The sequence below is a fragment of the Pecten maximus genome, chromosome 17 (genome assembly GCF_902652985.1).
Source record: "Pecten maximus chromosome 17, xPecMax1.1, whole genome shotgun sequence".
NCBI classification, from domain to species: domain Eukaryota; kingdom Metazoa; phylum Mollusca; class Bivalvia; order Pectinida; family Pectinidae; genus Pecten; species Pecten maximus.
The window spans coordinates 31,929,725-31,990,672 of NC_047031.1; the positions used below are offsets into that span (position 1 = coordinate 31,929,725).

Here is a 60,948-nt window from a genome sequence, read left to right on the forward strand (position 1 = left end):
AATGACTGTGACGTCTGCGGAGTAATCGTTGTTCACGGGATTTTGTATTCATCGATGTGTTTTTAAATATCTGGAGCAAAATAAACATGTTAAACTTAATGAAATGTTTCTTATCGTTGTTAATAAAGTTATAATGGTTAACTGTAATTTTTGTTTACGTTATTGAGGAATAACACAAAAGACTGGGGTGTACTCTGAATAAACCGCGAAGAGTACACCCCAGTTTTTCGTGGTATTGCTCAATAACGTAAAAAAATATTACTGTTAACCCTTAAATAATACTGATACTATGTCAATTCAAATTAGATTTTTGATAAAAATAATCATCTGAAGACCCCTTCAGCACTGAGATTTCCACATATGGATTCGAACGAAGTAGGTTGCTTAAAATTACCAATTTTACCCTGCCACTCCTAAATTTGGTGCAGCTCTTACATCGCTAAAGTTAGTACATGTATATATCTATAGTATATAGAACATTTTCCATATTGTAGCAGGGTATGATATATATATATATAGTTTTATTCTATTTATGTTTTGTAATTAGTCATTTATCAATAAGCATAATCATGAATTAACTTAATACGTGAATAATTTCTAAGCTTAAATAATATATAACTATATATATATAGCTGCTACACTATGGAAAATGCAGCTTTTGCATCGCTAATATTAGTATACAATCTGTATATCTATAGTTTATCGCACATTTTCCATAATGTAGCAGGCCGATTTGTATATCCGTCCGTAAGGATCAAATTACTTTTGTATTGTATATACAAAAGTGTATATATATATAGTTATATTTTATTTAAGTTTAGTAACTATTCATTTATTAGGAAGCATCACAAATTAACTTAATACGTGACTAATTACTAAACTTAGATAAGAAATAACTATATATATATAAATCAGCCTACCACAATAGTAACAGATGACATACGCGTCTATTACAGACACATTGTTGTTCTAAACATCACACTTTCTCTATGTCGACTGGGGTTCTTTCCACGATCATTAGAGAAAAGGTTCAGTTGGTCACTTCTCGACTACCCATGTTCGCTCGAGTTATCTGGTTTCCTCTAACACAAAGAGTTATTATGCGCGCTTCAACGCAGACCAACAAATTGTTTCACAGTCTATCACCAAATACTCGATAACCTTTTTTTCAACCCATTCACATTAAGATAAATAGGTTTATCGCGTTTGATATAGCTACTGTACAGGGCATGAATGTTAGTGTTCTGTCAGATTAGTGTATCTAAACTGTCTGCGTAAAAAATTATCAGCACATAAATCAGATGTTAGGCGCTACTGGACATTACGATGGACGTGTCAATATTGCATCTAATACAAAACCGTTATTGACAAAGACGTGCTGGAGTATAAGGTAAACGAAGACGACAGTGTTATAATGATCGTGGTAAGAGGGATGTATGCAAGGTAAGATTAGAGAATCATCCCAGAATACCTTCCTTCTAACTACCATGACACCCAGGAGCTTACAATTTTGGCGAATCAAGATTAACAATGTACATTATTAGACATAACCGATTGTGGCTGCTACTCCTGTTTAATGCGCGGCATTTTCGGTATCAGTAATAACGTATCATACCGCCGCCTACCGACACTCACATAAAATAAACGCATATATCCTGCATGCAGGGGAGGTCATCCTTAAATGGCAATAACTGCTGATTGGGCTTTAAAAGCACAAAATATAACTTAATCCAAGCAGAATTTGAATTGTTTAGCATAAACCTAGTTAAGTTTTCAAAAGCCCTACGAATAACACCAACTTTGGAATCAACGGGCCTTAATCAAATTTAGCGGCAAAAGTCCTTTAATGCCTCTGTGACAATCAACTTGATGAGTATTTCCAGTGTTTTCACTGATAGGTGACTTTTACAATACCTACTAATGTTAACTATGGCGTAAGTACAAGGTGTGAGACAAAGATATATTACCCAATAGTACTTCCACTTTTGTCCCATTGGCCATGACTTTCAGCTGTATATTGTTGTATATTGATCTGAAACGAGTGACATTTGTTAGTAAAGAGACATGCGCAGTACTTAATACTAAATACTTGTACTAATGAAATGAAAGAATATGACTAAGGGGAGGTAAACAAAATCTTTGCGTGGTAGCTTATTATGTTAAAGATCAAATTCATTTAATAAATTGTTTTCTTACAAAAAATATAATAGGTTATTGAATTTTTGAAATATCCTTCTCAAAGTTTGATACTTAAAACATTTTCATGCCAGGGTTATACCATATTCAAGCGAAATTTATAAGGTGTTTGAATACATATGTAGAAAGTAAATAAGGGAAATAAACAGTATATTGTATTGGCAGTTTAACAAACTCTGCCACAGATGTAAAGTAATAAATCATCAACATAACATTTGATAACAATAATTAAAAAGTATCTAAAACAAAATATATACATACAAGGTCACACAGCTGTAACGGTATAACTTGTCATAAACAGGCCCTGTCTGCTTTTAGTCCCGCATGTACTCTTTATGTAGTCGCTTTAGTCTCGCATCAGTTTAAATGTTGATTTTTATCGGTTCATTCCGCTGTTATCATTATAATCTATTTGATTATGTTCAATTAGAGATAACAAACTATTAAATGACATCATATGATAATTAGAAATATCACGCTAGGACGCCTGATTAATAACCCTCGTCCCCTGTCGACCCCGATTTCTACTTGGGGACGGCTGACTGCTATCCCTCGTTCTCATGTCAACCCCGATTCCTACGCGAGGACGACTAATTAATAGCCCTCGTTCCCCTTTCGACCCCGATTCCCACTCGGCCAAAACACTTATTTAGGAGAAAATGTGCAAAATAGTAGATTAAGAAATTAGCACATGTGCACAATTTAAGACTGAAGCAGTTCCGAAACGTTTTCGATGAAACTGTTGAAAGAGTTGTCCGGATAAGATAACAAAAAGTAATGAAAGATACACAGCCTGATTCCAGCTTTCCAGCTAGCTTTGTTACATTGGTATGACAAGGTCATAGACGTGTGGGTATAACAACCAATATTGTATTCATTCATTTATTTATTTATCTATCTTTCATTTATTTATTTGTCATTCATTTATCTATTTTTCATTAATTTATATAGATATATTTATTCATTTATTCATTTATTCATTTTACTGTTTGTTTATTACATAATGTAACACGTATGTATGTTAAGTTATATGAAGTGCGATCTCATAGATAGGGTTTTGATCACACCATTATATATATATATATATATTGCGTACTGTTTTATACGTGATAGTGTACAAAGTCCTTTCAGTCGCTCTGAATAACCACGTCAAAGAAAAATATGAAAACGGAGGCGAGGATTGGTTTAGTTTTGTTAGTTTAATAATGTAAGTCCTATCGAATCTATGGCCATTTAGGTACGCCCCACCCATACATGTGTCTAAGTTGTATTACAGCTATTTGTATGTGGGTACATGTGTCCAGTCTGTGTTGTATTACAGCTATTTGTATATGGGTAAATGTGTCCAGCCTGTGTTGTGTTACAGATATTTGTATGTGGGTACATGTATCCAGTCTGCGTTGTATTACAGTTATTTGTATGTGGGTACATGTGTCCAGTCTGTGTTGTATTACAGTTATTTGTATGTGGGTACATGTGCCCAGTCTGTGTTGTATTACAGCTATTTGAATGTGAGTACATGTGTTCAGTCTGTGTTGTATTACAGTTATTTGTATGTCAGTACATGTGTCCAGTCTGCGTTGTATTACAGTTATTTGTATGTGGGTACATGTGTCCAGTCTGTGTTGTATTACAGTTATTTGTATGTGGGTACATGTGCCCAGTGTGTGTTGTATTACAGCTATTTGAATGTGAGTACATGTGTTCAGTCTGTGTTGTATTACAGTTATTTGTATGTCAGTACATGTGTCCAGTCTGTGTTGTATTACAGTTATATGTATGTGGGTACATGTGTCCAGTCTGTGTTGTATTACAGCTATTTGTATGTGGATACATGTGTCCAGTCTGTGTTGTATTACAGTTATTTGTATGTGGGTACATGTGTCCAGTTTATGGTGTATTACAGTTATTTGCATGTGGATTCATGTGTCCAGTCTGTGTTGTATTACAGCTATTTGTATGTGGATACATGTGTCCAGTTTATGTTGTATTACAGTTATATGTATGTGGGTACATGTGTCCAGTCTGTGTTGTATTACAGCTATTTGTATGTGGATACATGTGCCCAGTCTGTGTTGTATTACAGCTATTTGAATGTGAGTACATGTGTTCAGTCTGTGTTGTATTACAGTTATTTGTATGTCAGTACATGTGTCCAGTCTGCGTTGTATTACAGTTATTTGTATGTGGGTACATGTGTCCAGTCTGTGTTGTATTACAGTTATTTGTATGTGGGTACATGTGCCCAGTCTGTGTTGTATTACAGCTATTTGAATGTGAGTACATGTGTTCAGTCTGTGTTGTATTACAGTTATTTGTATGTCAGTACATGTGTCCAGTCTGTGTTGTATTACAGTTATATGTATGTGGGTACATGTGTCCAGTCTGTGTTGTATTACAGCTATTTGTATGTGGATACATGTGTCCAGTCTGTGTTGTATTACAGTTATTTGTATGTGGGTACATATGTCCAGTCTGTGTTGTATTACAGCTATTTGTATGGGGATACATGTGTCCAGTCTGTGTTGTATTACAGTTATTTGTATGTGGGTACATGTGTCCAGTCTGTGTTGTATTACAGTTATTTGTATGTGGATACATGTGTCCAGTCTGTGTTGTATTACAGTTATATGTATGTGGGTACATGTGTCCAGTCTGTGTTGTATTACAGCTATTTGTATGTGGATACATGTGTCCAGTCTGTGTTGTATTACAGTTATATGTATGTGGGTACATGTGTCCAGTCTGTGTTGTATTACAGCTATTTGTATGTGGATACATGTGTCCAGTCTGTGTTGTATTACAGTTATTTGTATGTGGGTACATGTGTCCAGTCTGTGTTGTATTACAGCTATTTGTATGTGGGTACATGTGTCCAGTCTGTGTTGTATTACAGTTATTTGTATGTGGGTACATGTGTCCAGTCTGTGTTGTATTACAGCTATTTGTATGTGGGTACATGTGTCCAGTCTGTGTTGTATTACAGCTATTTGTATGTGGGTACATGTGTCCAGTCTGTGTTGTATTACAGTTATTTGTATGTGGGTACATATGTCCAGTCTGTGTTGTATTACAGCTATTTGTATGTGGATACATGTGTCCAGTCTGTGTTGTATTACAGTTATTTGTATTTGGGTACATGTGTCCAGTCTGTGTTGTATTACAGTTATTTGTATGTGGATACATGTGTCCAGTCTGTGTTGTATTACAGTTATATGTATGTGGGTACATGTGTCCAGTCTGTGTTGTATTACAGCTATTTGTATGTGGATACATGTGTCCAGTCTGTGTTGTATTACAGTTATTTGTATGTGGGTACATGTGTCCAGTCTGTGTTGTATTACAGCTATTTGTATGTGGGTACATGTGTCCAGTCTGTGTTGTATTACAGTTATTTGTATGTGGGTACATGTGTTCAGTCTGTGTTGTATTACAGCTATTTGTATGTGGGTACATGTGTCCAGTCTGTGTTGTATTACAGGTATTTGTATGTGGGTACATGTGTCCAGTCTGTGTTGTATTACAGCTATTTGTATGTGGATACATGTGTCCAGTCTGTGTTGTATTACAGTTATTTGTATGTGGGTACATGTGTTCAGTCTGTGTTGTATTACAGTTATTTGTATGTCAGTACATGTGTTCAGTCTGTGTTGTATTACAGCTATTTGTATGTGGATACATGTGTCCAGTCTGTGTTGTATTACAGCTATTTGTATGTGGATAATTGGTTCCAGTCTGTGTTGTATTACAGCTATTTGTATGTGGGTACATGTGTCCAGTTTATGTTGTATTACAGCTATTTGTATGTGGATACATGTGTCTAAATTGTATTACAGTTATTTGTATGTGGGTACATGTGTCCAGTCTGTGTTGTATTACAGTTATTTGTATGTCAGTACATGTGTTCAGTCTGTGTTGTATTACAGTTATTTGTATGTGGGTACATGTGTTCAGTCTGTTTTGTATTACAGCTATTTGTATGTGGGTACATGTGTCCAGTCTGTGTTGTATTACAGTTATTTGTATGTCAGTACATGTGTTCAGTCTGTGTTGTATTACAGTTATTTGTATGTGGGTACATGTGTCCAGTCTATGTTGTATTACAGCTGTTTGTATGTGAGTGCATGTGTTCAGTCTGTGTTGTATTACAGTTATTTGTATGTGGGTACATGTGTCCAGTCTATGTTGTATTACAGCTATTTCTATGTGGGTACATGTGTCCAGTCTGTGTTGTATTACAGTTATTTGTATGTGGGTACATGTGCCCAGTCTGTGTTGTATTACAGCTATTTGAATGTGAGTACATGTGTTCAGTCTGTGTTGTATTACAGTTATTTGTATGTCAGTACATGTGTCCAGTCTGTGTTGTATTACAGTTATATGTATGTGGGTACATGTGTCCAGTCTGTGTTGTATTACAGCTATTTGTATGTGGATACATGTGTCCAGTCTGTGTTGTATTACAGTTATTTGTATGTGGGTACATGTGTCCAGTTTATGGTGTATTACAGTTATTTGCATGTGGATACATGTGTCCAGTCTGTGTTGTATTACAGCTATTTGTATGTGGATACATGTGTCCAGTTTATGTTGTATTACAGTTATATGTATGTGGGTACATGTGTCCAGTCTGTGTTGTATTACAGCTATTTGTATGTGGATACATGTGCCCAGTCTGTGTTGTATTACAGCTATTTGAATGTGAGTACATGTGTTCAGTCTGTGTTGTATTACAGTTATTTGTATGTCAGTACATGTGTCCAGTCTGCGTTGTATTACAGTTATTTGTATGTGGGTACATGTGTCCAGTCTGTGTTGTATTACAGTTATTTGTATGTGGGTACATGTGCCCAGTCTGTGTTGTATTACAGCTATTTGAATGTGAGTACATGTGTTCAGTCTGTGTTGTATTACAGTTATTTGTATGTCAGTACATGTGTCCAGTCTGTGTTGTATTACAGTTATATGTATGTGGGTACATGTGTCCAGTCTGTGTTGTATTACAGCTATTTGTATGTGGATACATGTGTCCAGTCTGTGTTGTATTACAGTTATTTGTATGTGGGTACATATGTCCAGTCTGTGTTGTATTACAGCTATTTGTATGTGGATACATGTGTCCAGTCTGTGTTGTATTACAGTTATTTGTATGTGGGTACATGTGTCCAGTCTGTGTTGTATTACAGTTATTTGTATGTGGATACATGTGTCCAGTCTGTGTTGTATTACAGTTATATGTATGTGGGTACATGTGTCCAGTCTGTGTTGTATTACAGCTATTTGTATGTGGATACATGTGTCCAGTCTGTGTTGTATTACAGTTATATGTATGTGGGTACATGTGTCCAGTCTGTGTTGTATTACAGCTATTTGTATGTGGATACATGTGTCCAGTCTGTGTTGTATTACAGTTATTTGTATGTGGGTACATGTGTCCAGTCTGTGTTGTATTACAGCTATTTGTATGTGGGTACATGTGTCCAGTCTGTGTTGTATTACAGTTATTTGTATGTGGGTACATGTGTCCAGTCTGTGTTGTATTACAGCTATTTGTATGTGGGTACATGTGTCCAGTCTGTGTTGTATTACAGCTATTTGTATGTGGGTACATGTGTCCAGTCTGTGTTGTATTACAGTTATTTGTATGTGGGTACATATGTCCAGTCTGTGTTGTATTACAGCTATTTGTATGTGGATACATGTGTCCAGTCTGTGTTGTATTACAGTTATTTGTATGTGGGTACATGTGTCCAGTCTGTGTTGTATTACAGTTATTTGTATGTGGATACATGTGTCCAGTCTGTGTTGTATTACAGTTATATGTATGTGGGTACATGTGTCCAGTCTGTGTTGTATTACAGCTATTTGTATGTGGATACATGTGTCCAGTCTGTGTTGTATTACAGTTATTTGTATGTGGGTACATGTGTCCAGTCTGTGTTGTATTACAGCTATTTGTATGTGGGTACATGTGTCCAGTCTGTGTTGTATTACAGTTATTTGTATGTGGGTACATGTGTTCAGTCTGTGTTGTATTACAGCTATTTGTATGTGGGTACATGTGTCCAGTCTGTGTTGTATTACAGGTATTTGTATGTGGGTACATGTGTCCAGTCTGTGTTGTATTACAGCTATTTGTATGTGGATACATGTGTCCAGTCTGTGTTGTATTACAGTTATTTGTATGTGGGTACATGTGTTCAGTCTGTGTTGTATTACAGTTATTTGTATGTCAGTACATGTGTTCAGTCTGTGTTGTATTACAGCTATTTGTATGTGGATACATGTGTCCAGTCTGTGTTGTATTACAGCTATTTGTATGTGGGTACATGTGTCCAGTTTATGTTGTATTACAGCTATTTGTATGTGGATACATGTGTCTAAATTGTATTACAGTTATTTGTATGTGGGTACATGTGTCCAGTCTGTGTTGTATTACAGTTATATGTATGTGGGTACATGTGTCCAGTCTGTGTTGTATTACAGCTATTTGTATGTGGATACATGTGTCCAGTCTGTGTTGTATTACAGTTATTTGTATGTGGGTACATGTGTCCAGTCTGTGTTGTATAACAGCTATTTGTATGTGGGTACATGTGTCCAGTCTGTGTTGTATTACAGTTATTTGTATGTGGGTACATGTGTTCAGTCTGTGTTGTATTACAGCTATTTGTATGTGGGTACATGTGTCCAGTCTGTGTTGTATTACAGTTATTTGTATGTGGGTACATGTGTCCAGTCTGTGTTGTATTACAGCTATTTGTATGTGGATACATGTGTCCAGTCTGTGTTGTATTACAGTTATTTGTATGTGGGTACATGTGTTCAGTCTGTGTTGTATTACAGTTATTTGTATGTCAGTACATGTGTTCAGTCTGTGTTGTATTACAGCTATTTGTATGTGGATACATGTGTCCAGTCTGTGTTGTATTACAGCTATTTGTATGTGGATAATTGGTTCCAGTCTGTGTTGTATTACAGCTATTTGTATGTGGGTACATGTGTCCAGTTTATGTTGTATTACAGCTATTTGTATGTGGATACATGTGTCTAAATTGTATTACAGTTATTTGTATGTGGGTACATGTGTCCAGTCTGTGTTGTATTACAGTTATTTGTATGTCAGTACATGTGTTCAGTCTGTGTTGTATTACAGTTATTTGTATGTGGGTACATGTGTTCAGTCTGTTTTGTATTACAGCTATTTGTATGTGGGTACATGTGTCCAGTCTGTGTTGTATTACAGTTATTTGTATGTCAGTACATGTGTTCAGTCTGTGTTGTATTACAGTTATTTGTATGTGGGTACATGTGTCCAGTCTATGTTGTATTACAGCTGTTTGTATGTGAGTACATGTGTTCAGTCTGTGTTGTATTACAGTTATTTGTATGTGGGTACATGTGTCCAGTCTGTGTTGTATTACAGCTATTTGTATGTGGATACATGTGTCCAGTCTGTGTTGTATTACAGTTATTTGTATGTGGGTACATGTGTCCAGTTTATGGTGTATTACAGTTATTTGCATGTGGATACATGTGTCCAGTCTGTGTTGTATTACAGCTATTTGTATGTGGATACATGTGTCCAGTTTATGTTGTATTACAGTTATATGTATGTGGGTACATGTGTCCAGTCTGTGTTGTATTACAGCTATTTGTATGTGGATACATGTGCCCAGTCTGTGTTGTATTACAGCTATTTGAATGTGAGTACATGTGTTCAGTCTGTGTTGTATTACAGTTATTTGTATGTCAGTACATGTGTCCAGTCTGTGTTGTATTACAGTTATATGTATGTGGGTACATGTGTCCAGTCTGTGTTGTATTACAGCTATTTGTATGTGGATACATGTGTCCAGTCTGTGTTGTATTACAGTTATTTGTATGTGGGTACATATGTCCAGTCTGTGTTGTATTACAGCTATTTGTATGTGGATACATGTGTCCAGTCTGTGTTGTATTACAGTTATTTGTATGTGGGTACATGTGTCCAGTCTGTGTTGTATTACAGTTATTTGTATGTGGATACATGTGTCCAGTCTGTGTTGTATTACAGTTATATGTATGTGGGTACATGTGTCCAGTCTGTGTTGTATTACAGCTATTTGTATGTGGATACATGTGTCCAGTCTGTGTTGTATTACAGTTATATGTATGTGGGTACATGTGTCCAGTCTGTGTTGTATTACAGCTATTTGTATGTGGATACATGTGTCCAGTCTGTGTTGTATTACAGTTATTTGTATGTGGGTACATGTGTCCAGTCTGTGTTGTATTACAGCTATTTGTATGTGGGTACATGTGTCCAGTCTGTGTTGTATTACAGTTATTTGTATGTGGGTACATGTGTCCAGTCTGTGTTGTATTACAGTTATTTGTATGTGGGTACATGTGTCCAGTCTGTGTTGTATTACAGCTATTTGTATGTGGGTACATGTGTCCAGTCTGTGTTGTATTACAGTTATTTGTATGTGGGTACATATGTCCAGTCTGTGTTGTATTACAGCTATTTGTATGTGGATACATGTGTCCAGTCTGTGTTGTATTACAGTTATTTGTATGTGGGTACATGTGTCCAGTCTGTGTTGTATTACAGTTATTTGTATGTGGATACATGTGTCCAGTCTGTGTTGTATTACAGTTATATGTATGTGGGTACATGTGTCCAGTCTGTGTTGTATTACAGCTATTTGTATGTGGATACATGTGTCCAGTCTGTGTTGTATTACAGTTATTTGTATGTGGGTACATGTGTCCAGTCTGTGTTGTATTACAGCTATTTGTATGTGGGTACATGTGTCCAGTCTGTGTTGTATTACAGTTATTTGTATGTGGGTACATGTGTTCAGTCTGTGTTGTATTACAGCTATTTGTATGTGGGTACATGTGTCCAGTCTGTGTTGTATTACAGGTATTTGTATGTGGGTACATGTGTCCAGTCTGTGTTGTATTACAGCTATTTGTATGTGGATACATGTGTCCAGTCTGTGTTGTATTACAGTTATTTGTATGTGGGTACATGTGTTCAGTCTGTGTTGTATTACAGTTATTTGTATGTCAGTACATGTGTTCAGTCTGTGTTGTATTACAGCTATTTGTATGTGGATACATGTGTCCAGTCTGTGTTGTATTACAGCTATTTGTATGTGGGTACATGTGTCCAGTTTATGTTGTATTACAGCTATTTGTATGTGGATACATGTGTCTAAATTGTATTACAGTTATTTGTATGTGGGTACATGTGTCCAGTCTGTGTTGTATTACAGTTATTTGTATGTCAGTACATGTGTTCAGTCTGTGTTGTATTACAGCTATTTGTATGTGGGTACATGTGTCCAGTCTGTGTTGTATTACAGTTATTTGTATGTGGGTACATGTGTCCAGTCTGTGTTGTATTACAGCTATTTGTATGTGGGTACATGTGTCCAGTCTGTGTTGTATTACAGCTATTTGTATGTGGGTACATGTGTCCAGTCTGTGTTGTATTACAGTTATTTGTATGTGGGTACATATGTCCAGTCTGTGTTGTATTACAGCTATTTGTATGTGGATACATGTGTCCAGTCTGTGTTGTATTACAGTTATTTGTATGTGGGTACATGTGTCCAGTCTGTGTTGTATTACAGTTATTTGTATGTGGATACATGTGTCCAGTCTGTGTTGTATTACAGTTATATGTATGTGGGTACATGTGTCCAGTCTGTGTTGTATTACAGCTATTTGTATGTGGATACATGTGTCCAGTCTGTGTTGTATTACAGTTATTTGTATGTGGGTACATGTGTCCAGTCTGTGTTGTATTACAGCTATTTGTATGTGGGTACATGTGTCCAGTCTGTGTTGTATTACAGTTATTTGTATGTGGGTACATGTGTTCAGTCTGTGTTGTATTACAGCTATTTGTATGTGGGTACATGTGTCCAGTCTGTGTTGTATTACAGGTATTTGTATGTGGGTACATGTGTCCAGTCTGTGTTGTATTACAGCTATTTGTATGTGGATACATGTGTCCAGTCTGTGTTGTATTACAGTTATTTGTATGTGGGTACATGTGTTCAGTCTGTGTTGTATTACAGTTATTTGTATGTCAGTACATGTGTTCAGTCTGTGTTGTATTACAGCTATTTGTATGTGGATACATGTGTCCAGTCTGTGTTGTATTACAGCTATTTGTATGTGGGTACATGTGTCCAGTTTATGTTGTATTACAGCTATTTGTATGTGGATACATGTGTCTAAATTGTATTACAGTTATTTGTATGTGGGTACATGTGTCCAGTCTGTGTTGTATTACAGTTATATGTATGTGGGTACATGTGTCCAGTCTGTGTTGTATTACAGCTATTTGTATGTGGATACATGTGTCCAGTCTGTGTTGTATTACAGTTATTTGTATGTGGGTACATGTGTCCAGTCTGTGTTGTATAACAGCTATTTGTATGTGGGTACATGTGTCCAGTCTGTGTTGTATTACAGTTATTTGTATGTGGGTACATGTGTTCAGTCTGTGTTGTATTACAGCTATTTGTATGTGGGTACATGTGTCCAGTCTGTGTTGTATTACAGGTATTTGTATGTGGGTACATGTGTCCAGTCTGTGTTGTATTACAGCTATTTGTATGTGGATACATGTGTCCAGTCTGTGTTGTATTACAGTTATTTGTATGTGGGTACATGTGTTCAGTCTGTGTTGTATTACAGTTATTTGTATGTCAGTACATGTGTTCAGTCTGTGTTGTATTACAGCTATTTGTATGTGGATACATGTGTCCAGTCTGTGTTGTATTACAGCTATTTGTATGTGGATAATTGGTTCCAGTCTGTGTTGTATTACAGCTATTTGTATGTGGGTACATGTGTCCAGTTTATGTTGTATTACAGCTATTTGTATGTGGATACATGTGTCTAAATTGTATTACAGTTATTTGTATGTGGGTACATGTGTCCAGTCTGTGTTGTATTACAGTTATTTGTATGTCAGTACATGTGTTCAGTCTGTGTTGTATTACAGTTATTTGTATGTGGGTACATGTGTTCAGTCTGTTTTGTATTACAGCTATTTGTATGTGGGTACATGTGTCCAGTCTGTGTTGTATTACAGTTATTTGTATGTCAGTACATGTGTTCAGTCTGTGTTGTATTACAGTTATTTGTATGTGGGTACATGTGTCCAGTCTATGTTGTATTACAGCTGTTTGTATGTGAGTACATGTGTTCAGTCTGTGTTGTATTACAGTTATTTGTATGTGGGTACATGTGTCCAGTCTGTGTTGTATTACAGCTATTTGTATGTGGATACATGTGTCCAGTCTGTGTTGTATTACAGTTATTTGTATGTGGGTACATGTGTCCAGTTTATGGTGTATTACAGTTATTTGCATGTGGATACATGTGTCCAGTCTGTGTTGTATTACAGCTATTTGTATGTGGATACATGTGTCCAGTTTATGTTGTATTACAGTTATATGTATGTGGGTACATGTGTCCAGTCTGTGTTGTATTACAGCTATTTGTATGTGGATACATGTGCCCAGTCTGTGTTGTATTACAGCTATTTGAATGTGAGTACATGTGTTCAGTCTGTGTTGTATTACAGTTATTTGTATGTCAGTACATGTGTCCAGTCTGTGTTGTATTACAGTTATATGTATGTGGGTACATGTGTCCAGTCTGTGTTGTATTACAGCTATTTGTATGTGGATACATGTGTCCAGTCTGTGTTGTATTACAGTTATTTGTATGTGGGTACATATGTCCAGTCTGTGTTGTATTACAGCTATTTGTATGTGGATACATGTGTCCAGTCTGTGTTGTATTACAGTTATTTGTATGTGGGTACATGTGTCCAGTCTGTGTTGTATTACAGTTATTTGTATGTGGATACATGTGTCCAGTCTGTGTTGTATTACAGTTATATGTATGTGGGTACATGTGTCCAGTCTGTGTTGTATTACAGCTATTTGTATGTGGATACATGTGTCCAGTCTGTGTTGTATTACAGTTATATGTATGTGGGTACATGTGTCCAGTCTGTGTTGTATTACAGCTATTTGTATGTGGATACATGTGTCCAGTCTGTGTTGTATTACAGTTATTTGTATGTGGGTACATGTGTCCAGTCTGTGTTGTATTACAGCTATTTGTATGTGGGTACATGTGTCCAGTCTGTGTTGTATTACAGTTATTTGTATGTGGGTACATGTGTCCAGTCTGTGTTGTATTACAGTTATTTGTATGTGGGTACATGTGTCCAGTCTGTGTTGTATTACAGCTATTTGTATGTGGGTACATGTGTCCAGTCTGTGTTGTATTACAGTTATTTGTATGTGGGTACATATGTCCAGTCTGTGTTGTATTACAGCTATTTGTATGTGGATACATGTGTCCAGTCTGTGTTGTATTACAGTTATTTGTATGTGGGTACATGTGTCCAGTCTGTGTTGTATTACAGTTATTTGTATGTGGATACATGTGTCCAGTCTGTGTTGTATTACAGTTATATGTATGTGGGTACATGTGTCCAGTCTGTGTTGTATTACAGCTATTTGTATGTGGATACATGTGTCCAGTCTGTGTTGTATTACAGTTATTTGTATGTGGGTACATGTGTCCAGTCTGTGTTGTATTACAGCTATTTGTATGTGGGTACATGTGTCCAGTCTGTGTTGTATTACAGTTATTTGTATGTGGGTACATGTGTTCAGTCTGTGTTGTATTACAGCTATTTGTATGTGGGTACATGTGTCCAGTCTGTGTTGTATTACAGTTATTTGTATGTGGGTACATGTGTCCAGTCTGTGTTGTATTACAGCTATTTGTATGTGGATACATGTGTCCAGTCTGTGTTGTATTACAGTTATTTGTATGTGGGTACATGTGTTCAGTCTGTGTTGTATTACAGTTATTTGTATGTCAGTACATGTGTTCAGTCTGTGTTGTATTACAGCTATTTGTATGTGGATACATGTGTCCAGTCTGTGTTGTATTACAGCTATTTGTATGTGGGTACATGTGTCCAGTTTATGTTGTATTACAGCTATTTGTATGTGGATACATGTGTCTAAATTGTATTACAGTTATTTGTATGTGGGTACATGTGTCCAGTCTGTGTTGTATTACAGTTATTTGTATGTCAGTACATGTGTTCAGTCTGTGTTGTATTACAGCTATTTGTATGTGGGTACATGTGTCCAGTCTGTGTTGTATTACAGTTATTTGTATGTCAGTACATGTGTTCAGTCTGTGTTGTATTACAGTTATTTGTATGTGGGTACATGTGTCCAGTCTATGTTGTATTACAGCTGTTTGTATGTGAGTACATGTGTTCAGTCTGTGTTGTATTACAGTTATTTGTATGTGGGTACATGTGTCCAGTCTATGTTGTATTACAGCTATTTCTATGTGGGTACATGTGTCCAGTCTGTGTTGTATTACAGTTATTTGTATGTCAGTACATGTGTTCAGTCTGTGTTGTATTACAGTTATTTGTATGTGAGTACATGTATCCAGTCTGTTTTGTATTACAGCTATTTGTATGTGAGTACATGTGTTCAGTCTGTGTTGTATTAGTTATTTGTATGTCAGTACATGTGTCCAGTCTGTGTTGTATTACAGTTATTTGTATGTCAGTACATGTGTCCAGTCTGTGTTGTAATGGAATGCCAGTAGTCAGGTGTGAGGATGTATTTATTATGGGGGACGGGGAGTACATATACATTTTATATTGACAGTTTTAAACCACCTACCAACCTAAAACCTTAACGTGCCTAAACGTTCCCACAAAATTGGTCGTCGATATATGGGACGTATACAGACACAAGTTATCATTAGCGCGTTGTATTACGTTTGGAGAGGTCGATTCATATAGTTAAAAAGTTGTATGATCTTCTTCGGACTCGTCAGTGTTTCATCCTTCAAAAACTCGCCATTAATGCTAGGGACATCATACAGCTGTTTCCTCCTTCAGGGACTCGTCAGTGATTTAAGAGACGTCGTACAGATGTTCCGTTCTTCTACGACTCGTCTAGACACTTAAGGCTTTGACACATATGGGCATGATACAGCGGCGTCGTCCTCTAACAACTCGTCAGTGATTTCGAGATGTGTAACAGCTGTTTCGTCCTTCAAGAACTCGCCATTAATGCTTGGGTCATCATACAGTTGTTTTTTGTCCTTCAAGGGCTCATCAGTGATTTTCGAGACGTCGAACAGCTGTTCCGTTCTTCTACGACTCGTCATTGATGCTAGGGTCATCATGCAGCTGTTTTGTCCTTCTAGGGCTCGATTTGATCCCGATTTTGTAGAAAAAAAATCAAGGTTTGAATAAATATTCAGGGAATATTAGATTGATACTGGGATAACAAGAGATAACAACCAGCGGATGAGGTCAGCTTGATGTTATATATTTACGTTATCTATTGAATCGTTGATAATACGCGAACATTGATACAGTCATGTACTGCACCGTTGCATTCAGGTGAAATTAACTTCCTGTATGTTATGTCCGAACATAAAATTTGATGTTAGGGTTAAAATGTATAGGACGTTTCAAACAATGCAATGAGGGACGCATATATCACTGATGATGGCTAAAAACGGTAATTATTAAAGTTCACAAATCCAATGAAAAATGGTTGTAAAAGTCGGATAAAATATAAAATAATCACACAAATGGAACTTGGTTTCAAAAACAGAAAATAATACAGCACATTATTGTTGATGTTATTATCACATAAAGATGAGTTACCTCCCCTTTACATTCCATCACGTTGTTCTGTAAATTTCCACAAAGGTAATATTTTATGAATGTTTCACATCCCATTAATTACTTGATTTTCTCCGCGCCGAGAATGCATACCAATTAAGATAGATACTTGAACCAGATTTGGAATATCTTAAAGGATACGGATGTAAAGGGTCCTAGTTCTTCTATCAATGTTGGACCCGGTTATAATCTAATGCCGTTGATATTTAATAATTTCTTTGTGATCTATGTAATAAGTATTATCAATAAGGGCCAAGTTGTTCAAGGGATTATTTGTTCAATCATTAAAAGTTTGTGTTTTCTCCTTTACTTAAAAACATGTGCGTGAATATCACTTAAAATAGGCCGGCAGAATAATGTTTTAGACACTTTTGAAAAATACGACGATGGTTGATCAGGTTAAGAATGAACATTAACATTTCTTTTAAAACGGTTCTAGACTTTAAATATTTTAAAAGGCATACATTTTGACCAGCTTTCTGTGTAAACCGCCTATACAGTGAGCCGATATGCATGTTTACTCAGAAACTTTTATTAGTATTTTACGCATGTAACCCGGAACATCATTATCTATTTTTTGACGGGCCTGTTATCAGCTGACAGTGTAAGATACTTGACACCACGTAACAACAACCATCTAACCACACTTAACAAGCTAACACTAATACAGCCATTGTTACACTAGTTCTCCACAGGAGTGGCGCCTCCTTATACGCCCTTACAAAAAGGCATATAAAATATCAGTTTAGTTTATTTCAATTTATGTTTTACTCTTTGTGTAAAATATTACAAATCTACAACGGCGCATGCGCTCAACAGCGGACATACAAACTATATCCGATGCATGTTGTAAAATGAAATAATATTTTGGTTTGGTTTATCTTGTTTAACTTCCTATTACAACCAAGGTCATTAAGGACATGTCAGAATTTGAGGTGGAGGAAAGTCATCGGCCTATGGTCAATACCAGACATCTAACCACTCGGCTACAGTGGCCCCTATGTAATGCATCCTTACCTTTCAACAGTATTGGTTAAAACTGAAAGAGTTAAAATGAATTCAAGAATGAACATCTGAAAGTATGGAATAGTGTAATGTCAACAAATGTCAGCTGAGTCGAGGAAGATCACTCACTCTGTCTAAAAACAATACTTTAAAACTTTCTTGTCAAAAATGTTCTAATTATTCTTCAAAAATTGAAAAATAAATTGTAAATGAAGGATACTTCTAATGTTTTCCCCTCCATTTCCCTCTAATTATCACCATATCTCTACTCTTCTTAAACTCATGATTTCAAAAATAAACTCACTTTATGTAAATTCTAATGTCATCTTGTGTAAATATTTGTGTAGTATACTGGTTTTGGGAAAGGGCTTTATATCAGTTGGAAAACATGTGTCCGATCTCTTTGAACATTTATGATACAATAAAATATGTTCAAACTAAACTAAACAGCAGCGTAGAACATAGACATAAACTAAAATAGAAATGATACAGACAGATTGGTCAGCATCACATTTATAACTACCCACAGTGTTGGTTGTTCATCTCCTTACTGGCATTCCCATGAAGACATGAGAGTACGAGATAGCATCACCTTTCAATACTCATTAGTTTCTTTAGAAAGATTGTGAGACATTGCTAGTTGTTTGTTAAAGCCCCCCAAAACATTACACTTTCAGAAACTTTTTTTTTCAACAGATCTTAGTTATTTTTATTGAAACATGTTGGAGATACGTCCTTGTTCCTCTTAACTATTTCATTTACTACAACTCACCTGTTTTAATTCCTGATACATTAAGGAGATTATCATTAACATTTATGAATACAAACAGACGAGAATAAATCCTTCCTGTTGGACTGAATTTCGGATAAATATAAATTGCCTTGGCCCAGCATGGCGATTTGCATAATAATTATAATTGATGGAAATTATCAAACAATATTTAATAGAAATATTGATATTCATCAGCAGCTGATGTTATCAACACATAACCAGCCATGTTACATACGCAACATATATAAACAAACTTATACATATAAAGATATTTATATTATTTACTAGAGTGATTCAGTAAAACTGAAGATGGCGACAGTTTCAGAGACAGACGACTGTGGGAATACGGTTATGGTCAACATATATCGCGGACGAACCTTTCATAAAGACAGTTTTGGTGAGGTTGGGAATCGGGTACTAAGATAACGTCCTTAAAGTCCGTCTGATGTGTAGCTGAGTACCTATCCATAACCAGGTATGTATTATATAGATTCGTTGTTAGTCCATTGAAACTTGTGGTCTTGATCTTATCCTTTACTTCTGGTCACTCCTTCTATGTCATGTTTTCTTCTTGTTATGTCTCTTTGACTTCAGTCCTTACACTACCCTTGCTAGGGACGTTCAAATAAACAAACATCTCATAACTATGAATTTTACTTTACAAACGCAATATAATCTGACATTTATGGTGATTTCACGTAAGAATAATACCAATCAAACTATTGCTTTATATGACAACCTTTTGTAGCTGTTTTCTTCTGTTGATCGAACTGCTCTTTAACATTTAAAGCAATTACCACGTGCACACCTCTTGTTAAATCATCTATATTTCCTTATTTTTGTCTTCAAAATTATTTTCTGCAGACTTTGATGTTGGTAAAGGATCACACTGCGTGTATGACAAAGACCCGCCGATATTTTGGAACACTAGAATTTATTGAACACCAGGTCCTCGGAGTAATAGACGCCATGACGTCCCCTAGAATATTCCACACGCATCTTACATATCCATTTATTCCGGATGCAGCACAGTAGGGTCACTTGAACACGCCTTGAGGAATCCAAAACGATGCTGCATGCTCCTATTACACGTACTTCAATACATGTACTATCACTATGTAACAGTTCCAGTTTCCATGGTAGTTTGTTTGGCTACCTCGAGTTCTTCAGTTCTGAAGATTTTAAGTATCTCAGTCCAAATTCTCTACCAATGTAACATTTATTTTATTGTGTCGCTTAGGCCTATTAAATAAGGATATCAGTTTCAACTAGTCATGCTAAGCAGGTCAATTTTATATTGCATTATTAAACCAATTCAATATTTACCTGTTATTCTTTCTTTAGCGATTTTCGCAGGGGAAGCATTGCGCTTAATAACGACTGAGCCAATTACAGAATATTTTGAGGATGCCAAAAAAAGTAGATAGAAAAAGTCTAATGAGAATATACACATCATTTATGAGGTCAATATTATAATATGGGGATGTAGTATGGGATAACTGTACCAAGGAAAATAATAATATTTTACAACCAATTAAACTAGTAAAAAATCAGTTAAGACTCAAGATGAAAACTAGAACAAGTTACCTATGAATTTAAATATCATGGACTTAGAAAATACAATCTGCTACTTTGTCAACCCAGATATAATGCCAGTAACCTGAACTCTGATCTATACATTGATTATCCAAGTCAGCAGTGTGTAGGCTTAATCATGAAAATGTAAATACTATATATTAGAATGCCCACTTTACACTAATTCTAGGAGATAGTTGCATCAAAGTATACCACAGATAGGTTATCATGATCACTATAAAATACACACTCTTCTGAATGAATGCATAATGTGTACAACTGATATTGATAAATCTATTCTTCAAAGTATTACGGAATATATATATATGACTCTCAGATACCAATTGAATAAAACCAAAGAGCTATTATATCTCATTATGTATATTATAATTAAACAACAATAATATAAATATTAATTTTTGACGGACTGGACTGGATGGATATTGTTATGTGACACCAACATAGTGTTTGATACTTTATACTGATGATTTTTAATCATAATAATGAAATACCATAACATGCAGAGTTACTGATGAACTGCCATGCATCTATGTTGGGTAGATGATCGTTGTGTTTATACACAGGGACATTAATTTATGACCTGTTTCCCACAGAATCCGTGCATGGCAGTTCATCAGTGAATCTGCATTAATGGTATGATGATTATTGATTTAATGCACTTCTTTAACACTCACAATAATTTTGAGTTCTCTCCCTTTACTTGTGATAGTTTATACTACTCCCGAATAATATATGTCAATATTAATTTTGATTGTAATAATTTGGAAAGGACTTACATAGGATTAATCTGATGTCCTTTTGGCATACATGTATTTAAAGGCAATAAAATTTTGTGGAAAAATTGAAATTGCATCTTTTATAATTATATTAATAGTAAATGACGTGTTCGCCAATTCCTACTTGCGATAAAATAACATGTCGTCCATACTACAAAATCTTAACCTCTACAGGAATCCGATATATCGCGATCAAAAGGAACGTTTTAAAGAAAAATAATATTGCTTTATTTCAATCACATTTCTTGTTGAGAAATTTAAAGTTGATTTCTTTTTTACGTAGTATGTGGGTCTGGTGGTTCGTCACACGCGTGATTGGACCAACGCCATACTGATTATCCCAAAATGAAAATTACGAGGATCTGAAAGAGGTACATATTTACTGGTATTTTTTTTAGATTACTTAATTATATCTTATATTAAATGTTTTACCTACGTTAGACAGCAGTATTATATATTTAATTCTACTCTACTCACCTATGTTGTCTATTTCTGGCTATGTGTAGGATAAAAATGCTTCAGACGAAATGTAGACATTGCTTTGTGTAATAAAAAAATATTAAATTTTGGATGTTATCTTTCTGTTCTAACTACTTTCTCTTCCAGAAGGTTCCCCGCGACACTGTTTGACATTTGAGGTGAGTGTTTGATCCTCCCAGTATATGTGGTGGTTCTGACCAATTTGAAGGGACGCACAAAGAAACATAACTGGCCCAATCTGAATATCACTACCTATCTGTTCTTTGTGCTTCTTATCCTACTATATGTTCACATGTCAATAGTGACGTTGGCTACTACGGAGACGTTAAACATATATGTATTGATGAAAGCTACCCAGTAGGCTTATAACGAGTATAAAGAAAGAAAAGTAAAGAAGAATGACAGGAAGAAAGTGTGATCTAGAGATACTCAACATAAACGATATACACAATAGATATTTTTCCATGTTCTGTACATGGCTAATGAACCTCTCTGTGATATTTTAACATGTATAAAGCCCATTTCGACTTCCTCAGTTCTCCTTGATTTCCACACGTTTGATCACAAGCAACAATGAAGACATAGCTCTATGATGGTTTATTCGGCTTTACTGCCAATATCTACATTGATGCTTTGATTATCGATATTAGATCTATTTAATTTAGGAGTTGTCGGCGATTGTAAAAAGAGAGAATCATTTACCGTGGTACAGAATGAAAGGTAGGAGGAAAGGTATAAAGACATAATGCGTGCTCTGAAAATCGATCTTTTATTTCTTTACGAGTAATTATGTTGCATTTAAATTGACTTATCCTTATTTATATAACTGCTCATGCATATACATTGCCATTCAACATACCATATCGGTATATCCAGGAAGGGGCCGCGGTGGCCGAGTGGCTAAGGTGTCCCGACACTATATCACTAGCCCTCCACCTCTGGGTTGTGAGTTCGAAACCTACGTGGGGCAGTTGCCAGGTACTGACTGTAGGTCGGTGGTTTTTCTCCGGGTACTCCGGCTTTCCTCCACCTCTAAACCTGGCACGTCCTTAAATGACCCTGGCTGTTAATAGGACGTTAAACAAAAACAAACCAAATATACCCATGATTGGTTACAAAATAAAGGTTATCTTACTGTTAAATGAGTCTTAACGTTAATGCTGATCAACAAAGTGCTTCTCGGCACTTCATCTCAATTCATTTGAGCATGTTGACCCAGAGAGAAATCAACACAATCAAAGAGCGAAGAGAGAGAAAAATTGTGCTTCCTCTCATCTAAACTTGAAAATGATTTAACTCAGACTTAACTAATACATGTTTATACTTTTACATATATTGTTGTTTTTTTGTTTTGTTTTTTATTTTTTGCCCTGCAGTGACCTTCATGGTGGTGATGGGCCGTTCAGATTTCCATGCAAATCCATACAATGCCCTTTTTTATTTTGTGCTTGAATTACAGTTTGGTTATTATATCGGTATTCTATGGGGTTTTTTTTTCTCGTTTATCGAAATTGAGTAAGAATTACGGTTTTCTATTAGGTCGGTATTTTCTATTGTTTCTCCCTCGTTTTATCGAATTTGAGTTATAATTACCTTTTCGTTTCTATTTTATTCTGTTTTTATCATTATTTTATCCTTTTTTAGTTGAAAATACAGACCGTTATTATGTCGGTTTCCTTTGTTATTTGTGTTTTTCTTCATCTATTAATTAAAAAGCTAGTGGCTTGTTGACATAGAGTGTGAAAAAGAAGTATCTTGATTCATTTTAGAATTAAGAAGCTATTTTCCCAACAAGTAAAGTAAATTTGCATGTCGACTCGAGTGTTAGTAGTCGACCTACTGAAATGAGTTTAACGACATTTCATTTTCACCCACTTCAAGAGTAAGCAATATTAGTTTAAACGATATGGGACCATTTGACCTCTTGTTAACCAACGGGCCAGAGAAAACCTTTTTTTCAACCACTTCAAGAGTAAGTGATATTAATTATACGATATGGGCCATTTGACCTCTTGTTAAAAAACGCGAAAGATGAAACCTATTTTGTCACCCATTTCAAGAGTAAGTGATATGTAATGCATGTTTGCTTACTGAAGCGCGGGGACCAGACTCGGTCACAGGGGCAAGGCACGATTTTACAAATGATGGTCCATACATATATGTATTATAGTGATACAATATAATACATATATATAGACTATCATTTGGAAAATCGTGCCAAGCCCCTGTGGAACACTATAATGCGGTGTAACTAGAAGTCCCCTTAAGGTTACCGTAACGCTATCATAGTACGCTAAGGTGTAACTAAAAATATATTTAAGGACTCTTTGGAATCCCCGAAAAGTACTGGGATGATAGGACCATGTGCTCCTACAGGGTAAACGTCTTCTGTTTCATCGACGACACCCGCTGTACAAATGTAGTCGACTCGGGGTTAAGGTGCGTTCTCAAAATGGAGCCACTAGGCATATTAAAAATAACCGAACGTGTCTGATTGTAAATTGCTTCAGGAAATAGATCCTTTCCCAATGAGGTCATGATGTCGGCCATAAAACTTTCCGGGTTGATTTATTAAGTTGGTAAATTCCAGCAGATCTGTTGATAAATAAAATTTACTGACTCAATGATTTCTGTTTAGAGGATAATATTGTTTTAACAGAGTCGTAGTACTATATCTGTTTCAGCAAACTAAATAAGTGTTGATATAGTTGCTAGTTTATATGATGTTTGTGTAACAGTGAGTAATAAGTGTTGATATAGTTGCTAGTTTATATGAGGTTTGTGTAACAGTAAGTAATAAGTGTTGATATAGTTGCTAGTTTATATGAGGTTTGTGTAACAGTAAGTAATAAGTGTTGATATAGTTGCTAGTTTATATGATGTTTGTGTAACAGTAAGTAATAAGAATATCGTTTTAGATACATATATATTTTCCGGATTTTTAGTAATTCAGTGAGGTGTTGACTTTTAAACAAGAATATCTTTCTTAAACGAATGTCGTGATATACTTTCCAGCTCACTGTATGTTCAATTGAAAAAGTTCTAAATTATGAAATAAAGACTAGGTTTTTTTTTTATTGTTTTTTTTTTTTTACAGAGTTTTTTTTTTTTTTTTTCGATTTTTACTCTTCTATGGAAACATATAGGAATATGAATTGGGATCTGAAGCGCAATCAGTGTTAAAGTTATGTTAATAAAAAAAGCGTCCTGAAACGTACATCCGATTTATCCCTGTATCCTGTTATGGGAATTTTCTTGTTGCAGACCCCTGTACCATAAGATATGACTAACTATAGACACATTTATCATTTTAAACTATGCACAATATTTACAATTTTAATATTTGGTTTGTTGATGGTATTTCGCTTTAATACCCATTTCCAATCACCGATTGCCGGTACTAAGAGTCTTTGCATGTCAATCGTAGAAGGCAACTGAAGTTGATCCACAGAAGAATCGAGGATTGTCTTAGGTTCCTATTCCACCCTTGGGGTCTCAAATCTTTACTTTCTTTTCTCACTGTTCTGTCGTCCAATGCTTTGTTGTCCTCTATAAGTGTCTCCTTGACAACCATCCTCATATGACACTGTTGCGAGGATGTTTCCCCTACAATGAAAACAACCATAACCTTTTCAGAATGAAATACGTATACAACTACTACTGATTATACTCCTCTAAGAATTCGCCGTTCGTACAGACTTTGAACACAATCTCATTTTCACCTTTTCCATATGTCATTATTTTTATCACATACCTATGTAATCTTACAATAGTGATACAACAAATTTCGGTGGATGTTTTCTGTCGGTTTGTATCACACATGTGTGATACAAGATGTTGTATCACCATACTAGCCGGAACTACTTTTAAGGGGAATTCCCTTTTCCATGAAACTAAAAATAGAAAGTTCACTGGAAGAAATAAAGTGACGCTGTATCTTACAACATTGATTAAAAATTATAAAAACATTTTTTTTTTTAAATAAATGCATTTAATTACAAATAAAAATCAATTACTTGAATATTTTAAATGTACGTTTATTTCTCTTAAATAAATATTGTCCTCCCGACATTTCTGTCGTCTGCTAGAGTCTGTTTGACAGCTCATAGTCTATCATCACAACATGGAACTTTCGGACGTTAACTTTGAAATTCTTCATGATATTATATTTGATGAAGTGGATAACGAGGAAGGGTTTGTAAAAGACGACGAAAATCACATTGTTCCTTCACAGCAGCCCGTACAAACATCTAACCCCTCATTACATGCGTCTTCTCTCCAAGTTATGCCTGTCCCCCCCCCCCCCAAAACAATGACAACACCGTCTGATCATGTATCTACAACTGCTCCCGAGCGTTCATTCACATTAGGGATAACAGACTTGCGTGATTATATAATGAGTAAAAGAAAATCCGCAGTCTCTACTCAACACTGTGTGGTATCATAATACAAAATTGTTGGGGTTCAGGGTGTGCGACGAAAACAGGCAATTAAAATGGGGGGATCTTGAACTGAAAACTGACGAAAACGGCCAAGAATATTTGGAATTTAATGAAAGATCAACAAAAACTCGTGGAGGCAATTCAACTCACCAGAGGTCATTTAATCCAAAACTTTTTGTAAATCCCGAGAATTCATCCAGATGTCCAATCAAATCATTTAAACTTTACGCGAAACACAGGCCACACGAAATGAACACTGCAGAATATCCCTTTTATCTTGCTGTCAATCACAACGAGAACGGTAAACGTTGGTTTAAAAATCAGCCAATGGGGAAAAATAATATGATGAAAACCATGGCAAACAATGCCGGCCTTCTTGGAAAAAAGACCAACCAATCCCTCCGAAAAACTCTGTGCACAAAACTTTTGCATTCTGGCGTAGCACCGACAACAATCATGCAGTTGGGTGGTCATAAAAATGTCAACAGTGTGAATAATATTATGCAGTGGCATCCATGCAGCAGCAACGAGAAATGTGCGAACTTCTACAAAATGTCCCCGAAATATCTTTGTCAACAAAGTCTGTCCGATCGACAATTTCTCGTAGTGAAGTGGCAAAGAGAAATATCCAGTTATGAAAACGCGGTCGAACCAGTTAAAAATCCAATGCCAAGGTCATCTGAAGATTGTCAAAATCTTGCCACGGGAATGTTTTCTGGGGCAAATATTACTGGCGGCACATTTAACATTTCCTTTCAAATATCTTCCCATTCTTCCTCTCAAGTTATATCTCCTCCTAGGAAATATCGTAGAATCCTACGAATCACTGACGATGACGATGACTCGGTGTGACATGTCACTTGTTTTTGTGAATGAATTGCACGCGCTGTGACGTAGTCGCTCAACGACAGCCCATCAGCTATATGTCTAGGTATGGAGAATGTGTTTGATGTCATCGATATATAGGTTTAATTTGATTATTTTACTATATCCATGCTTAACTAATGCTAAATCAAATTAAATTAAACAGTATTTGTAAAGTTTGCTGCTTGAAGTAAACGATGTTGTATTTTAAATCATAATTAAATGCCGAACACTTTCACTGACAGTTGGGAGAATTTATTAAAATATATCTGATTGAAAATAAATGATTTCGCATCAATTAGTGCTGTGATTTTCCTTTACATTTTCAGTTTGAAAACAGAAGGGAGTTAATATCAGTACAAAAATATTGATCAAGTGTAAACTGCCTAGATCTGTCAACTAGGCCTACACTTTTAATCAGTTGACGAACTATAATGATGACGAGTTGACGATATGACGATTTTTTTTCTTCATTGAAAACGAAAATAATACATAGTGATGCGACGCCACTTGAAACCGCAAATGGATTCCATAATTAAGGAAAGTTGTAATTAATAAAGGTATGTGATAAAAGCAAAACCACCCATATGTGTTGATCTGTCGAGTCGGATCGCCCGAGTTTCTTGCGCGGAGGAAAATATCACGAGTGTGCGGAGCACACGAGTGATATTTTTCCTCCGCGCAAGAAACGAGGGCGATCCGACTCGACAGATCAACACATATGGGTGGTTTTGCTTATGTCTCAACCCGAGGGTGGGGGACGGGGAGGTGTGTGGGGGACGGGGAGGTGTGTGGGAACGGGGAGGTGTGTGGGGGACGGGGAGGTGTGGGGGGGTATGTCAGCGCTCTAGCGCTTTATTCCTCGAGGGATTTTGACGAAACACCATTCAATGATAACACGGGGGAAAAAGACATAACAGAAATATAATATCTCGGACATGTTTGAGTTTCATGGGTTTTGAATCCCGCATGTGTAATTAAGTAAATTACCCCGTAGTGAAGTTCTATATAAAATAATGTTAAATACACTCACAAAAAACCCCACTAAATATTGATTTTGACCTTGATATCGAGGGAGGACGGATATCGAATCTTGACATTGACGGAACATTATACAAGTCCTAAAACTGTATACAGCTGTACTACATAATCCTTTATACTGTACACTAAACATTAATAACCTAGATTTGTACAAGTCCTAAAACTGTATACTACATAATCATTTATACTGTACACTAAACATATACAAGTCCTAAAACTGTATGCTACATAATCCTTTATACTGTACACTAAACATTAATAACCTAGACTTGTACTTTTTGCACGGCGGCAATATCCCAATCGATTCCCCGAAATTGTGCATTGACTTGAAAATGACCTATGACAAAGTAAACTTTTAACCAATAAACTCGTGTGTGATATATGTCGACATCTTTATGTAATAATACATCGACAATCAAAACGTCAAGACATGTTTCACGTACGTACTTATGCGTAAGTGTTTTATAAAAGAATCTTTGTGTAAATATACATAGCTGAGGACACAATACGTTGTCAGTTCACACGAGACGCCGTAAGACATGGTTCGAGATATTTAATTACCCACGTAAATTACTAACTACATACATAACGGGCGAGTCATACACTTGGACATGTACAAATATGTCGGTCGACTTCCGGTCCCTAAGTTGTAGTCACTGCTGCTGAGATTTAACACAAAGTGTTGGTAAACAAGGGTATTATAGTACGGGGACTGGATAGGGTCGTATCGAGAGAAAACTTCAAGAATTCCTTTATTTTACCGTTACGGATTATTTATCGCCGGGAGAAGGTTGGTATTGTTTTTTAGTTTGGTATTGTTTAACGTCATACCAACACAATCATATTAACGTTCGTTGTTCAATACAATGCTGAGGTTTTAAGTTTTTCTTAAAAACTAACAAAGTTTTGACCCCAGATCATTAAGAAACAATACGTGCTGATTTCCGATAAATATTAATTTGATCTAAATTAATAAACCGCTGCAGCAGTATTTGAATATTTTAGACCTACAGTGATTGAGCTCCATTATCCAGTATTTACTCTATGTATTGATAATTCTTTTTGAAGGTATTGAAACGTGAGGCCCAGCGAATCGCATGCAAAGAACCATTTCCAGTTAAATACATTTTATTCGATTCCATTGATCTACAAACAGCAATATAACATTTCTATAACAGCAAGTCTAAAATTTCTTTCCGAAATTGTTAACATATCCAAAATTTTGAAATATATAAAAGCTTTCGGCCTCTGCCACAAGATTTGAGTAATATTGCCACATTTATTTTTTAAACTATATACGTATGTGTACCAGAGCATTTTTTAAACGTTTTACTTATTTCGTTTGTTTGATGCTTTTCGTTTTCTGCCAATTTTTACTCATCCTGTTTTTTTGCCCAATGACCTTTAAAGTATTGATGAGCCGTTAAGACTATTATAACAAAAACAATAACCTTTTGTATAATATCTCGCTTTTTTGTTAAGGTTCTAATATATTGAAGATTTTTTTTTATCTCGTTCGTTTCATATTTGAAGCTACCGGACATGTCGCGCGCTTTATTGCGCCTCTTGTATCGGGAACTGTTGTGATGAACTTGAGTTAGCATTGTTATCCATCTGTTAATGTTCATATTCTCTGCGCTGTACTGTTTATGAGAATAAACAATTGTCATATATTGTCATTGAGTCATAAGCATAATACAAACAGTCTACAATTGTAGTCAGGTGATTAATGATGGATTTCGTCTCTCTTCAGAAACAAAATGGACGTCGGATTCTTTAGAACTTGTGGCGATAACGTCAGAACAAAGGACGGCGAGAAAAGCGCTACCTGGAGCCACACTTACTCTGGAGGGATACTCTTCAGCAAACACTGCTTACGTTACGGGGAGACGGTAAACGTGGAAATTACCGGAAATGGTCACGCCGCCATTGGATTTACCCAGCATGACCCGCGGCATATCAGTTGCATAAAGGACGCAGTTTTGGCCAATAAAATCAAACTTTTGACAAATGTGCGCACGCTACAAAGAGCTGGTACGATAAAGCTTCGTGCGTACGAAGATCACGTGTGCATCACGTGTAATGGATGTTCTGTAGAAAATGACCGAGACTCCAGTCAACCCGTCTGGCTTGTTATCAACCTCAAATTTGGAAACGTTCAGGCAAATATGTGTAAGTACTATTTACCAGATTACATTGAATATTTAAATCCCGTTGGCCGAAATTTCGGAAATGTTGAATGCAATCTTACTACTTCTAACGAACGTAAAGGTGACTAAAGATCTACAGAATCTGTGATTTTCTTCTGAGTCGAGTCTCAAGTTCAGTAATTTAGATTTCCATTTAACGAGTGTGGCATGACCGTTTTGGTTCATTAATTATTATGTGTTAAATTGTCTTTATCCTAAACCATCCAATACTTCCTACCCGTACGTTTCCTTAGACTAATGTTTGCCTTTAACCTTGCAGTCACGAGGGAAAACCACCCGATTCAATTCCATCAAGTGACCGGAGAAAATATCGATCTGATGGACAAAGAATGCAGATCGGCTCGATTAAAAGTGGAAAACCCTGCGTCTGTTTGCTGTCTCGCGCGCAGGATCTATCCTGGTCAAGGACTAATGCTCAAAGTCAAACCACTGCAAGAACGAGGCCGGGTTCCGAGCAGATTTCACCTCACACTAGGAATGTCTACATTAAAACCCGAGGAACTCCGAGTTGGTGATCCAGAGTCATTTACCGTGTGTGAAAAAGTAAAGAAACCAAAACGATGGCGGCATATGAAGCGTTTCGAAGATGAGATCGTAGACGGACAGCGACGTAACAGGTGCACTGGCTACCTCCAGGTCATGGTGACCCCTGAGGGTGAGGTCAAGTACGCACATTCCTCGGACGTGTACGGTCACGTGACAATTCCAACGAACAAACTTGAGTTCGGAGTGTTAATCGTATTTGAACTATTTCGGGTGACATTAGATATCACGAAAACATTTGACCTTCAAATTTACGACTACGCTGATATCAACTTTGGACAGTTCGATAAACGCAAAGCAAGCCTCAGACAATCCGCGCATGTGCATAAACACGATTCCGGTTACGTGGAATTTCAGCCTAAATACAGAGAACTTGTTACAAAAGTGCCATCAAATGCTTTATGAGACCAGAGTTGTTGCACCAATATGTATATATGTGATTAGGATTTGTCCAATATCTGCCTGACCTATATTCGTTTGTCCATTATCTGCCTGACCTATATTCGTTTGTCCAATATCTGCCTGACCTATATTCGTTTGTCCCATATCTGCCTGACCTATATTCGTTTGTCCCATATCCGTCTGACCAGTATTTGTTCGGTCTATAGGCCTATATGTGCACCGTATATTTGTCCGACCTATATTTGTTTTACCCATCTTTTCTTTTCTTTAAATGTTGGCTTGTATTTCTTAACTTTCAGTTGGCCGATTTACATTTGTTTGAGCCACATTGTCTAACTTTTATTTGTTTTACCAAATTGTGTAGCCAGTATTGGCTTGACCTAGATTGATCTGGCTTGTATCTGTGTGACCTATATTTGTTTGACCTAATTGTGTAGCAAGAATTGGTTTGACCAAAATTTATCTGGCCTATATCTATGTGACATATATTTGACTGACCTATATGTGTTGTACCCTATATTGTAAATATCTGTCTGACATTATATTTGTTTAACTCAGAATTACCTACCTATACTGATTTTGCGTTGCTGTTCAGTTTCTGAAGGCAACATGTAAATATTTACATAATGTTTGTTTACCTAAGATATGTAATGTATTTGTTTATGTCGTGTTTATGGAAGTAATCACGGATATGTTTGGACTTTACAACATGACGTGTCTGTGACTAAAACGGGAAATAAAATATAAAAACTGATGAATTGATTTCCTTCAATACACAAATAGATAACATTAGGTTATTAGCTAGTGTTTCTATATTGGTCGTGTTTTCGTTTCGTATTGACTGATCAGGAAAGTCCGTGTTGTTTCTATTTACTTAGTTAATAAATGTTTTACATTTCCTGTCCCTGTCTAAGGGACATTAATAGGAGGTTCGTCATGTCATTTTCCCGACACGAGGCGTGTCATGTTATGTTCCCTAAAAGAGGCATGTCATGTCATGATCCCGACACGAGGTGTGTCATGTCATGATCCCGACACGAGGCGTTTCATGTCATGATCCGGACACGAGGCGTGTCATGTCATGTTCCCGACACTAGGCGTGTCATGTCATGATCCCGACACGAGCCGAGTCAAGTCATGTTACAAGACACGAGGCGTATCAAGTCATTTTACCTGACACGAGGCGTGTCTTGTTATGTTCCCAACACCAGGCGTGGCATGCCACGTTCCCGATACGAGGCGTGTCAAGTCATATTACCCGACACGAGGCGTGTCAAGTCATGTTCCAGACACCAGGCGTGTCAACTCATGTTCCCGACACGAAGCGCGTCACGTCATGTTACCCGACACGAGGCGTGTCAAGTCATGTAATCCGACACGAGGCGTGTCGTTTTATGTTCCCAACACAAGGCGTGCAATATCATATTACCCGACACGAGGCGCGTCATGTCATGTTCCCGACACGAGGCGCGTCAAGTCATGTTCCCGACACGAGGCGCGTCAAGTTATATTACCCGACACGAGGCGTATCAAGCCATGTTCCAGATACCAGGCGTGTCAACTCATGTTCCCGACACGAAGCGCGTCACGTCATGTTTCCTACACGAGGTTAGTCGTGTCATGTTCCCAACAAGAGGCGTGTCAAGTCATATTACCCGACACGAGGCGTGTCTAGTCATGTAATCTGACACGAGACGTGTCAAGTCATGTTCCCGACACGAGGCTTATCAAGTCATATTACCCGACACGAGGCGTGTCAAGTCATATTACCCGACACGAGGCGTGTCTAGTCATGTAATCTGACACGAGACGTGTCAAGTCATGTTCCCGACACTAGGCGTTTCATGTCATGTTCCCGACACGAGGTGCGTCATGTCATATTACCCGACACGAGGCGTGTCAAGTCATATTACCCGACACTAGGCGTGTCAAGTCATATTACCCGACACGAGGTGCGTCATGTCATATTACCCGACACGAGGCGTGTCAAGTCATATTACCCGACACTAGGCGTGTCAAGTCATGTAATCTGACACGAGGCGTGTCAAGCCATGTTCCCGACACTAGGCGTTTCATGTCATGTTCCCGACATGAGGCCCGTCATGTCATATTACCCGACACGAGGCGCGTCACGTCATGTTCCCGACACGAGGCTTATCAAGTCATATTACCCGACACGAGGCGTGTCAAGTCATATTACCCGACACGAGGCGCGTCACGTCATGTTACCGACAGCAGACGTGTCACGTCATGCTCCCGACACCAGACGTGTCATGTCATTTTTCAGACACGAAGCGCATCATTTCATTTCCCCAGATTTTTAGGTATATATACACCCAACAACTATATATCGGGTGAATGATAGGAAATACAGAGATCGTCGGAGAGAAAATACATGTTTGGATAATTGCCGTCTAGATCTGTTTCCTGATAAACATTCATGTAACCAGGCAACGCGACACTGTCAGAATGACCACCACAATATATTCCGGCCAAACGTGTATTGTCAGTTTGGCAGGGGTATCATTGGGTGGTCAATCTGCTTGGTCAGTCAGACCAAACACTGTATGGGAGCCCACACCAGAGTATATAAATGTTCACGATTTTACTGGACGTTCTTCGTAATCACACAGGCTCAAAGGTTCGAATACGTGTATAATATACACGTAATACAAATGTACGGACTGTAGTGTTAAAGAATATATGTCATGCCTTTGTAACCATAGTAATAAAATCAGCGTAAGAACTAAAACTTGTTGAGTATTTTATCAATATTGATCGGTGACCAATAAAATATCGGGTACAGTCCCCTGTCGAAGACAAACGCTATAAAATTTGGTATTTGCTGCAGTATGCTTGGTATGGTTTTGTATTGTTTAACGTCCTATCAACAGCTATGGTTATTTAAGGACGGCCTGTCTCTGTGTGGGTTTGGTTTGTATTGTTTAACGTCCTATCAACAGCTATGGTTATTTAAGGACGGCCTCCTCTGTGTGGGTTTGGTGTGTATTGTTTAACGTCCTATCAACAGCTATGGTTATTTAAGGACGGTCTGTCTCTGTGTGGGGATGGTTTAGTTTTGTACTGTTTAACGTCCTGTCCTATCAATAGCTAAGGTCATTTAAGGATGGCCTCCCCATGTGCGAGATGCTTAAGGGAACACAATCTCATAGCAAACAAACCTGGTCAATATAAAATGATATCTGCTGCAAACTGCTAGACAGTCTGCTTTCAACTGACCACCAGAAATAGCTGGTTTGCCCGGTGCCAGTATAATGTGACCAGGTTGGTGTCATGCTAACGTGTGGAAATGTGGCATTTAATGGTGATCTTACTTTGCCACTAAGGGCTCCAACATCCGTTTCCATGGTGATCTTACTTTGTCACTAAGGGCTCCAACATCCGTTTCCATGGTGATCTTACTTTGTCACTAAGGGCTCCAACACCCGCGGACAACGTCTGGATACCACGGTGCTTTGACGTAACATTTGTTGGCTTGACATGATGTAAACGCCCTAAAGAATAGACAAACTGCCTTATAGACGTTCAAATTAATAAGACTAACGGTAATGACGTTGTGATACCGTATCCGGACGTGATATTTCAGCGTGATAACACTATAACAGCGTTCTCGAATAGCCGTATCATAAGTGGGCACTGTATTCCCTAAAACTACAGGTGATGTATTTAAGTACGATGTAAATTACTAATTGAGATCGTAACTTGGATTTTGGAAATGTGGACACCTCCTTCCTTATGACCTTAGCTGTTCAAAAGACTTTGTCTTGAATACACTGACGTAAAAAGACGATGTGTTGGGCCCCCGGACGATCAAAGCGACATGTGTATATTGTATACAACATATATCGAGGTGTTAATGAAAGCCAGACGTGGACAGTCGGTACAGTACATCACGTCATTACTTCGTATACACCTACAGCAGCTAATTACTATGACCTCACTGCAGTGGTCAGCGGGTCACCTCCGTCACTTCATGTCAAACATTTGGTCATTTAAGGCGCGCGTGCCGTTTAAAATAAATACTTCTTATTCAATGTTTTGCCAGTTTTTCTCTGATTTAATCGAGGAGAACAGCAATCATCAGTTTAATTTGGCGGGTAGCGGAGCGTGTGTGTGTATGTCGTCTGCTCCTGCTCCAAATTAGGCGGGAATATGTGTCTAGTTGCATGTGAGTGAAGCCGAGTTGGAGATCCAGGAGGCATGGAGACGGCATAGTTTTCACCAGTAATTGTAAGTACTTACTCTCTTTGTTAATATAAACAACATAATATTTCTACTTTGAATGATAGATTCTCCATATTCAGTTTCAATACAGAATGTTGACCGTGAGCCATTGTTCCCCATCTGTTTGCCATGGTTTATAAAAATGTTTTACGGTAACATGTATGAATCCTTAACTGTCGATATAAAACATTTCTCACTCACTAGAATTAGTTCACAGCGCGGGTAATTGTACACACATTTCACATAGAATTCTATTGAACTCCAAATTTCAAAAGTTTATTTGATCTTATTTTACATGCAGATTACTGTCTGAAAATATGGATCATATTTTAATCGTTCACATTTTGGATAGTTTTACCATATATTATACCAACATCAGAGGAAGAATTCCCAACTTTACCTTATCCTCTGAAATTCACTATTTAAACCAGATTCTTTAAATCTTACCTTGGTTTGCTTCATTTAAAATTTAAGATTAAAAAAGAATCATCGATTTGAACGTTTGTGACTCAAGAAAAGCGCGCGACCCGTCTATACTTACCTGTTTGTGTATTATCCACACATTCCCACATACATTTTTGTTCGAATCATGAGATGTCAATTACCCACAAAGTATCATAGCTAACGGTCATTGAAAAAAGTTTGAACATACATGGGTTCGTTACATGTAGTAGCGTTATATTGTGGGAACTTTCGGGACCAAGCATTAAGTTCGACTAAGCGAGAAAATCGAACCAACGAAGTTCAAATCGTCGAGGTTTGACTGTATCGTTAAAACATTAGTTTATAGTGTCTCGTCTATACTGTTATATATGTTTATATACAGATTTCATCAGGACAAAGCTTCACTTATTACGGAACCAATGATGACGAATTTTACTAAAAAAAATCATAATTTTAAAAAGTTGCATGATCTCGAAAACACTCTTATCACGAAAGCCCATTTTAAACATACTCGAATAGTTAAAATATTGTGATATCGCTTAAATTCAGTTAATGCTTGTTTAACTAGTTTATTTAGAGATTGTGTATTATAAACAATAAGAAATACAACAATATAGAATACTACAATATAAAATACAACAATAAATAAAATACAACAATATAAAGTACAACAATATAAAATACAACAATACAATGTTAACTTCTCCATATCTCTGACACGTACACTGTACATGCGTGCGTACTTATGTATAATAAATACCCTTCTCGCGCTCAGGCTCAATCTACCTTTCGCTCTCTAATACGAACACCTCACTACTGGGTAAAGGGGACTACCCACCAACACGAACTAACTGTTAGAGGGTCACCTTTTACTATCCACTTTTACACTTCTGATTCCACTTATCTACCCCCATGAAGACAAGCACGATTCAATTGTTTTACCTCCAGGAAGCGTTCTCAGACCCCTACAGCTAAATCACGTTTGGTGTGGTCATTGACACCAAATACTGTAATGGTAAGGGGTAAATATCCGGCCCGTGCATGCTGGTGCTCGAACCAATGACCTTTCATTCTCTAGTCGTGAATGCTATCTCTGTGTCACAGGCGCTTGTACAGAGTACACATACCACTGCCATTTAAAAACAAAAACAAAAACAAACAAAAAAACAAAAATGAAAATCACATTTTCTATGCAAGCGCCTGTGCTTTGTGTTATAGGGAAATAGCCTTTACGAATACAACCACAATTCATGCGCTTCCGGTCCAAGGAAGCCTCTCAATCTCCTATAGCTTAGACTTTAGTGTCCAATACCATGCATCTGACCCTGTAATAAGAAGGAATACTGAAACATGTGCCGTCCTCTAACTGATGACCTCTCGCTCCATGACCGGACAGAGAGAGGACATCTTATCACTAGCCTACCCAAGTAATTATCACATTTTAGGTATTTCTATGTCGGAATGTAAACTTTATTTATTCTAAAACAATTGGAAAACAAGTTATATCAGTTTATATCAATCACAACATGTATTTTTGTTATCCATTTGTTAATGTTCATATTCTCTGCACTGTACTGTTAACAAGAATAAACAATTTCCATTGTCATTGTCACATTTGGTTGTGCGGATGGAAGCGCGCAAAGGGTCGGGCAGGTGGCCCCGTTCCTGTTCACGTCCGATTGGGGAGTCGAGCCCTAGTCGCCTACGTGAAAGGCAAGTGTATTACCACTGTGCCATCCGAAAACCCAATGAACGATACCTATAATATTTCTTACCAAGAAGCCAATTAAGTTCGATAATGAGACCTGTATTTTTTATTCTCGAGTTGAATTTTTGATACCTGAATTTCTATTCTTGAATTCAGGTAGCGGCACCTTAGGTATTTCTGAAGTAAAATATTTCCAGTCGGCACCTGCATGTTGTTATTTTACATAAACATCTGTACAAATATTCATAATAGTGCTTCAAACAATATAAGCAGGCCGAAGTGTAGACTTATCAATTAGGCGGCTGGTGTGCGCGTGCGACGAGGTGAAAATTACCCGGAGAATTATACGAGATCCACTGTTAATATAGCACAACACATTTTATCAATTAAATAGTATAGCCAGCTGTCTTACTAACTATCGGATCCACAGATTTACGAGCGCTTCCCTTTATTCGCTTTCATTAGAGTAAAAGGCAAATGAAAGATAGGGAAGAAATATTCTCATTATTTACCTTTTATTTATTTCGTTTAATAATTTGTTTTTATTTTTTATTTTATTTTACTTAATTATTTTTTAATTTTATTTCATTTTTCTTTAAAAAATTTTTTTTTTTAATTTTTAAATTTTATTTTATTTCATAATTACGGAAACCGTTGTTTTACCGTGTGGTGTTATTGTTGAGAACAAAATTAACTAATGAACCAAAGCGGGATTAAGTCGTCAGTGGAAAACAGGTAAACGACAGGATGATGTGTTAGATGATTAAATCAGATGGAAGGCGATGAGATGACATTGAAATGATGAGAGGATATTCTTACGATAAGATGATATGGCAGATGGTGCTGATTAGATGATATGACTGTCGCAGGGACTGAAGACGATGTTATGAGATGGTAGAAGATAATATGACTCTGTAGATGATTATTACTTGATAGACGATAAGATGACTGAATAGACAAAATTGTCTATGATAACTTGATAAGACGAAACGGTAAACAATTTAAATTAATGAGATGAAAGAAGATGAAATGTGGCAGATGACGAGACAAGTATGACTTGGTAAATGATGAGATGACTTGGTAGAAGATGAGATGACTTGGTAGATTGATGAGATGACTTGGTAGATGATGAGATGACTTGGTAGATGGTGAGATGACTTGGTAGACGATGAGAATGACTTGGTTGTTGATTAGACGACTTGGTAGACGATTAGATGACTTGGTAGCTGATGAGATGACTTGGTAGATGATGAGATGACTTGGTGGACGATGAGATGACTTGGTAGAGGATGAGATGACTTGGTAGATGATGAGATGACATGGTAGACGATGAGGTGTCTTGGTAGATGATTAAATGACTTGGTAGACGATGAAATGACTTGGTAGACGATGAGATGACTTGGTAGACGATGAGATGACTTGGTGGACGATGAGATGACTTGGTAGATGATGAGATGACTTGGTAGATGATGCGATGACTTGGTGGACGATGAGATGACTTGGTAGACGATGAAATGACTTGGTAGATGATGAAATGACTTGGTAGATGATGAGATGACTTGATAGATGATAGATGACTTCGTAGAGGATGAGATGACTTGGTAGACGATGAAATGACTTGGTAGACGATGAGATGACTTGGTAGACGATGAGATGACTTGGTAGATGATGAGATGACTTGGTAGACGATGAGATGACTTGGTAGACGATGAGATGACTTGGTAGACGATGAAATGACTTGGTAGACGATGAAATGACTTGGTAGATGATGAGATGACTTGGTAGACGATGAAATGACTTGGTAGACGATGAGATGACATGGTAGACGATGAAATGACTTGGTAGACGATGAGATGACTTGGTAGACGATGAGATGACTTGGTAGATGATGAGATGACTTGGTAGACGATGAGATGACTTGGTAGACGATGAGATGACTTGGTAGATGATGAGGTGTCTTGGTAGACGATGAAATGACTTGGTTGTTGATTAGACGACTTGTTAGACGATTAGATGACTTGGTAGTTGATGAGATGACTTGGTAGATGATGAGATGACTTGGTGGACGATGAGATGACTTGGTAGACGATGAAATGACTTGGTAGACGATGAGATGATTTGGTAGACGATGAGATGACTTGGTGGACGATGAGATGACTTGGTAGATGATGAGATGACTTGGTAGATGATGCGATGACTTGGTGGACGATGAGATGACTTGGTAGACGATGAAATGACTTGGTAGATGATGAAATGACTTGGTAGATGATGAGATGACTTGATAGATGATAGATGACTTCGTAGAGGATGAGATGACTTGGTAGACGATGAGATGACTTGGTAGACGATAAGATGACTTGGTAGACGATGAAATGACTTGGTAGATGATTAAATGACTTGGTAGACGATGAGATGACTTGGTGGATGATGAGATGACTTGGTAGACGATGAAATGACTTGGTAGCTGATGAAATGACTTGGTAGACGATGAGATGACTTGGTAGACGATGAGATGACTTGGTAGACGATGAAATGACTTGGTAGACGATGAGATGACTTGGTAGACGATGAGATGACTTGGTGGACGATGAGATGACTTGGTGGACGATGAGATGACTTGGTGGACGATGAAATGACTTGGTAGACGATGAAATGACTTGGTAGACGATGAGATTACTTGGTGGACGGTGAGATGACTTGGTAGACGATGAAATGACTTAGTAGATGATGAGATGACTTGGTAGATGATGAGATGACTTGGTAGATGATGAGATGACTTGGTAGATGATGAGATGACTTGGTAGACGATAAGATGACTTGGTAGATGATGAAATGACTTGGTAGATGATGAGATGACTTGGTAGACGATGAGATGACTTGGTAGATGATGAGATGACTTGGTAGATGACGAGATGACTTGGTAGACAATGAGATGACATGGTAGACGATGAGATGACTTAGTAGATGATGAGATGACATGGTAGATGATGAGATGACTTAGTAGATGATGAGATGACTTGATAGATGATGAAATGACTTGGTAGATGATGAGATGACTTGGTATATGATGAGATGACTTGATAGATGATGAAATGACTTGGTAGACGATGAAATGACTTGGTGGACGATGAGATGACTTGGTAGACGATAAGATGACTTGGTAGACGATAAGATGACTTGGTAGACGATTAAATGGCTTTGTAGACGATGAGATGCTTTAGTAGATGATGAGAAGACTTGGCAGACGATGACATTGGAATCAACATCAAGAAATTAATTATGTGACTTTCTAAAATGAACCAAAGATCTGTATCTCTCTGGGGTTTTTTGGGTTTTTTATTTAAGTTGAATTGAAAAGAACTTGATAAACTCTAACGAACGCTAGAGGACCTTTGAAGTCTGTGTTGCTGTTACATGTAGCGGAACATCTTTACAGGTTCACAGATGTCCGCTCAAATATCTGTTTGGGTGTTTTACTTCTAACAGGATACACAAACGAAAGTTTCACATTTCATGTACATGTATGAGTAAGTGTTATCTTCACAGGGACTAGACACCCATCTACTCTCAAGACACACTCGTTAAATATCGGCAGATTCCGTACCTATATCAACTATTGATGAAAGGTACCGGAATCAGCCGAGTTTAGCCGAATGATACTGGCCGTTAAAAAAATAAATTGTTTCCAATTCCCTGTGATTAAATGTTTTGAAAGTACAAGTGTTCACACTTAAAACTGGATATTAGTGCTGACACTCCAACTCCTGGTATTTTTAGCTTGTACGACCGTTCTGGCCTACAATGACTCATCTTATGAGTATATTTAAAGGTTTTTAAAACTGTAAATGTTTAATTTCGAAAGCTGGAATGTTTTCAAAACACGGTGCGGGTCTTTATTACAACCGGAAGGTGATCTGTATTGTACAGAGACAGTACAGACCTCGTGGAGAGATTGTTATGACTATCGTATACATTTAACACTTCCCCTTTTTACAGTGTGTACAGATTTGATACATATCGTTTACACCTCAGGCTTCCTATAGTATGTTCTGTCCAGTCTATAGTATTGTCTGTCCAGTCTATAGTATTGTCTGTCCAGTCTATAGTATTGTCTGTCCAGTCTATAGTATTTTCTGTCCAGTCTATGGATTTACATTTACAGAAGTAAGAACATTTTGTACCTGAGTCCGATTTTAGGCCCGATTCCCAATAATGTAGTTCTTTTGTCTAATAAAGTCATCAGAGCTCTCAATCTGATATATTTTTATGAGACGATCGAATCAAGCAGCATAAAGTTCTAATTTTACTCTTAATTTTACACTTTTTCTTAAAAACTAGTCCAAATTTGTGCCAGAGAAAATTTCCCTGATTTCTTAAATTACTTTGAATGGCCAGAAAACACAGAAATAATTTAATTTTTGGTTTGAATTCAGTTTCAGTTTGAACAATCCAAAAACAACGTCATCTAGTAGGAAGCGAAAATGTTATTCATCAAACATTAACGAAAACCTGTTGCAGCAAAGGGGAGATAACTTGATAGTGCGTCAATTATAGTGTAGGGATAGATATGGGCGAGCAAGCTAATACTATACTTCAGAATAATGCAGATATAATACTGGGATCTGTGTAAAACTACTACAAATACAAAATTAAGTCCACAATTGCTAAAAGTGTTTATTGAAATATATAAACCACCACTTTCCAGATCTATCTGACATTTTGAATCTCCATGACAATTAATTATTATCGACATGTATAGTTCTTGTTTTTTAATCTCAAAATGGAAATCACAATTCTAGATCAGCATTTCACGTGGAAATGTTTCATAAAATCAAGATTTATTGGTCATTTGGATCAGACCGTGTCTATCATGTTTATCCAAACTGTACAGATGCATGAAATTGAAATAGTTATAATAAGTTAAATCATCTACTTGTCGATCCGTAAGTACCTATATAACATATAGAGTAATTTGAATGTGTATCGGTGTATCAAACCAAATACTGTAGATAAGTGTGAAGTAAGACCAATGTAAGTTGACTGCTGTCGGTTTAAGATATACATATATATATAAGTATAAACTAACACCAATGTAAGTTGACTGTTGTTGGTTTAATAGGACCCCACTCCAAGTAGATCCGGTGATAAATGCTGGAGATGTTAGACGTAAAATGAGACACACTTCCTGATGAACGGATAATGAAGTCGGCGCCTTTAAGTTTGTACACTGACGTCTAGTTGGGACACTAATTGTAAAATCACTCAATTTAAACTTAAATTTGAAAAGCACGCGCACTGTAATAGAGCAGTAAACATCACACGTGTGTATACATAAATAAATACAATGAACCACGTGACACATGCCACACACGCGCGCGGTGTTTTGTTAGCTTGATTTCATGGACAGAACAAGGTGCCGGCATCAGTCTGTTTTACATAGATGGACACCTGTCTCTAGGGAATGTTGGATTCTAGAGACCCTAGGTTTTTAAATTCAATTCAATTCAATTTATTTCCAAATGCTACATAGCATATAGGATTCCAAGATACTTGTACATCATATAACAATTCATGCATACAAAATGGCGGAGAACTAATTCTGACTATTACATTAAAACTATGCCGTTTATCTTTTTTAAAGATATTTCTTGTTTGTAATGTAATTGCTCAGCTGAATTCTTATACTAGATCATCTTCGCCAAGATATGATGCCAACAAAGTCATAGTGTAATTAGCATATTATAGTCATGTCACCTGTATTTTATAATTTCTGTGTGGTTCAGTAATAGTCAGAATTAGTTCTCCGTATTTCAAACAAAATAAGACGGCTATGCCAAAAAACTTAGGGAGTGGTGGCCAGTCTGATTTTGATGACGTAACAACCTGATTACTATCCGTGTCATACATGGACTTTTAGCCATTAACACTTATGCACGCTGACGTATCTCATTTTACCACTGGTGTCATCTTTTTAGTTTCATTAGAGTATGGGAAAAATTGCTTGCGAACTGTATGAATCCTTGTAGCCAATTCTTACAAATGTTTGCAAACATTTTTTTTTCATAACCCTATGAAACTAAAAAATAATTAACATCAACGCTTATAATTGATTTTTTAAATTGATTATCAAGCTTAAAACATGTTTATGTATATGTATACAATTGAACTGATCTTATAGAGGATTAAGTGCATGGAATTCGTCCCAAATTCTCACTAGTTTCATTTAATTTAGACTACCCCTGACACAATAAGATCAGTCCTGATTTCCCCAAACGATTGGACAAGCATAAGGTTCTTTAACCTAAAATGTTTTCTGATTACAATTTTTGAGTAAGCGAACTATCTTAAGTTACGAGTTGTTTATAAGTTCCTTGGCCCGGTACGTAATGGGGGCTTCTGAACATCTTATTTTTATTATTAGTACGATAGCGTAATGCACGTGGTGCTATATTTAGATCATTACTCGTCAGGTCATCCACGGGTTCGTTAGCAGCAGATGTTCCTTGTGTATCAGTAAGCGTCTAATCATCGTTTTCGTTATTATAGATGATGATAACGACGTTATTGTAGATGATGATAACGACGTTATTGTAGATGATGATAACGACGTTATTGTAGATGATGATAACGACGTTATTGTAGATGATGATAACGACGTTATTGTAGATGATGATAACGATTACTTCAATACAAGGATACATAGAACAGGTAATATCACTACAGATGGAATCATGTCCCCGTTCTTTCTACAGAATCACAAGTATATCATTTATGATTTGTATTGTGATGTTTTGTGTTAGTACTTGAATATTAATAAAATATTGTTAAAACTAAATTCACAAGTAAACCTTTGTACAGGTGACAACATTCTAGGGGCTTGTCCTCTATTCCCAGAAAGGTCGCAGGAAGTTAACTTGTTCTTTCCTTTACATGCTCGTAAGAGGCGACTAAATTTGGGATTTTCCCTCCTTTTGTAAATAACGTTTTCCTTCTTAATATTTTCCCAGACAAACGGCTATATAGATGATTAGTATATTGTTATTTGGCATTCACTTTTAGAGTTGACGGTAAGGGCCAGTTCACCTGTTGTCAATATAGTGTAAGTTCCATGTCCTAGTGAGGCATTTCGGTGGGACTACCCTATACAGCCGTCCGTCACTGACTGGCTTCTCGGTTTACTCAGAGTACACCCCAGTATTTTGTGTTATTGCTCAATAACGTAAAAAAAAATATTACAGTTAACCCTTAATTATTTTACACATTACAAGAGGCACACAATACATTTCAATTTAAGTCAAAATACAATTCCGGCAAACGTAGCTAAAATTGCTACTAGGCATGATTACATTTGTTCATTCTAAAGTCATAGTTTAACGATATTCAGGTGAAAAATTATGTCCTAAACACTCTTAAAGTGAATAAAAAGAATCGCCAATACCGGTATCTCCTTAATTATGATTATGACAATGAAAACAAAACAACGTAATGAGTTGTTTGAGTTTTTTCAACTCCCAATGGATTAAACAGCCCCTAAGTGCGTTTTGATTGGTTGATACGATGAACTTCGGTCGGGGTTTGCATCACGTGGTTCAATGCGCTTTGATTGGCTTACACTTTAAAGCCGCTTCACGGGGTCGCGGAAATTGCTTTTGTGATAACTCATTTATATATAGATTTCTATCAATCCATTGCTTTGAAAATATTCGGTTAATTATTTATTTATTATGATTTGTGATAACTTGTAATATTTCTGTACATTTCCGAAGTTGTCAGTTGTGCGGCCTGTCACTTTAGGTCATACATCCTTACGCCCCTACTGACATTGCGAAAAGAGCACACGTTGACACAAAGCAGACCAATTTCATCATTTCGTCAATAGTTTTTTTCTATTGTGGTAGAAACATGTCTCACAAACAGGTTGTTGTATATGGTATTTTTCCGAAAGTTACAAAAATACTTGTGTTTTTGTAACTTTGGAAAATTTAAAGTAATTCGAGGGAAAGAAATACCATATAAGATAACCACTCGTAGTTTGACCTCTATCTATTCACATTGAGAGTGTTTAGGACATATATTTTTCACCTGAATATCGTTAAACTATGACTTTAAAATAAACAAATGTAATCATGCCTAGTAGCAATTTCAGCTACATTTGCCGGAATTGTATTTTGACTGAAATTGAAATGTATTGCGTGCCTCTTGTAATGTGTAAAATAATTTTAAATAACTAATACAGGAAAGACGTCACAAGTAATTAAAGAAATGCTATAAAAGTACGGCACAACTTTATTTAATACATCACTTGTAATATATAACTATCTATAATTGTTCTACACGTGTATCTTGATTAATGACATGACAGCTACTTCAACATTTCATCAAATATTATTTATAATTGAAAGTTATTTAAGTAACATCCTTAATAGTTTCAGTTATGCAGACAATTTAGAAACCACCACGTGCAGACGTAGCCCGCGAATCTCTGTGTCTTGTCATCATTATCTTCAACAAATTTACACGTGCTCAGCGAACCATTTCAATGTTTCTACTGGGTGGCCCTCATGTACATTTTCAAGTGTTTCTTAATGTAAGTGTCTGTTCTGGTACATCAATTATCTCGCTGACCTCCCTAGGCTTTGTATTTAAATTTTTCCTAATTGAGCTTACTCCCTTCACTCTCCGTCCTTTACCCGGTATGAGTTACCGCCCCTCGCTCTCCGTCCGTTACCCTGTATGAGTTACCTCCCCTTGCTGTCTGTCCATTACCCTGTATGAGTTACGTCCCCTTGCTTTCTGTCCATTACCCTGTATGAGTTACCTCCCCTTGCTGTCTGTCCATTATTCTGTATGAGTTACCTCCCCTCGTTCTCCGTCCGTTACCCTGTATGAGTTACCCCCCCCCCCCTCCGTCCGTTACCCTGTATGAGTTACCCCCCCTCCGTCCGTTATCCTGTATGAGTTATCTCCCCTCGCTGTCTGTCCATTATTCTGTATGAGCTACCGCCCCTCGCTCTCCGTCCGTTCTCCTTTCCTCCGTTCGCTCTCGCTTTCTGACCATTCTTTTCCCTTGCTTCCCCTCCTCCCTTCCCTAGCCTAATAGTCCGTTTAACGTGTTACCGTCCATTTCCTTTAATCACACGTTCCCGTATATTCTCGGGGATCAGTTTGGGTTGTTTGTATGTTTGTTGTTATACCTCACAACAGGTGCGAGGACAAGTGAAGACGGTCTCCACGGATGGTATTACCACAAACTCATATCATTACATCATAATCAAATGTAAGCGGTTTTAATTCCCGGCGGTGTACTACTACAAGCACATGCCGGTAATAAGCCTACATGTACAAATGTGTTTGGCAGAGAAGGACGATGGAAAACAACAATGTCAAGGTCAAAAAACACACATATAACGGTGTATATCAATATAATCTCTAACATCTGAGCCAAATATTTTTCATTTCTCTAATTCCTCGCTTGAATTTTACATTTGGCATTTAAATTATCAGATATTCGATCTTCCTCTTGTTTCAATACAGTTATCTCTCTCAACTCGAAATTAAATTGGGACTCTGCCACCTGGGTCTATGTGTACAACTGTCTAGAACTAACACAACCATTAAAATCCTATCTCAGGATTTATAAGTCAGGGAACTCAAGAAAAGTTTGAGTTCACGTGCGGATTACAATATAAACAAGTGTGACTGTACCGATGAGGGAATCCGTGCTTTGATAGATCACGTGACAAAAGCTTAGAAGTTATGAATCACGTGACAAAACCATGGAAATAAAACGCCACGGTGATATATGAAACCAAACCAAACCGCGGACACCGAAATCGCACTGTGATTGTATGACCTACCAACATCACAGTGATAACGACCTCTATCGGTTGGTTGTGTGGCATTTTCATCATCACAGCTCACTAGACTGAAGTTATAACAGGGCGGTGTATAATAGGATGCTATTGATGCATTTATAGTGTTATCACACTGAAGTACGACTCTAGGGGAGTATAACACACTACCCGGTCATACCATACCGACAACAGTAGGGTCATTCCTTACCACCCGTTTTAAAACGGAACGGTAAGCAGTGAGTAGAAAGTACCCATTTTGATTTTGGTATGTCTCGGACAGTTGACGGAAATCAAAGTCGACCACGCGGGGAAGAACGCACAACTAAGGTCAAAAGGTGAAGCAGTATGAAGAGAGACATAAGAAAGAAGAAGATAATTATTTAGAATGAAGAGAAATATCTTTAATCGCCTCTTACGGTTGTTTTCGGACCAGAATCTATTATTTAAGCACGGCTATGCATATGGAAAGAAAAGGGTACCAGGAAATTAGAAGGAAAAAAAATTCAAAAGTTACATCGTATAATTACAGAAGGTTTCTATTTTCTCTATCGTCGACCAGCTGGGAGGGATTGCTTATTTGACGAGGTGACTCGGTACTTTATCATTGGCTGACAACAGCAAGTCGCGTGTTAACGATTATGTAATTTAGAAAATAGCACGCGACAATGTGACACAGATAATAGTAATAGACACATAAAGCTCGTGATAATGACCTGTTATATTTGGCGGGGAATTCACTGTCACTATTTGCGAACGTTAACACAACTGGATGTGTAAGATACACATAACACGTACGTTAGATATCAACGTTATAAACCAAACAGCAGACAACACTATCCTGGCAGTGTTTGTTAGAGAGTAACATTAGCCTGGTAGATATCCGTAAGACGGCGACCCTAGTCTGGTAGGGTAGATGTCCAATAGAGGGCGACACTAGTCTGGTAGATGTCCAATAGAGGGCGACACTAGTCTGGTAGATGTCCATTAGACGGCGACACTTGTCTGGTAGATGTCCGTTAGAGGGCGACACTAGTCTGGTAGATGTCCATTAGACGGCGACACTTGTCTGGTAGAGGTCTGTTAGAGGGCGGCATCAGTCTGGTAGATGTCCACAGTTCGTTGGAGGGTAACATTGGTTTGGTAGATGTCCGTAAGAGGGCGACACTACTCCGGTAGATGTCCATAGTCCGTTAGAGGGTAACATTAGTTTGACAGAGGTCCGTTATATGTCGACACTAGTCTGGTAGATGTCCAATAGAGGGCGACACTAGTCTGGTAGATCTCCGTTAGAGGGCGACACTAGTCTGGTAGATGTCCAATAGAGGGCGACACTAGTCTGGTAGATCTCCGTTAGAGGGCGACACTAGTCTGGTAGATGTGCGTTAGAGGGCGACACTAGTCTGGTAGAGGTCCGTTAGAGGGCGACACTAGTCTGGTAGATGTCCGTTAGAGGGCGACATTAGTCTGGTAGATGTCCGTTAGAGGACGACACTAGTCTGGTAGATGTCCGTTAGAGGGCGACACTAGTCTGGTAGATGTCCAATAGAGGGCGACTCTAGTCTGGTAGATGTCCGTAAGAGAGCGACACTAGTCTGGTAGATGTCCAATAGAGGGCGACACTAGTCTGGTAGATGTCCAATAGAGGGCGACTCTAGTCTGGTAGATGTCCGTAAGAGAGCGACACTAGTCTGGTAGATGTCCAATAGAGGGCGACACTAGTCTGGTAGATGTCCAATAGAGGGCGACTCTAGTCTGGTAGATGTCCGTAAGAGAGCGACACTAGTCTGGTAGATGTCCAATAGAGGGCGACACTAGTATGGTAGATGTCCAATAGAGGGCGACACTAGTCTGGTAGATGTCCAATAGAGGGCGACACTAGTCTAGTAGATGTCCAATAGAGGGCGACACTAGTCTGGTAGATGTGCGTTAGAGGGCGACACTAGTCTGGTAGATGTGCGTTAGAGGGCGACACTAGTCTGGTAGATGTCCGTTAGAGGGCGACATTAGTCTGGTAGATGTCCGTAAGAGAGCGACATTAGTCTGGTAGATGTCCATAGAGGCCGTTAGAGGGCGACACTACTCTGGTACATATGTTAATGCCCATAGATGTCCTTTAGAGACTAGGTAATCACTGGTATTGTAGATGATATGATCCGTCTAATACGGTAAAATAAACATTTCCCACTGTTTATAATTAAAGAGAGGAAAGTGATAATTATTAGTTTTTAATAGTAGATTGAAAGAAACTATCAATTATAACATATCTACAAGAATCTAAGACATCACGCCCTCCTGTATGTAGAACACGTGACTACATTAATGTTAGAAGACTACAGACAGTATAGCAACGATTCTCGTGTCAGATGTACTGTGTTTACCTGTATGGTACCATTCGTTAGAGTATCGAACCCCCGGTGTTTCGCGCGTGTGAAGTGACGGTTAATGTATGAGAAAATTATAAGTGAATGCAGCACAGGTTTATTGGGGCGTACGTCTGTTTCCACTCAGCTCTTACTTATACCTATAACCTACTGTGTCTAACCTAACTGTACCACAAACAACTTACACACAAACACAATAACTCATTGATTGAATGTTTCTTTTGATATCGAACTTTTCTTATTACCTTTTCGTTATTTAATTATTTCCCAAAATAAAACAATAATTTCGGTCGTTGAAGACAAGACAGAAATGGTAATATAATTACAATATCAAAGGTGCTACATCTCCAACGAAGAGTAATTTTAATCGATCAAAGCATGATTAGGCAGTTGTATAGTTTATATACAAAAACTTATCTATATACACATATCATTACATACTGTATGATATTACCAACCTCAAAATTGTGAGCTTCTCTTTTGAATTTGTAGAAATAATTGTATCCCGACTACTAGGTGCTGTAAAAGTATATAATTAAGCGGTAATCTTATTTAAGCGGTTATCATATTTTAGCGGTTATCTTATTTTAGTGGTTATCTTATTTTAGGGGTTATCTTATTTTAGTGGTAATATTATTTTAGCGGTTATCTTATTTTAGCGGTAATTTTATTTTAGCAGTAAACTTATTTAAGTGGTAATCTTATTTTAGCGGTAAACTTATTTAAGTAGTAATCTTATTTTAGCGGTTATCTTATTTTAGGGATAATCTTATTTTAGTGGTTATCTTATTTTAGTGGTTATCTTATTTAAGTGGTAATCTTATTTTAGCGGTTATCTTATTTTAGTGGTAATCTTACTTTTAGTGGTTATCTTATTTTAGTGGTAATCTTATTTAAGTGGTAATCTTATTTTAGCGCTTTTCGCGGTGGAAACATTCCGTTATGTTATAATTGCGCTAATTGTGGTTTATCTGCATTGTACATTACTTAATGATGCTCGCGCTTATTAAATTATATATGCTCTATTCCTACAGAAAATATGAGAATGCACTTAATCTTCATCGCTCGTATCTGTTATAATTGGAAAGGCGCCAAACATTGTACGTTTACAGTATTAATTTCTGGTGTTTTAACTTTTATCTAAAGTTGTTATCACGTCTTCTTGTTGTATTAGTATGCTGTTGTTGTTGTTGTTGTAATTAACAGCTTTTAAGGTTTAAAGATAATTAAGATAAACAATGATGTTTTCCTCTAGGTTACATATATATTTAATATGACCCAAAGGAATACAAATACCCCTGACAAATATCCAGTGTATTGTGATTTTTCATCTTGCTGGCTTGTAGGTTTTGAAATCTCTCAAAGACACCAAACATAGAAAAAAAAAAAAAAACAAACAAACAAACAAACAAACAAACAAAAAACAAACAAACAAAAACTGTGGCCTAACCAGTGTAAGACTCTGACCATTCTATCCTTGTAGCTTTGACATCATGGAGGATTATGATATTGAAAGTCTCCGCTCCAGTGAGCCCGAGTTACCGCCCGTCACCCCCGGGTTTTTCGACCTCGACGCTCTGATCCTTGATGAAAAGTCTTTATGTAACATCGACCAAATTATCGCCGCTCTCGACATCCGACTCAACAAGGAAAACCAGCTTGTGCATTTAGCCATCAGGAACCTTAAATATGTAATCATGTGTCAGGAAAGAAAGCGCCGCCTGGAGGCGGTAAAACGTTTATCGGCCCTCAACTCTGCCAATCCCGATCATTTGAACACTTTAGCTAACCTGGAGCATGTTTACAAACTCTGTCACAGGAGGGCAGACGCTACTGCATGTCGGGAAAGGCTGGATGAGCTCCTAGACAAACGGAAGCGGAAATACGAGATATTGAAGGCGCAGTGCTTCCTAGAGCAAGGTCAGTAGGTGTGAGAATAGCCACGGCGTACAGTAAACCTGAACAATCACATTCAGGATTTCGATAAAATATCCTTATTGTAATAAATTACGTTCGAGTGAAGCAGAGTAACGCTACTTTATATGCCTATGAGTATCAGTTTTATCACTACTTCGCTTGCTCTTTCTTCAGGTGACGTATAATTTACCGGACGCCAAGCAATACCTCCAAGTAGAGTGTATATCGAATATGGTTTTAATATGACTACATTCTCGATTCTGATGAAAGGTCATTTTCCAGAATTTCAATAATCCTTAGCTTTCTTCAAACTGACAATCAGTGAAGTTATACCGTAGTAAGTTATAGTATATGACGACCATTTCTCCTTCCGAGTGTGCAATCGAATCAGATGTCTCGGTATAAGATGGAGGATGTTTACGTATCGTGTTTCCTATCACCATATGTTGGTAAATTGTATCATTCTTTGTTTCCAGGTTACGTTTATACCGTGTTATACCACGAAGCCAAGGGTGTAGAGATGGTCAAGGGTGCAATGGATAGTGTGACGAAACGTCTCGAGGGACTCCGAAGGAATTGCAGGGATAGTCGTGCAGAATCTTCAATAGATGGCGTCCTTGCGGAAGTCAGTATCCTGACGTGTGAGCTGCTGAGTATCGAGGACTCCAAGGAGCGGCGAGCATTCAACACCAGCGAATGTCTGAAGAACTACGAGGTCGGCCTGGAAATGTTGATGTGTCAGCCGGGTACAGAACTGGAGGTACAGCTGTGGAACTACTACCAGGCTCTAATCAACTATAACATGGCTAACCTCACGTCACTCTGTAGGTAGGTCAAGGTCATTCTGTTAACTTAACTTTAAAGATTGGTCAAGGTCATATAACTCTGAAGGTAGGTCAAGGTCATATAACTCTGAATGTAAGTCAAGGTCTTGTCATTGTATATATATAGATCAAGGCCATATGCATTGGAAGATAGGTCAAGGTCATTTAACTTTGAAGGTAGGTCAAGGTCATATCATATGCTTATATCACTCCCTTAAAATGGATCAAATGTGCGATTCTCTATGTATGTCGGGCAGTATCACTTTCGGAGCGAATGAAGGTCATGCTGTAGTGTATGCTGGTGAACATCACATCATTCTGCATGTACATGCGTTTAATCCATCCAGGTCTATATAGAGATCAACGTCATTTCTATAGGTTCATTTTGACCAAGGTCGTTTTCGCGGTAAGTAATGGTCATAATATAAGGTACATTAATCAAGGTAGTTAGTTTGACTTGTGAACGGACCAAAAGATTTAAGTTATTATTAAACGTGAAGATGTGAGTTGATGTTGTATCGCCACCAATCATTAACATATAATATACATGATGAAAGTGTAGATATATTAGTATAGTGACAATAACTTGACTGGATAAAAATTTATGCATCGCCGTAAAACCACACCTTATTATTGGTATTCGTTTCAGGGCCGGACAGGCTGGGATACACCGGAAGAAGGCGGCGCGACTGTTCCTCCAGGTCTTTAAAGAGCTTGACACAGACATTCCGGAGTCGATGCTGTACCGGGCCCGCTCTCTTGGCTACCTGGGTCATCTTCTTTCTGCAAATTTCGAGGGCAAAGGTGACAGACACATATCTTATATTATATAGGTGACAGTATTGTTCTACCTTACATATATCTTATATTATATAGATGACAGAATTGTTCTACCTTACACATATCAAATATTATATAGGTGACAGTATTGTTCTACCTTACACATATCTTATATTATATAGGTGACAGTATTGTTCTACCTTACACATATCTTATATTATATAGGTGACAGTATTGTTCTGCCTTACATATATTTTATATTATATAAAATATCCGCAGTCTTGAAGACAAAATGATAATGAAATCCACCAAATCACGACCCGGAAGGATAAGATGTCCTAAGATTTTACTTCCGTCATTATACCGTATATCAAACCAAAGTAATATGTTATGTTCGTAGTCATCAAACGTTTCCAGAGAACCAGACTTTGATCCTAGTGGCACTGAAATGGTTTATTTCCACGTTGATGCAGATTTAATGAGCCGATTAGTCAGTATACAACAATCCATTGCATGTTAATCGTAAATTTGAAGCTGGCTTAAAGAGGGCCGTCGGAGGAATCGTGAATTTTCCTCCTTGTCTTCTATTTAGATGACAGTGAAGAAACCACAATATATATTCTGACCCATTGCAACACTCAGGATCTTTATGTTTTTTTCCTTTCTTTCTTCTCTGTGTTTCCTACCCCCTGCTCTGTCTTACTGAGCTTTGTTTTTTTTATTATAGTAATATATATACCTGTCCACATCTATCCCTGGGATGTGGTGTCTCCTTGACACCCGGCATCATACATTCTTGAGTTTCGGTGTCTCCTTAACATCTGTCCTTACGTATCCCTTGGTTTTGGTGAACCCTTGACCCCGGTCCTCATACATCCCATGGCTGTGTTGTGTCTTTGATACCCGTCTTCATACATTCCTGGGATTTGATGTCGCCCTGACACCCGTCCTAATACATAACACCTGTCCTCACGTATCCCTTGGTTTTGGTGAACCCTTGACCCCGGTCCTCATACATCCCATGACTGTGTTGTGTCTTTGATACCCGTCTTCATACATTCCTGGGATTTGATGTCGCCCTGACACCCGTCCTAATACATAACATCTGTCCTTACGTATCCCTTGGTTTTGGTGACCCCTTGACCCTGGTCCTAATAAATCCCTGGGGTTGTTATCTCTTTGACACCAATCCTCAAATATTCCTTGGTTTTGTTGTGTCCTTGACACCCGTCTTCATTTAGGCTTGGGTTTTGGTGTCTCCTTTACACCCGTCTTCATACATCCCTGGGGTTTGGTGTCCTCTTGATCCATACCTCATAGCATAAAACAAAACAAAACAACAAACAATTAGGTCTTTGTAAGGTTTTACTACCACCAATCAAAAGCTACAAAAGTAATTCGAACTCTTTTCCGTTACAGGCGATACGTACAAGGACACCCTAGAGACGTTTACCATAACAACAACACAACTCGGCGGCGTGTCAAGCTTCCTGTACGAGAAAGCCAGATCGTACTGCCCGGATGATCACGTGATTTTAACGACGGAGGCGAATTACATGCTACATAAAGCACTTAACAGAACAAACGACCCCTCGGAGAGAAAGCGACAGTTAGATCGAGCAAACATCACGGTCTCGCAGTCCATTTCAAATCTCGCAGATTGCTACGAGAATTCTCTAGCGTACTCCGTAAAACGTGATATCAACTATCATCTTGCGCAGCTGACACCAAATCTAGCGGAAAAGTATCTGCGTCAAGCCAAGTCTGACGGAGACGTGGCGCTGCGGTCAGGTGGCGTTTCCGACCTCGTTTTCATGGGGATGATCTGTCACATGTTGGCACAATGTCAACCTCAGTCACGAAGACTGTCGTGTATTGTGGACAAAGACGACATATTGTACGAAGGCATTGACTACGCACAGCAGGCTCTTGAAAAGGGCGCCCAGGATCAGAATAAACTCAAGTGCTACGAAACGCTTGCAAGTAGCCTGTTTCAGCTGAAGTCGTACAGAGAGGCAGTGGAATGTCTCAAGCGTGTTATTGAAAATGATACGACGCGGAATGTAAATTTGTTTAAAACATTGTGTACATATTTTTTCGAATTGTATAAAGACGCTGGAAAAAATGGGCGCCATATCTTACAGGAATTTGTATATTGGTTGTGCTGGTGTGCAGACAAATTCGGACAGGATGACGTCATTCACAATATGGCGAAGTGTACGAAAGAATATTTTACAGAAATGTTGGCGGTCATAGAAGTATTAACATTAAGTCTTCATGGAAACGGTGGAGTGAATCATGTTTGCTTGATAGAAAAACTCAAACAAAAGCTTGAAAAGGTTAGGAACAATGAATCAAAGAAAAGAAATGCAATGCCGCGGTCACCGAAAAATCGGTTCAGGTTCCTCCTACGTAGTCCGCATGACAAGAGCAGGACTATCGGGGAGAAAGAAAGAACGCCGACACAGACGATTGGTCAAACGACTGGACCTGTATCCAGCGTCCTAAAAATCGTATTACAGCTCCCAGGGATGATGCCTCAGTACTGCGGCACGTACGACTACATCGTCATCCACAGCCTGACCGACATCAACTGGGTCATGTACGTACTCCGGCCCTCGCTAGAGGAAAGCTTCGGAGTGAACAAGATCAGAGGTGAGTAAACAATTGCCCTCAAACAGGAAAGCGTTTTGACTCCTAGGATTATATGTATGATAACTCGGGCGCAAGGTTCAGAACGAAGGTGAGTATGATCTAGAATTGTTTTCAAACATCTTCACTGATCTTCTTTTAGAAAATTCATTGAGCAAAGCGTAGCACACAGAGATATGGTGAAAAGGCACATAGTCCTTTCAATAAAATGCAATACCATCTTTAAGAAAGCTTTAGAGTAACCAAGATCGAAGATAAAAATACGAAATCTAGCATACAGTATGTAATCGAAGTTGATTATAATCATATTTTGATCGGACGACAGGATGAAGTCTTGAGTTTAATGTTTAACGTGTCTATACCCCAGGTTACCTGGCATGCCGAGACTTTGTGGTCAGTTCTGGTGTCTGGGAGCCACTGAGGGACAAGGTCGCGACAAAGGTCATTCTGGTTCTGTCCATGGAGTTCATACATACAGAGTGGACACATGCTGATGAACATACAGACATTGTACGACTGTTAGAGGATAAAAGCCGAGACGGCAATCTGGTACCTCTATTGTTGGATTCACCATGCCAAATCCCCGAGAGGCTCCGAAGGATTCTTGCACTCAATTGGAGAACACCCGTGGGTCCCTACGACTGGGACCAGATACGGCGATATTTGGTGTAAGAGGATTTCCGCAATGGCGCTTAGAAAAACATGTTACTTCCTCCACGACGTAATACCAAGATTTTTTTATTATGGCTGTGATCCTTTTTGATAATGGCAACAAAGAGCTGGAAAATGCCGTCGTTTGGACAGTCACTTGTTATATCTGCATGTGTTACTCTACAAAAAAATCCTGTGTAATTTGCGTATGTATAGCCTTGTTCCTTCAACAACTAATTGGTGTTCACTCAAACGCACACAGGTGTTATAATACAGCAGGTCAGCAGCGAAAATGCCAATTTATGTGGAGTAGTCAAGTAATGTCTGATAAGACACGCGGGTCGATTGATAAGTTGTGAGCCTCGTATTGAAGGTGGTACTCAAGGATGTTCTTTTTAAGTCTCACTATTCTCAGACGATATAGGCCGTTTACCCAAGGACTGGTCTCATTTTGCTAGTTTATATCGATGAGGTAGCACCCGTAAGTAAACAAGACAAGCGGCTTTAGAAAAATGGACAGAATCGGTTGGGGTTAGGATGAAAGAGTCTGCCTTGCCATGGCTGCTATTCACGATTGTGGCTTTAAATTGATTGAGCATCCGCCCTTTTCACCTGATCTCGCTCCATCAGACTTTCATCTGTTTCCAAAACTGAAAACAGCTATTTCAGGCACCCTTACTCTAACATGCAGTGGATGACTTTCTAAACAGCCAAGGAAAGGAGATGTCTGGCAAAATTCAAATCCTTCAATACGAGGCTCACATTTTGTCAATCAACCCTCGTATGTGGTACAATGGTTACAATTTGCTAATGGTAGGTAAAATTGTTCTTCATTCGTCAAGGGAATGTATAAGTGTTTTTGATTGGTCAAATGAATGTATCGGTGGTTCTGATTGAGCAATTTGAGTGTTTGATATGCGCTATACCTTATTAGGTTTCTGACATGTTATAGTTTATTGCTGTCTTTGAGAGATTATCATGGATTTTAAGAAAATTTAAGAAACAAAAGCCTGAGGGATTCGGATAAGTCACTGAAGCATTATTACTGATTGGATATTTTAGTGGCTATACTCGGTCAGTGGTATGTTACAACCTTCCTGATAGGTTCACATGTTACAGAGCTTCTGATTGGTGGTTATATTCCACGGAGTTGCTGATAGCTCACTTCATTAACCTTCGCCAGGATTAATTTCCATGAAAAGTTTCCTATCGTTCCTTAGTTTGAGGTGAATTATTATTTTTATTTATATATATTTATGACGTGATAAGTATTAATTACCTTTTTATTTGTAAATATGTTTTCATGTTTTTGTTCAGTGTTAGAGGAAGACTTTGTACTGAGGCAAGAGTGGGACCAGAATATGCTCAGTGTAGCATTATGGAGTACTGCTTTTTGTAAACAAAAATGTTTTAGGTCGCTGAAAAGAATGCATTGTTATGTTGCCGTAGATTTTCATAGTTTCTCTGAGAATAGAATACATGGGACTTGAAGATCTTGTAGGTTCGAGGATTAGGAAAACAGTTATGTTGTCTGTAAATTGTTATAAAAGTATGAAAGAGAATCATTTGATAAATGAACAGTGGGAGTCATGTCGAATCGCCGAGATAGGCAGATGTATTTTGTATTGTTTGGTACATAATTTGGTTGTTAGCAGTAAGATTTATACCTGAATTATATATTAAAGTGTGCCGACACTTTATCACTAGCCCTCCACCTCTGGGTTTCTAGTTCGAAACCCATGTTGGACATTTGCCTGGTACTGACAGTAGGCCGGTGGTTTTCTCCGGGTACTCCGGCTTTCCTCCACCTCCAAAACCTGGTTCGTCCTTAAATGACCCTGGCTGTTAAATAAAATAAAACATAACCTGAATTACAATTACTGTACATATTTTAAATAAGATATCCTTTAATCTATTATTATTCACTACAAGGAAAATGGCCTACGTTGATAATGATATTTAAGCTGCTATTCGAAAGTTTAAAGCACTGAATACCATTTTGACGACATTGTATATCAAGTTTGTAGTAAACAATATGTAACTTATTTCTGTTGTATGAACTATATATAGACACGAATAAAATCTATTGTTACCAAAGGATTGTTCTGAGATTTTATATCAACTGCGTGATACCCAGAAGACTTTTGGGAGAGTGATCCATTCATATATACGACCAAAGATCTTAACCTATCCTGTAAAACGCATACCTCTGAGCCTCTCCGACAATCAAACAGATTAGCAACCCAAGGATTCGAGTGACAGGAAGACCGCGGAAAGTTATATGTTCAATATTTAAGGATTAACATCAATTATGTTTTCTGTTATACAGTCATCACAGAAAAAACTGGAGTGTACTCTAAATAAACCGCGAAGCGGTTTATGAAGAGAGTACATTCCAGTTTTTTATGTTATGACTGTATAACAAAAAGAATCATTAATGTTAATTCTTATAATTTAATTTCGTCTTATACACACCAAGATATGTCACTTTCTTTGGCGAACTCTTTTCTGTGATAAATTATTACGCAACGTCATCAGCCAATCAAAAATGACGTTACATTTCGCAACGTCAAACATTTTGTTATGGAGGTATAACAAAATTATTTCAGCCAATGAAAATGCGTGTTTCATACAAAATTAAATTATTATGATTTCATTTGAAATTATTCGATTTCATCATGCCATTTGAAATCAGACGTGTTCGGTGCAATTTGATTATGCTAGTGGTTCCGTTGTCACACCGTGGTACCCATTGTGTTAATGTAGTTTAACTCTGATTTGAACTTGATTAGTAAGACTGATGTCGTCGATAAAGACGCTTACTCAACTGGAACACCTGGTCGTATTATTTTTGTACTTTCTCAATGGTATCTTTGCAAATCTGTATTTGATGTATATATTTACCCTGTTTTTATCTGTTGTGATCTAGAATCACGGTTTCCTTATTTTGGTGCTTTATGTTATTTCTATAAACATGTTCCCTCTCAAATATAGCGTGCTCTTGTTGACCATCACTCTTGTATTGCTGTTTTGACCTTCACCCCTTTCTACACCGCATAACTGCCGACATTCAACCCCAAATACATGTATACCACATAGCTTTCATCTTTCAACCTTCTGCGAGATACCCTGTTCACATTGACCCCTTCAAGTACTCCATAAACCTATTGACCCCTAACCCGCCACGCACCGCATACCTCTGCTCTCGTTCTTCTTTTACACGTTGGCTTTATTGACCCTTTCCCGATTCCTGAATGCTATGAATTAAAACAATTTTGATTTTTTTTCTGTCTGGTTAGTTGATCAAATTTAAATGCAGATAAGTGAATTATTTTACATACACTGAATGTTTCTTTGGCCGGAGCGAATCGGCCGAGGTGTTCCGATTGATGTGGCGCGAGTCACAATCGCGGTGTATGATAATATAGAAGTGTTACACGTCCTCGAGAGTAAATGAGAAACAGTTGTCGGTGGCGCCCTTCAATACTCTGTGTATCCCTGTCATTAACGTCCTAGTCGCCAGCCGTCATAGTTAGCCGTAGTACGGTGTACTGGAGGATCACAATGACTGACGGGGGTAAGGCAGGGTAGCACGATAGTACACATAGCTCTCTATCACACCACACAAGTCATCTACATCTGGTGACCGTATGCTTATCGCTGTAACAATACAAACGGGATAAAAAGTCATATCATAATTAATCTGAGGTAGACAGGCAATTGTTATCAGTAATTATGTCATAATTAATCTACTGAGGTAGACAGACCATTGTTATCACTAATTATATCATATAATATAAAGCGCTAGACAGACCATCGTTATAAGTGAAATACAGTATATTATATAATCTAAAGCGAAAGATTGACCATAGTTATCAGTTTATTATACATTATATCATATATAATATTAAGCACTAGACAGACCATCGTTATAAGTATTTATATAAGATATTAATATAAAGCGCTAGGCAGACCATTGTTATCAGTAATTATACCATAATTAATCTAATGAGCATACAATTGTTATTAGTAATTATACATTATATCATATATAATATAAAGCGCAAGACAGACCATCGTTATAAGTATTTATATAAGATATTAATATAAAGCGCTAGGCGGACCATTGTTATCAGTAATTATACCATAATTAATCTAATGAGCATACAATTGTTATCAGAATTTATACATTATATCATATATAATATTAAGCGCAAGACAGACCATCGTTAAAAGTATTTATATAAGATATTAATATAAAGTGCTAGGCAGACCATTGTTATCAGTAATTATATCATAATTAATCGAATAAGCATACAATTGTTATTAGTAATTATACATTATATCATATATAATATAAAGCGCAAGACAGACCATCGTTATAAGTATTTATATAAGATA

At 37.5% G+C, this 60,948-nt stretch overlaps 3 protein-coding genes across 4 annotated transcripts; 2 read left to right on the forward strand and 1 right to left on the reverse strand.

Moving 5' to 3' along the window:
* The first annotated feature begins 28,593 nt into the window (after window positions 1–28,593).
* On the forward strand, window positions 28,594–31,845 carry LOC117315611. Its single transcript, XM_033869874.1, has 3 exons — window positions 28,594–28,726; window positions 29,690–30,108; window positions 30,406–31,845. Exons 2-3 carry the CDS (start codon window positions 29,697–29,699, stop codon window positions 31,092–31,094), a joined length of 1,101 nt encoding a protein of 366 aa, XP_033725765.1. The 5' UTR covers window positions 28,594–28,726; window positions 29,690–29,696; the 3' UTR covers window positions 31,095–31,845.
* A 3,203-nt stretch (window positions 31,846–35,048) lies between these two features.
* On the forward strand, window positions 35,049–58,644 carry LOC117315562. 2 transcript variants are annotated; one of them, XR_004529720.1, is made up of 7 exons: window positions 35,049–35,342; window positions 51,207–51,643; window positions 52,117–52,468; window positions 53,114–53,268; window positions 54,664–55,899; window positions 56,264–56,623; window positions 56,666–58,644. XR_004529720.1 is itself a non-coding variant. In XM_033869802.1 (6 exons), the coding sequence occupies exons 2-6, from the start codon at window positions 51,217–51,219 to the stop codon at window positions 56,566–56,568; spliced, it is 2,475 nt and encodes an 824-aa protein (XP_033725693.1). In that variant the 5' UTR covers window positions 35,050–35,342; window positions 51,207–51,216; the 3' UTR covers window positions 56,569–58,644. The 2 variants fall into 2 exon arrangements, 1 of the variants encoding a protein (XP_033725693.1); XM_033869802.1 differs by having other exon boundaries at window positions 35,050–35,342; window positions 56,264–58,644.
* Window positions 38,699–41,728, reverse strand: LOC117315326 (probable GPI-anchored adhesin-like protein PGA55). Its single transcript, XM_033869475.1, has 2 exons — window positions 41,670–41,728; window positions 38,699–40,703 (listed from the first exon to the last, which is right to left on the reverse strand). Exons 1-2 carry the CDS (start codon window positions 41,726–41,728, stop codon window positions 38,699–38,701), a joined length of 2,064 nt encoding a protein of 687 aa, XP_033725366.1.
* Window positions 58,645–60,948: the final 2,304 nt, after the last annotated feature.

Bases quoted from the DNA above. Each gene is read 5' to 3' on its own strand.
- LOC117315611 (XM_033869874.1), top strand. From the start codon at position 29,697: ATGGACGTCGGATTCTTTAGAACTTGTGGCGATAACGTCAGAACAAAG. The intron at 30,109-30,405 runs GTAAGTACTATT...TTAACCTTGCAG, and splicing joins AAACGTTCAGGCAAATATGT to TCACGAGGGAAAACCACCCG.
- LOC117315326 (XM_033869475.1), bottom strand. From the start codon at position 41,728: ATGACTTTATTAGACAAAAGAACTACATTATTGGGAATCGGGCCTAAA. The intron at 40,704-41,669 runs GTACAAAATGTT...CATCTACTAAAG, and splicing joins GGGCCTAAAATCGGACTCAG to CATCTCATCGTCTACAAAGC.
- LOC117315562 (XM_033869802.1), top strand. From the start codon at position 51,217: ATGGAGGATTATGATATTGAAAGTCTCCGCTCCAGTGAGCCCGAGTTA. The intron at 52,469-53,113 runs GTAGGTCAAGGT...TATTCGTTTCAG, and splicing joins AACCTCACGTCACTCTGTAG to GGCCGGACAGGCTGGGATAC. The intron at 53,269-54,663 runs GTGACAGACACA...TTTCCGTTACAG, and splicing joins TGCAAATTTCGAGGGCAAAG to GCGATACGTACAAGGACACC.